The sequence below is a fragment of the Phoenix dactylifera genome, chromosome 14, assembly GCF_009389715.1.
Source record: "Phoenix dactylifera cultivar Barhee BC4 chromosome 14, palm_55x_up_171113_PBpolish2nd_filt_p, whole genome shotgun sequence".
NCBI lineage: Eukaryota > Viridiplantae > Streptophyta > Magnoliopsida > Arecales > Arecaceae > Phoenix > Phoenix dactylifera.
The window spans coordinates 15,502,554-15,567,357 of record NC_052405.1 but is presented as its reverse complement, the minus strand read 5'-3'; the positions used below and the strand labels follow the sequence as shown (position 1 = coordinate 15,567,357).

At 35.5% G+C, this 64,804-nt stretch overlaps 3 protein-coding genes across 6 annotated transcripts; 2 read left to right on the top strand and 1 right to left on the bottom strand.

The window, feature by feature from the left end:
• Nucleotides 1–27,266: 27,266 nt before the first annotated feature.
• LOC103710819 (small ubiquitin-related modifier 2-like) lies at nt 27,267–31,347 on the top strand. Of its 2 annotated transcripts, none has more exons than XM_008796718.3 (3): nt 27,267–27,497; nt 30,821–30,970; nt 31,068–31,347. In XM_008796718.3, the coding sequence occupies exons 1-3, from the start codon at nt 27,420–27,422 to the stop codon at nt 31,146–31,148; spliced, it is 309 nt and encodes a 102-aa protein (XP_008794940.1). In that variant the 5' UTR covers nt 27,267–27,419; the 3' UTR covers nt 31,149–31,347. The 2 variants fall into 2 exon arrangements, with proteins under 2 accessions (XP_008794940.1, XP_038989743.1); XM_039133815.1 differs by lacking the exon at nt 27,267–27,497 and adding an exon at nt 29,327–29,424.
• A 2,331-nt stretch (nt 31,348–33,678) lies between these two features.
• LOC103710818 (ER lumen protein-retaining receptor-like) lies at nt 33,679–49,282 on the bottom strand. Its single transcript, XM_008796717.4, has 6 exons — nt 48,992–49,282; nt 41,911–42,176; nt 41,412–41,527; nt 34,321–34,394; nt 34,158–34,221; nt 33,679–34,078 (listed from the first exon to the last, which is right to left on the bottom strand). Exons 1-6 carry the CDS (start codon nt 49,080–49,082, stop codon nt 34,042–34,044), a joined length of 648 nt encoding a protein of 215 aa, XP_008794939.1. The 5' UTR covers nt 49,083–49,282; the 3' UTR covers nt 33,679–34,041.
• A 7,228-nt stretch (nt 49,283–56,510) lies between these two features.
• LOC103697997 (protein XRI1-like) lies at nt 56,511–59,311 on the top strand. 3 transcript variants are annotated; one of them, XM_039133813.1, is made up of 9 exons: nt 56,511–56,698; nt 57,414–57,469; nt 57,547–57,669; nt 57,744–57,898; nt 57,983–58,058; nt 58,137–58,239; nt 58,322–58,374; nt 58,566–58,631; nt 58,755–59,311. In XM_039133813.1, the coding sequence occupies exons 1-9, from the start codon at nt 56,655–56,657 to the stop codon at nt 59,033–59,035; spliced, it is 957 nt and encodes a 318-aa protein (XP_038989741.1). In that variant the 5' UTR covers nt 56,511–56,654; the 3' UTR covers nt 59,036–59,311. The 3 variants fall into 3 exon arrangements, with proteins under 3 accessions (XP_038989741.1, XP_026657250.2, XP_038989742.1); XM_026801449.2 differs by having other exon boundaries at nt 56,513–56,698; nt 57,744–57,880; XM_039133814.1 differs by lacking the exon at nt 56,511–56,698 and adding an exon at nt 56,800–56,952.
• Nucleotides 59,312–64,804: the final 5,493 nt, after the last annotated feature.

Sequence of the window (64,804 nt, the reverse complement as noted above, 5' to 3'; positions counted from 1 at the left end):
ATTAGGACCTTACTCTCTGAGTAAGGGGAGCCTCCCACCTGCTTACCTGGCCAATTGTTTGATTGCCTATTATGGATAAGCTTAATATTAATATAACACTATTGATAGCCTTCCTTCATGCCTCGATATTATTATGTCAAGATCCATGCTAGTTTGTTGTGCTAACACAAGACTTGCAATGGAGAATGATGTTATACTGTCTTGGTGCATTAAGATGCTTATGGCATATTTTAATATATATTGCCTTGTTGTGCAACCACAAGGGCAATATTATTCGAATATGACTATATGGAAATGAAGGATTTGACTTAACTAAAATATTATTGTTTGTTGTGCTAACACAAGGCAATAAGTATTTTAAGAGGACAAGATAAAGTTGAGAATTGCATGAGATGCAATTGGAAAGAGTTTTCTACCTTTGAACTCATAAGAGTTTGTTGTGTAAACACAAGGCTTTTTATGATGAATTAGGATCTCAACCCTACTAAGAAAAATTATATTTTCACGTTTATCATAGGAGAGGGCTATGATATTCGATAAAAATAGTAGGAGACAAATTAGATTAAAGTCCTTATCTAGTTGCAAACATGTCATCATGATTGGTCTGCTTATATTAGTTTTGTTCTTGCATATGTAGAATTATTAAATGGCTTCTTCACTTTCACTAAGAGGCATCTTAGATGCCAACAAGTTGACCGGACCAAACTATGTGGACTGGTTGAGGAATTTAAAGATAGTACTCACTCAGGAGAAAATTTCCTATATACTTGAAATTCCTGATCTTGGAGATCTAGGGGATGATGCTACAGAAGAGGAGGTTGCCACACATAAGATGTGGAAAAATGACAGTGTGACTGTCAAATGTATCATACTTGCCTCTATGAACAATGAATTACAGAGGCAACATGAAGGCATGGACACTCAATCCATACTTCTCAATTTAAAAGAGTTGTATGGAGAACAAAGCAGGACTGCTAGGTATGAGATATCTAAGCAGTTGTTCCGTGCTAGAATGAATGAAGGAACTCCAGTGCAAAACCATGTTCTTATGGTTATAGACTTGATCACCAGATTAAGTCAATTAGGTTTTGCTATGGATAGTGAGCTCAGTCAGGATTTGATCCTGCAATCACTGCCTAATTCATTCTCTCAGTTTGTTGTGAACTTTCACATGAACAAGCTGAACACCTCCCTGCCTGAGCTGTTAAATATGCTCAAAACAGCTGAAGGGCATATTAAGAAGGATAAAGGTCCACTCCTTCTTATAAATAGCACCTCTATGAGGAAATCGGGAAATAAGGGTTCTAAGAAACGATTGAACCCCAAGAGTAGCATCAAAAAGAAAAAAGGAAAGAAAAACTCCGGATCAAGTACCTGTTTTCATTGCGGCAAAGCTGGCCACTGGAAAAGAAATTGCAAGAGTTTTCTTGCAAGTATGAAGACCGATGCAAGAGTTGCATCAAAAGATATGTTTATGTTACATGCCAACTTGTCATTAAGTTCTTCAAATTCAAATTCATGGGTATTGGATACCGGCTGTGGTTTTCACATTTGCAAATCTTTGCATGGACTACAGAAAATTAAAATTTTGAAGAAAGGTGACTTCGAGCTGTATGGCGCTGGAGGAGAGTCCATCCAGGCTGAAGCTGTTGGAACCTACAACTTGGAATTGCCTTTGGGAAAGCTCCTACAATTAGAAGATTGTTATTATATGCCTAAAATTATTAGAAATGTAATTTCCATTCCTTTGTTGTTAAAGAATGGTTTTGAAATTAATGGAAAGGGCAATGGTTGCTCTATTTATTTTTCTAATAAGCATCTTTGCAATGGCATTATGGAAAATGGTCTTCTAGTTTTATTACTTAATGACAATGTCTTTCATTTTAATAAAAGCAATAAAAGAAAGAGAGAGGAAGTGAATAATACCCTCCTTTGGCATTGCCGACTTGGTCACATAAGTGAATCAAGAATCAACAAGTTATACAAAGAAGAGTTCTTTGATCCTTATGATTATGAATCATTAGGAACTTGTGAATCTTGTCTTATGGAAAAAATGACCAAGTCTCCATTCACTGGACATGGAGAAAGGGCAAGTGAGTTATTAGGACTTATACATACAGATGTATGTGGTCCTATGACAACTCCAGCTAGAGGTGGATACTCTTACTTCATCACATTCACTGATGATTTATCAAGGTTCGGATTTGTGTATCTTATGAAACATAAATACGAAGCCTTTGATAAGTTTAAAGAGTATCAAAGTATGGTTGAAAAACAAACCGGAAAGTGTATTAAAATCCTTCGATCTGATCGAGGAGGTGAATACCTTTCTAGTGAATTTTTAAATCATCTTAAAGAAAAGGGCATTCTCTCTGAATGGACACCTCCGTATACGCCACAACTAAATGGTATAGCTGAACGGAGGAATCGTACTCTATTAGATATGGTAAGGTCCATGATGTGCTTTACAGATCTTTCTATTTCTTTCTGGGGTTATGCCTTAAAAACTGCTACATATGTGCTAAACAGGATACCTTCAAAATCTGTATCTAGTACTCCATATGAGATATGGAGAGGTAGAAAGCCCAATCTTAAATATTTTAAAATATGGGGCTGCCAAGCATATGTCAAAAGAAATTTTGGACATAAGCTAAGTGCTAGATCAGATAAATGTACATTTATAGGTTATTCCAAAGAAAGTATTGGATATCTCTTCTATCACCCTACTGAACAAAAGGTATTTGTTAATAGGCATGCCACTTTCTTAGAAAAAGAGTTTATCTTAGAAAAGGGCAGTGAAAGAAGAATTGAACTTAATGAAGTTCAAGACCTACAAATAGAAACACAAGAAATTCTTCAACCAGATGTACCCATTGATGAAGTACAACCACAACACACATCTCCTCTCCAAAGGTCAGATAGAGTGCGAAATGCACCTAAGAGATATGGGTTTATCATTGAGAATGATGAAGCCCACATCGTCGAAAATGATGATCCTCTGACCTATTCGGAAGCTATCATGAGTAATGACTCTAACAAATGGTTAGAAGCTATGAAATCCGAAATAGACTCTATGTATACCAACCAAGTATGGACTTTGGTTGATGCACCAGAAGGTGTAAATCCTATAGGTTGCAAATGGGTCTATAAGAAGAAGATTGGAGCAGATGGCCAAGTAGAAACCTACAAGGCTAGATTGGTGGCAAAAGGTTTCAGGCAAAAGCAAGGAATTGACTATGATGAAACTTTTTCACCAGTTGCCATGCTTAAATCTATTCGGATTTTGCTTGCAATAGCTGCATACTATGATTATGAAATTTGGCAGATGGATGTCAAAACCGCCTTCCTTAATGGTTATCTTGAGGAAGAGGTTTACATGACACAGCCAGAAGGATTTGTCTCAAGTGGTAGAGCAAATCAAGTATGCAAGCTTAAGAGATCCATTTATGGATTAAAGCAAGCATCGAGGAGTTGGAACATCCGTTTTGATACAACAGTCAAAGAGTTTGGTTTTATCAAAAATGTGGATGAACCATGTGTGTACAAGAAGACTAGTGGGAGTGCCGTTGTCTTCTTAATATTGTATGTAGATGACATACTAATCATTGGAAATGATATTCCAATGTTACAATCGGTCAAGACTTGGCTATCAAAAAGCTTTTCCATGAAAGACTTGGGAGAAGCATCCTATATACTTGGTATAAAGATCTATAGGGATAGATCTAAAAGGATGTTAGGCTTGTCCCAATCTAAGTACATAGATCGTGTGCTGAAAAGATTCAGCATGGAAGAAAGTAAAAGAGGTTACTTACCTATGAGTCATGGCATACGTCTCTCTAAGAAGATGTCTCCTAAGACATCTGAAGAGAGGAATAGAATGAATTCTATTCCCTATGCTTCGGCAGTAGGATCAATTATGTATGCTATGCTATGTACTAGGCCTGATGTTGCTTATGCCTTAGGCATAACAAGCAGATTCCAGGCTGATCCAGGAGAAAATCATTGGATAGCTGTGAAAAATATTCTTAAGTACTTAAGAAGGACTAAAGATATTTTTCTAATTTATGGAGGATCTGAGTTGAAACTAGAAGGATTTTCTGATTCTAGTTTTCAATCAGACCCAGATGATAGCAAGTCCACTTCAGGGTATGTCTTTACCCTAAATGGTGGTGCAGTGAGCTGGAAAAGTTCCAAGCAGCAAACTGTAGCTGACTCAACTACTGAGGCAGAATACATCGCTGTAAGTGAAGCCGCTAAGGAAGCTGTCTGGATGAAGAAGTTCATCGCTGAGTTGGGAGTAGTTCCTGAGATTGCTGGACCAGTTCCAGTTTATTGTGACAACACTGGAGCTGTTGCTCAAGCAAAGGAACCAAGATCTCATCACAAATCCAAGCACATTCTAAGACGCTTCCACCTCGTTCGAGAGATCGTCGAGAGACAAGACATAGTCATTGAACGAGTAGACACAAAAAATAACTTAGCAGACCCGTTCACTAAAGCTCTACCACAACAGCAGTTCGATCGCCACCTCGATTGTATGGGGATGAAATATAAGGGCGATTGGCTTTAGTGCAAGTGGGAGATTGAAAGAGTAGATGCCCTACAAGCCAATCGCAATATGTATTGTGAAGGATTTTCTTTTGATTTTCTAAATCATGTACATGACATTTAATATAAATAAAGGCATTGTGTTTCATCATATGCTGTTGATTATATTTGTGATGAACCTCTTAGATTAAGACAATGATTTTGAGGCTATGATGAGATCATACTAGTGAGACCTAAAATCTTAAAATCCTAATCTTAAATATTCTCAGTCATTGGTACATTGAGTCGAGGATCAATGTTTACCGGAAAGACTGGCACATCTTATGTATGCTCGATGCAGAGGGTGATTGATCTCACAATCACTTGTGTGGAGACACTAATACAAAGATGTGGGTGCTCATTAGATAAATGAGTTCACTGAATTGACCTACCAAGAGAAATCTTATGAAGTCTTACTTACATGTCAAAAGATGATTCTCTTAGTGGGAGTTGTGCAACTGATCCTTTGACCTGAGATCACCATAGTATCTTGTGCACATAAATCCATATTTTGGTTTTCACTCATTCATGACAATAAGTTATGTACGAGGTCTTCTGGATATGGTGGAATGTGTACGAAGGTTATGAGTAGGTCAACAAGGAATTAATCACTTCTAGTAAGAGAAGATCGCATCCTATTTATTCTAATCATATGATAATTCAGAAAGTCTTTGATCAAAGCACAATGAAAATTAGAAAGAGTTTCTAATATTTCATTATTCGAATTATCATTAGAAGATTGAGAAATATATAAATATAAAATTGAGTTTGACATATATTCATACTCATATACATATTCGGGAGTTTGATTAAAGGATTGAATTGCACGGTAACTTGCCACTAAAGGGTATTTTTGGTATTTCCACCAAATTTCATATTTTTCGGGTAGACATGACACGTTGCTAGACGTCAATCTTGTCTTATAGGTTTGATCGAATTAAAAAGTTTAATTCGATCACCAATTAGAAAGGATTCTAATTGTTAAGTTTGGGTTCGCGCAGTTTGGACTTAAATCGATTAGAAGAGTTCTAATCAAGTTGGGTCAACTTGCACTCACACCTATTGCTGGCTAAGTATGGAACCCAATGGGTCACACACAAGAAAACTTATTAAGGGTCTAATTGGATTAGATCATGTTTGCAAGATAGACATCCTAGCAGGTGTTGCAAACCCTTAGCTCTTGATTCGAATTGGATTCGAATCTGATTCTTAATTGATCTAATTTGATTAGATCATCTTCTAATATGGGTTAGCCAAGAGTTGGCACCTAATTGGCTTGGTTTGAGTCTAATTGGATTAGATTTAATAAATCATTCAATCTAGACCGTTAGATCTTGATCTACCGTTGGATGAAGACATAATGGAGAGTTGGTTTAACCCAATTGGATTGGGTTAGAGGATGGCTATCATAATTGACCATTGGATCTTAATCCCACCATTGGATGAAGACATAATGGGTCAAGTAAATGGCGCCTTGCATTGGAGCCCTTGGATCATCATCATGAAAGATCAAGAGGTGAGGCATGATGGACATGTGATTAGCATGTGATGTTGACTTGGTCAAAATATGGCACCACATGAAAGGACATATCATTTGATACACCTCTTCACTTGATCTGCACCTCCTCTTATTTGATATGGCCCTTAGATGATGTCCTTTCATGAAAGGATGTGTGGATGGGATGCATCCCTTGGAGATGCATCCCTACACCTATTATAAATAGGCTAGCACTCCATGGGTTTCATCATTCCAACTCCACCCCACTCCTCTCTTCTTTCTTTCTTACATTAGTTTCTTTCTTTCTAGCATTGCTTCTAGTGTGTCCTAAGCCAAGACAAGGTGGTCTTCTTTAGGACAAAAGGATTAGAAGTGATTTTAGAAGGTTAAAGAAAAATAGAAAGAAAGGAAAGCAAGCCATTAGAGTTCTTTAAGAATTCTGCATTAAGGATCAAAGTCTTTGGAGCTTAAGACTTAAATCAAGTTTTCGTGTGGATCAACGTTGGAGGGTGAACACTTGGGCACCTAGTGGAAATTCTGCATATTGGATTAGCGTTAGAGGTATTCTTCTATTTCTGCATTTATATTATATTATTTGATTGCTTCCATTAAGGTGATCTTGGCTTATAAGGGTTTTATGTTAAGGAACTTTATCAAGAAATTTTTAAAATTCCTAACTTCCGCTGCGCATTATAACATGCTAAAACCCTTCAGAAACTAAATTAATAAGGAGAGAAAATGGGATGAGGAATAAAGACATATGGGAGAGAGGAAAAAGAATTTGATTCTTTCTTACATAAAATTGCACATATATATTAACACCATATTATCATATCACATCAACATGTGAAGTCTGTTTTAGCATGCAAATGGGTTTAATTTTTTTTTTTTTTTTAGAATTAGAATGAGTGGTAGTCATATACAGTTATACTGAGAAAAGGAAATCAAGAAGAGCACCTAGCTTAGCCCATTAAAAAATTTAAATTGATTTATTCAATGCAAGAAGTATCTGTTATTCTAATTTTATCCATATATTAATCTACAAATTATATGTTTATTATAAATAACTATTTTTCCAACACCAACAAACTTGATGGACTCGAAATAGGCATGTTATTTTGATATAATATAATATAGATAAGTGAAGCAAGGACATTTTGGTTCATGATTAAACTTAAATAAAGTCCATTTTTACCTTGTTTAGCCAATCAACTTTTCCAATAATTGAATGGCAGTAAAAAATATTTTTTGGGATTTCAAAAAGCTTACAAACATATTTTCAACAGTTATTCCTTCGGGTTGAAAGAGAAGTCAAATAGTTTATTTTCAAAAAGAGCATTTAGTGCTTATTTATCAAAATTAGTTTATCTCTACTATATCAAAAGAGCATTTGTTTTAGAATAATTTTAAAAAAATCTTTTATTACCAAAACAAGTGCATTGGAGGATTTTGGGCTTACCAAATTTCTCCTTCAATAAAATATCACTAGTTAAATTATTTTAAAATTATATTATACAATTATTTTGAACACAAGCAGTTTTCAACCAATGGTATTTTTCTTATATGCACTTGAGAATATTGATATTAATTATTTGCTTTATCACTTAGTACTACTTTTGACTCTTGATATTTAACAATTCTTATGCTTTCCTTTTGGAGCTCCTAACACACCATATATATATATATATATATATATATATATAATCTCACCTCCCTCCTCTAACTCTGTTGATTGAGTTTGATACTTACTAAAATCTCATGTTAACTCCTCAGACTCCACCTCTACTCTTTCTCTCTCCTTATTAATTGGACTCTCTAAATTCGTCTACTTTCTAAACTAACCTCTTTTTCTTTGCTAGTCTTTAGCACATGCATTGCACTAGAAAAATAAATAGAGAGAACCAATTAAATATTGAAAAACATGTAGAAATATATAAAGTAGTTCAATGTTGAAAGTGCCCAGGGAATCCCTGCACTTGAAAACTTGAAAAGTTGGGCTTCCTAACTATTAGATAAAAGATAAATCTTAACACAAAAGGTCGGAGTTGAAAAGAATATGGGACCCATTTGGAAGGAACAAGGGTAGAGACGCATCCCTAGGGTTTTCATTATATTATAGTATAGACTTCCCAATTTCTCTAATGATGAAGATTAGTTTGGAAATTGTTAAAGGCATAAGCATTGACGAGGCATACCACATGGATTGCTACTTGAAGTGCCAAAATTTTCAAATCTTTGGGTTTATTGAATTGATGATAGCAATAAAGAATTTCATGCTCAAGAACATCATTTGGGAAAGAGGATTTAGGAGGATATATAAGAGATAGATTGTTGAGAAGTTTTTGAATCCCTTGGGAAGTGAGAAATCAAACTCCAAGAGCATGCAAGGTATGGATGGGTTAGGTATGTACTTATATGTACCGATTAAGGGAAATAGGTTGAAGATGAATCATAAAGGCAAAATTGACTCTGGCTTGAAGCATGGAAGTGGAGATCTCTCCCCTTTGTAGGCAAAGTTACTTTAATTAAATCAATGCTATGTTTAATTCCAATTTATGTTTAATTTCAATTTATGTTATTTTCAGTACAATTGTCCCTATTTGTTTCATAATTTGGTTCAATTGAATCATTCGGAACTTTTTGTGGGTCATGAATATAATAGCAATGCTCTTCATACTATATCCTAGAGATCTGTATGTAAACCAAGAGAGACTAGAGATTTGGGTATCATTGATATTCAATCTTGGTGGACTATTTTGATCTATAAAACTACTAGGAGAATGGTGCTAAGGCCCCATTTGGCATTAATTTGTAGGGTTAAAAGTGTTTCTTGGAGGGTCAAAGCTTTTTTGGATAATTTTAAGATATTTGGTAAAAATTTTGAAACAGATTTCTGACTCCTCCAAAAACTAAAAATAGTCTACTGGGGAAAAGCTCTACCTGAGATGCATCAAAAAGTTAATTTTTTAGATGAGAGATTTGGGTTTGAGTCTCAACAACAAATTTTTTAAAAATAAATTTAAGAATAATTTGTAAGCTAATAGTACTATATGATAATAGTTTTTGATAGTATAATATATATTATAGCAATATAACATAATATAATATAATAATATTATAAATTATATATCATAATATATGGTATTATAATAATATTATATTATCATTTAATTATATTATAACAATACAATCATTATATTATTATCATCATATTATATAATTGTTACGGGGGAACTTAGCCACCATGCCCCACGTGACCGGCACGCGCGCCCAGAAAGACTACGGCTGCCCCTTGATCCAGCAATCCGACCTCGGGTCGGATATCTTCGGCTCCGCAGTCCGACCCCGAGTCGGCTGCCCCTTGATCCAGCAATCCGACCTCGGGTCGGATATCTTCGGCTCCGCAGTCCGACCCCGAGTCGGTTGCCCCTTGATCCAGCAATCCGACCCCGAGTCGGTTGCCCCTTGATCCAGCAATCCGACCTCGGGTCGGCAATCTCTTGACAACAACAGACTGTTCTCCTGAGGCACGCCGCGGCCCCCTGCTCCACTACTCCCTGCAACGGCCGAATCCGGCGCTGCCCCACGATCCCCTGTAACAACCGTACGAAGCGGAGCTCCACTACGCCCTGCCATGGCCGTACCCTGCGCTGCCCCACGACGCCCTGTAACGGCCATGTCAGTGGCAACCCCATCGTGCCACACGATGACCAATCCCCAGAAAAACCCCCCAGCCTGATATATATGGGGCTGGGGGGGAAGGGGGAGGGTGAGCAAGATTCTCCATAGCATCATCTTACCTGCTACCTCTCCTTCTCCTTCGATTCCCTCTAACTTGATCGTCGGAGGGCCCCCACTACCCCAGTGGTGGTGCGAGGCTTGCTTGCAGGTTTTCCGGCGGAAGGTGGAGCGCAACCAAAGTAATTCAAAGGGAACCCCGTTCACACCGCTGTGCCAATCGTTCTCGGTTTGGACCCCCAGCAACAATAATAATCATGTTATATTACTTTATAACACTATCTATTAATCACTAATTCTTATTGGCCAAACTAATATTACTTTACACCTTCCAAAATTCAAGAAACCAGAGATCGAATGTTTTAAACAAAGTCATTATTTAGCTTCTGTTTATGTTATCATCTCCTACTATTGTATCATCATTCTTTTTTAAATTTAGCTTTAACGAAAGGTATATTTAATTGGTTAATAATGATATATTTACTGAGATAACAGGATGATGTCCAGCTTTAATATAGGTGTTGGTAGCTGCTAACAAATTTGCCAAAAAAACTTCACTTCCTTGCTACTGAAGCTATTGATTCTCTATAAATAGATCAAGTTACTATTAAATTCCGAAGAATAGGAGTCTATTGAAGCTCATCAATATGAACAGGACATAGTTCTTCACAAAAGCATTGATGCACTCCCATTGTGGGTTATTTTTTAATCTTCTATTGATGTAGATGTAGCCAACTCTTGTGGAGAATTCACTTGCATGCTTGCCATGCATTTTTCCCTTCTAGAAAGATTTAGAACTTTGTCCGAGTTAGACGCTACTAACTACAATTGTGAAGTAGATATCATCGTGTTGCAAAGTCTTCTTCCAAGGTGACAAGGATGAAGCTTGACTCGATAGGGATTACTAAGTCTGCTACTTTTGAAACCTCTAGAAGCGCTAAAAGATTTTCCACAAAATTAAAATGTTCATTGTATGTTCCTTAAACCTCTATTACATCAAAAAGATGGTGTTTTCCTAAAGTAGGTTGGGTACATTTCCTAGCATGGGAAATGTAGGAGGTGCAAGATTTGTTTGATGTAGGACAAAAGTATTTTTAGCATAAGAAACAGATTTTTAATATGAAAGATAACAAAGCAACATTGGTAATTCTTCTAAAAAAAGATTATTAGTACTAATATTTATTCATATATCCTAACATGAATTTTTTATTCAATTACTTTAGTCACATTTTAAGGAAGATAATCAAAATATTAAATATATTTATTTTTGGTTAAATTATTTAATTTTTATTGATGTGATGAGTTGTAAATTGAATAACCTAAGAAATTAGTATCTCACTTTTGAGCAAGAGAGCTAGCTACCTAAACACTTTTATAGATCTTGAAAATGAATATAGCTATACATGTTGCTCATGTCTTTCCTTTCTTTTGGATGCATTTTTGTGTATATATGTGCTAGTATGTATGTGTGTGTGTGTGTATATATTTACAAGTGTATTTACACACACACACACACATATATATATGAATCAAATAGACTACTCTCCTCTTAAGAGGTGAGGGTATTTACTCATCACAAGTCCAACATATATGTATACATACATACATGTGTATGTACGTATAACCATCATGCACTATTAATGTGACAAATAGTGGTGCACCAAGTTTGATCAATGATTACGAATTATAGGCCAAGGGTTGTACTTTCAAGCTTATTCAATATGATTTTCAAAGATTTAATCAACTCTAGTGCCTCCATAGCCTTCATTTATTGACGAATGTTGTTTGGGATTTCTATTTAAAATAAAACTAAGGTGTAGAAAGACAAATGCATCCACAAAAAAATTGATAGTTTGCTACATAATATTGTATAGAGAAACTAGTGTCCTCTTTTAGCAAATCCACTTCGGAAGCTAATGGCATGGCTCTTATGAAGTCAACTAGTTTTTTTTTTTTTTTTGAATTATTTCTAGCATAGATCATTATGTGCACCGTTGAAGAATACATGTTGTGTTAAACCATTCATAGATCCAACAACAACATAAAGTCTAGGTTATGGTTCACATCTACAGGAAGACAACATGAATATCTAGAGAGGCATCAATATCAATGTTCAAAAAATTAAGGCAATTAAAAGAAATATTTGTAGAAAGACTAGAATATTCAAAGTTACTACTACCATATTTTTACATCCATTATTTTAGTGTTGTAACTTGTAAATACATCATGTAGGAAGTTCAATGACTTGAGGAAGTTGTGATGTTCTAGGAAACTCAGTGATAAACATTGTGGATAAGAATTTGGTTATAAGAAAAGTTAGTTTTTTCGACAATATCTAATAAATATTACTTATAAATAGGAGTGGCAATTTATGACCCGACCTGTCAACCCGATCCTCAAATGACCTACTTTAAGTAGGTTTAGGTTTGACATAAATGGATTTGGGTTATAAATGGGTCAACCTATCTAAACTTGGCTATTAAATGGGTTAGATTTAGGTTTAGACCTTTGATCCAATTAACCTATTTTGACCTATTTAATAATTAGGCCCGACCCATTTAACCCATTTATAACCGGTTTAACCCATTCAAAATCTACTTAACCAATTTTTGTTCTATTTAATCTGACTCACTTAACTTGTTTAACCCATTTTAATTCATTGTATTTGTTAAAAATCTACTGAAACTATTTAACCTATTTAGCCTGACTTGACTTATTTAATAAATAGGTTATGCAAGTCAGATTAAAATACCTACTTAATGAACATACCAGGTTCAGATCTAAATTTTTGACTAATTTAATAAATATGTCGGATTCAAATTGATATAGTTTTTTAACTCGACTTGCATCCAACCTGACTCACATTTGATTTGACCTGACCCGATTGCCACCCCCCACCTATAAGCATAGTAAGCTTCATAGTAGTAATATTTTCTTAGAAGCATAATGAAATTTTGAATAGGTATAAGGAGGTTAAGCAATCAACAAGACCACCTATCACTACAAACATATTAAGAAAAAAATAAAATTCTAAAGTTATATACTAAAGTATAATAAAAGAGAATTTGTTACGTATTCCAACCTGCTATTCCCTCACGTGGAAGCCATCTAGTAAGCGCCTGTTGAAGGAGTCCGGATGCAGTTTATATTCTTTAGCAAATTACCTAGTTTTCTACGATTCCCTTGATTTCCTCTATTTTAGTTGTTGCACGTTGTATTTTCCGTTGCTGTATTGGCTATAAATACAGCCACAGGAAACCCAATAAGGGATCATGAAATTAATTCAAGTTCTTCTCTCTCTTCTCTTTTCTCTGTCTCATTCTTTTTTCCTCCTCTCCAAATTCAAACATAACATTTTTTGGTATCAGAGCTAGGTTTTTGCCATGGATACCCGTGGGAAGACAAACGTGAATTTTGCAATGAAGTAAATGAAGCTTGAGCACATCATGAGTCGAACTTCGATCAGGTGAATACAAGTCTGCAGATAGTCCTGACAGAAATACAAGCCCTGCGCTCCACCAGAAGCCCCCACACTTGTCCATCAGAAGTTAATCCCCTTGCTCAGGAAGGATCCTCGCACCATCCACATGCCACACTGTCTGCTACTAGCTACCACCATTCACCACCATCTTCACTCAAGCTGCAGTTTTCGAAGTTCAACAGAGAAGATCCAATAGGGTGGATCTACAAGGCCGAGCAGTATTTCAAATACCAAGGCATTGGAGCAATATCTTCGTTGTTTTGCAGGGTCTCAGCCGAAGAAGTGAGTAGAATGTATACCATGGGCGGAATTCAGCTACAACACCTCTATCCACTCAGCAATAAAGATTACTCCCTTTGAGGCCGTCTACGGCAAACCGCCGCCAAGCCTACTAACATACATTCCGGGGACGACACAAGTATAGGCTGTGGATGAGTATCTCCAAGATAGGGACCGAATTCTAAGGAAACTCCGATGCAATCTGCAACTTGTCAGAAACAAATGAAGACCCAGGCCAATCAGCATAGGCGCGAGATTTCGTTTAATATAGGCAACTATGTCTACTTCAAACTCTAACCTTACTGCCAGACTTGTGTTGCATTTCGTGGATCTCTGAAGCTTTCCCTTTGCTTCCATGGCCCCTACAAAGTGATTGAGCGGGTGGGACCTATGGCCTGTTGGAAAAAATTTAAATGCGCACGCGACCCGAAATTTGGCCGCGTGCGCGTTTGAGAGAAAAAAAAAGAAAGGGGTAACGCCCAGCGGGCGTTACGCTTTGGAAACGGCCGCGGCCGCGGCCGCGTGCTCGTTTGAAAACGAAAACGCCAACGGGCGTTTTCGTTCGCATTAAATGGACGCGTGCGCCCATTGGCGCACGTTGCGCGGACGCGTCCGCGGAAGGCGCGGACGCGTCCGCCGAAAAGACCATATTGCCCCCGATTAAATCCCTATATAAACCCCTCCATTTCATCTCTTTAGAAACACGAAAAATTTCAGAAAAATAGTGGAAAAATTCTGAAAAAAAATTCTTCTCCCTCTTAGCCACTTCCAAATTTTATTTTTATATTTTTATTCAGTTTATTTAGTTCTTTTCATTCCGTTCTTTGCTGGATCTGCAAGTTCGATCGGGTTCGCTTTGACTTCTTCCGAGACGTGCCGAAGAAGAAGTTGTAGGGTCGTCGTATCTCCGAGAAGGATTGCCGGGTGACCCGTACGTGGGGGCAAATACTTCTTTGGGACAGCGTCTACGCGCTTCGACCTGCCTTCAATCAGGCTACTTTCTTCTACTTTTATTTTTAATTTAATATTAGTAGATTTGTAGGATTTGAAATTCTATAATATAAATTTATTAAATGCATAGATTTATTTTGTGCTAGAATAGATTTATTTTGCATTAAAATAGAATTATTTGGATGCCGAATGATATGCATGTATATTATTCCCTTTAAGATTTTCCATTAATTGAATTAATAGAATTATTGTTTATTTATATGATATATTGCTAACAATCCAAAGAAGTATTTGCTTTTGTTAGTAATATATAATTAATTAAATTTTTTTTATTACAATTGTGGCATATTAGATTTTAATTGCAATAATTGTTTTTGCTAGCACATCATTAATAATAAATTATTCTAAAGAGGTAATAATTTGGTTAACTTCCAAGAGGTTTATTATACCTCCATTTGGACTCCTCAAGGAGTAATTTCCAGATCTCATTCAAACGGGAAATTCGGAAATTGGTTGATACATAATAATTAATCTATTGAATTGACCTATTAGATCTCAATCAATTATTTTAATAAAGGAATAAATCTTTTAATTCATTGAATTGACTTATTAGATCTCAATCAATTATTCTAATAAAGAAATAAATCTTTTAATTCATTGAATTGACATCTTAATTACATAATTGATTTGCTACAAAATTAGTAATTAATTATTCTAATAAGAAAATAAATCAATTCTAATATATATAATTTATTGAATTGATAAATTAGATTTCAATTACAATAATTGTTTTGCTAGAATTAAATTTAGTAATCAATCGTTACTAATTCGGAAAGGTCAAACGAAAAATTCAAAAATTAGTTAATTCGTTTAAATTTGCATTTAGGTTATTTTAAATATTGAATTTGAGTGATTTCTAGTGATTATATCCACTAACTAATAGTGTCTAAGAAAAGCTTGTCAAAAAGGCATACGTGCCTAAGAAAGGCTGGTACTTAAGTGAGCCTAGTGCTCCACCACCGATCTGGAGCTGATCTGGCTATTAGTTTTTTGGATATATCAATTAGACATCCAAAGTTCAATATAAATATTACTGCAATCTTTTGACATAGATTTTTTTGATTTCAATCAGGTTTCTGTCACTATTCTGTAACCCTGATCCTATGGCCTCAAACACTAGTGACCATCTTAGTGCCAAACCTGAAAAATTTGATGGCCATAACTTTAGGAGGTGGCAGAACCAAATGCGGTTCTGGCTCACCACATTAGGGTTAATCTCAGCCATAGGTGAAAGTACGATCGAAGTTGATAACGGGTCCAACCCAACTACCTCTTCCAACACTGAACATTCTGCCTCCACTAGCACACCCTCTAGGACACCTGATGAGATAGATTCTCATTGTATCCATAGAATTCTAGGTGCTCTTTCTGAGAGGCTGTATGATATCTATTACACAGCCAAGAGTGCCAAAGAACTCTGGGACACCCTAGATAGCAAATATGGTCTTGATGATGCTGGGGTAAAGAGGTTCAAGGCCTCCGATTTCAATAAGTTTAGGATGGTGGACTCAAAGCCTATGAATGACCAAATTCATGAATTTGAAACCCTGATCCACCAGCTTAGGGCTAATGGAACCAATTTGGATGAATCATTCCAGGTAGCCTGTTTGATAGATAAACTACCTACTTTCTGGTCTGATTTTGCTAAGACCCTGAGCCATACCCAAGGAATTCTCACCCTAACCCAAGTCTTAAACTCCATTAGGATTGAAGAGCAGCATAGGCTCAGAAATAATACCTCTACTGGATCTAAAAATAATGCATATAATGTAGAAGCTCCTCCTAAGAAAAATCAGAACCGACCCTTCCGTAAGAATTTCAAGAAGAAACCCTACAACCCTAGAAACCCTAACCACCACTACAATGGGAAGCCTATTCAATCCCAGGAGCAGAAGAAGAAAAAAGAGGAAGGTGGTGCTCGTTTCTGTTATGTGTGTGGTCGGACCAACCATTTGTCTCCCCAGTGCTTCTATAAGAAAACTGCACCTCTTCAATCTAAGAAGAAGGGTCCACACACATCCAGTGCTCAAGTCAACATGGTGACTTCCGGCGCTGGCTCCTCTGAGACAGCTTTCAGGTCTGTTTCCTTCACTCCTGAAGTTAACATGACTTTACAATCACTAGATTGGTGGATTGATACCGGAGCTGGTATTCATATTTGTTCGGATCGCTCCTGGTTTTCTTCTTACCAGATCTCAAGTGGAGGAGCTGTGATCATGGCAAACAGCTCGGAGGCGCGTGTGTTAGGAGTAGGACGTGTGGACTTAAAGCTTACATCTGAAAAAGTCCTGTCCCTGCACGGCGTCCAACATGTTCCAGTTGTTAGGAGAAATCTCATTAGTGGTTCCTTGCTTGTCCAGCAAGGCTTTCGTCTTGTTTTTGAGTCCAATAAGGTTGTAATTTCTCATGGTGTAATGTTTATTGGAAAAGAATTCCTTAGTGAAGGATTGTTCAAGTTGAATGTAATAGCTCCTTTAATAAATGAAAATCATTTGATTATGAATATAGAACCCCCTTCTATTTGGCATGGTAGATTAGGTCATGTAAATTATAATTCAATTAAGCAACTTATGAACCTAAATCTAATACCAAAAAGTGATCTTAAGAACCATGAGAAATGTCAAATTTGTGTAGAAGCTAAACTCCCTAGGAAGCCTTTTAAATCCGTTAAGAGGGATTCAGATCTATTAGAGTTGATCCATAGTGATGTTTGTGACTCTGGTAGAACTTCTAGGGGAGGTAACAGATACTTTGTAACATTTATAGATGATCTATCGAAGTTCTGTTACATCTACCTAATTAAAACCAAGGATGAGGTGCTCAGCAAATTTAAAATTTTTAAGATTGAAGCTGAGAACCAACAGGAAAAGAAAATTAAAATTCTTAGATCAGATCGGGGAGGTGAATATACATCAAATGACATAACTCAATTCTGTGAAGATCATGGAATCATTCATGAAGTGACTGCACCCTATTCTCCCCAATCAAATGGAGTAGCAGAAAGGAAGAATAGGACTTTAATGGATATGGTGAACTCCATGCTTATAAGCTCAGGAGTACCAGAAAATTTGTGGGGGGAAGCTCTTGTTTCAGCCTGTTATATCCTTAATAGAATTCCCTCTAAAAATAATGATCTAACCCCATATGAAGTTTGGAAACATAGAAAACCTAATCTTAGCTATTTAAAAGTGTGGGGGTGCTTGGCAAAAGTAAAAATACCTGATTTTAAGAGAAAGAAAATAGGCCCTAAAACAGTGGATGCCATATTCATAGGTTATGCAGCCAATAGTAATGCCAATAGATTTCTGGTAATAAGTTCAGAAATAAATGATATTAGTAACAACACTATCATAGAAGCCAGAGATGCAACATATTTTGAAGACACCTTTCCACTTAAGACTAGAGTAGATAGCGGTATAGCTAGTAGCTCTAGTAGAATAAGGACAAGAACAATAGAAGTAGAAGCAGAACCTAGGAGGAGTAAAAGATCCAGGATAGAGAAAACATTTGGAGATGATTTTTATACCTTCCTAATAGAAGACTCTCCAACTACCTTTGAGGACGCAATGAAATCTTTGGATTCACCTTTTTGGAGAGAAGCTGTGGACAATGAGATGCAATCAATTATCCAAAACCATACTTGGGAATTGACTGATCTTCCTCCTGGTTGTAAAACAATAGGATGCAAATGGATCTTTAAGAAGAAACTTAGGCCTGATGGCTCTGTAGATAAATTTAAGGCTAGATTAGTTGCCAAGGGCTTTACTCAGAGACCTGGGGTAGATTTCTTTGATGTTTATGCACCTGTAGCTAGGATAACTACTATTAGGGTCCTTATAGCATTAGCCTCCATTCATAGATTAGTGATTCATCAGATGGATGTTAAGACAGCTTTTCTAAATGGAGACTTAAATGAAGAAATTTATATGGACCAACCAGAGGGATTTAAAACCCCAGGCCAAGAAAATAAAGTTTGCAGACTAGTCAGATCTCTTTATGGTCTTAAACAAGCACCTAAGCAATGGCATTTGAAATTTGATGAAACCATAATGACATTTGGATTTGAAATCAATAGCACAGACGAATGTGTATATCATAAGAGAGTTGGATACAAATTTGTGATCTTGTGCCTTTATGTAGATGATATACTGATCTTTGGGACAGATCTTCAGATAATTGATGAAGTAAAACAATTTTTAAGTCATAAGTTTGATATGAAAGACTTGGGACAAGCTGACTTAATTTTAAATACCAAAATAATTAGAAGTGCAAATGGAATTGAGTTATCCCAAAGTCATTATGTTGACAAGATACTCAATAAATTTAATTATTCGGATTGTCAGCCTGTCTCTACTCCCTTTGATCCCTCTACACATCTTAAGAAGAACTTAGGAACTCCTATCCTTCAAAGCCTATATGCTCAAATCATAGGCTCACTAGGATTCCTAACAAACTACACTAGGCCAGACATAGCATATGCTGTAAATAGACTTAGTAGATATACTGTTAATCCAAATAGAGATCATTGGACAGCATTAGAGAGAATTCTTAGGTATCTTAAGGGTACCAAGTCCTATAGTTTGCACTTTAGTGGGTTTTCTGCTGTTCTAGAAGGCTATAGTGATGCCAACTGGATCAGCGATATCTTAGATGTTAAATCCACCACAGGATACGTCTTTCTCCTAGGAGGTGCTGCTGTGTCTTGGAAATCCACCAAACAAACCTTAATATCTAGGAGTACCATGGAATCTGAACTGATAGCTTTAGACACTACTAGCACTGAGGCTGAGTGGCTCAGAGATCTACTTATAGACCTTCCTGTAGATGAGTCACCTTTACCACCTGTCTCCTTACATTGTGACTGTAAATCTGCAATAGATAAGTGCAACCAAGAAAATGCCAATATAAAAATGAACAGGCACTTAAAAGTACGTCATAAATCATTGAAATATAAATTGAAAAATAATGTTATTGCCTTGAATTTTGTAAAATCAGAAAATAATTTGGCTGATCAGCTTACAAAAGGTTTATCTAGAACAGTGGTTCTAGAGTCGTCGAGGGGGATGGGGCTTAGCCCATAAAGATAGATCACCACGGTGGGAACCCAACCTTAAAAGGTTCAATGGGTAGAAACAAACCGAAGTGTGACTAAGAGGAGCACTATTTTATGTTGTCCTCATCCCTATGGCGCTAGTGCTCATAAAAGCAAGCGGTAGGATGAGTTCGTTTGTATAACTCTTAATGAGTCCGAGACCCAAGAGGCAGGAGCTTCCTTGCTAGCTTCCTTATTAGGACTCACCTATATGTGCAGTCGTGAGGCCGCGATTATGGGAAATGGGCGATTCCCTAAAAAGCACATGATAGATATCTGCGCATGGCCATAACAGCGCAACCCGCTTAGAACCCAGATCGGGCTATATTATGTGTGTTGTTGATTTAATCTGAGCCATGGACCGAGGTTCAAGGTTAAGACCACCTTGGCTCCACAGATGTAATCAATTGTCACTAAGTGAAGGTTCAAACCGAAAGGTACCTACACCTATTACATAATATAAGATATCCAGCATTTTATTTTGATTTTAAAATTATTTAAATTTTTTGTGGGGGATTGTTGGAAAAAATTTAAATGCGCACGCGACCCGAAATTTGGCCGCGTGCGCGTTTGAGAGAAAAAAAAAGAAAGGGGTAACGCCCAGCGGGCGTTACGCTTTGGAAACGGCCGCGGCCGCGGCCGCGTGCTCGTTTGAAAACGAAAACGCCAACGGGCGTTTTCGTTCGCATTAAATGGACGCGTGCGCCCATTGGCGCACGTTGCGCGGACGCGTCCGCGGAAGGCGCGGACGCGTCCGCCGAAAAGACCATATTGCCCCCGATTAAATCCCTATATAAACCCCTCCATTTCATCTCTTTAGAAACACGAAAAATTTCAGAAAAATAGTGGAAAAATTCTGAAAAAAATTCTTCTCCCTCTTAGCCACTTCCAAATTTTATTTTTATATTTTTATTCAGTTTATTTAGTTCTTTTCATTCCGTTCTTTGCTGGATCTGCAAGTTCGATCGGGTTCGCTTTGACTTCTTCCGAGACGTGCCGAAGAAGAAGTTGTAGGGTCGTCGTATCTCCGAGAAGGATTGCCGGGTGACCCGTACGTGGGGGCAAATACTTCTTTGGGACAGCGTCTACGCGCTTCGACCTGCCTTCAATCAGGCTACTTTCTTCTACTTTTATTTTTAATTTAATATTAGTAGATTTGTAGGATTTGAAATTCTATAATATAAATTTATTAAATGCATAGATTTATTTTGTGCTAGAATAGATTTATTTTGCATTAAAATAGAATTATTTGGATGCCGAATGATATGCATGTATATTATTCCCTTTAAGATTTTTCCATTAATTGAATTAATAGAATTATTGTTTATTTATATGATATATTGCTAACATGGCCTACAAGCTAGATTTTCCAGCAGGATCACTGATCCATGACACCTTCCAAGTCATTCTCCTGCGCAAACACTTGGGGCCTATTGCTCCCACCTCCCCTGATCTCCCCTCAGTAGCAGATGATTCTACTATTCTCCCTCAACCAGAATCCATTTTGGCTCGGCGAGAAGTACAAAAAGAGAAATACTACCCGAAATCTGAAGTTATGATAAAATGGGTCGGCACCCCAGTCGAGGATGCTACTTGGGAAACGGAATGGCGATTCCGGAGGGCCTACCCCAGTTTCCGTCCTTGAGGACAAGGACCATTCGAGTGGGGGGGGGGGGAACTGTTACGTACTCCAACCTGCTATTCCCTCACGTGGAAACCACCTAGTAAGTGCTTGTTGAAGGAGTCCAGATGCAGTTTCTATTCTTTAGCAAATTATCTAGTTTACTGTGATTCCCTTGATTTTCTCTATTTTAGTTGTTGCACTTGTACTTTCTGTTGCTATATTGGCTATAAATACAGCCACAGAAAATCCAATAAGGAATCATGAAATTAATTCAAGTTCTTCTCTCTCTTCTCTTTTCTCTGTCTCATTCTTTCTTCCTCCTCTCCAAATTCAAACATAACAAAGTTTCAAATAATTAGCTTCACCCATGAAGAATAAATCTAACTACTTTCAGGCCAAATTTGTTTATATCGTAATTGTCAAGCAAACAAATATAACTTAGCTTATCATTTGGCTCTTGCCTCAGAAAAATTTAGTAAAAGGTTACTCAATGATTTTTTGATTCAATTACTTCATTTATAATATTAAATTTTTGTACTATTTCTATACACTAAAACTTTAATTGATAAAACTTCTAATCATCCTATTGATATGCAAAAAGTTACATATATGTCTTTGGAGCTTTGATGCTCTAACCACTCTCATGTTGAAAGGTTTTGTATTTGAATGGTTAATCAACATGTCTAAGTTGATTAAACAAGGCTATGTTTGTTGGATCAAGAAAAGCTGTCATATTTATATTCATGACTTGTGAGACATTTTGAACTAAAGGTGCTTTTAAGATTGTTTAGCTAACTTTAGATATTCTATTGAATATGCCAAAAAGTATCCATCCATGAATCAAGTTGAGGCATTAGAATTGATTGAAGCCTTAAAAATATATATATTGAATGAGCTTAAAGATATGTTCTTAGCCTTTTCTTAAAATGGCTCATAACTATGGTCTATATTTCGTGCATTGCTATTTGTTGCATTATTTACTGTATGACAGTACTAGCCTTAGTATTTGAGGCAATTATTTATACAACTCCAAGTAACATCACTATTATAATTTGATAATCTATACTTGTAAATTTTTTTTTTTTGCAAAGCTAATATGGGTTTGAGCTTTCATTGTTTTTGATAAAAAGTTTAAGAATATGTTAGTATTTGCATTGTACCTATTATAAACTTAATGTAAGGTTATCTTTCCTTTTGTTCTATATGATTACTACTTAGAAGATGAATATATAAAAATATGGATTACGATTACTATTGCTAGAAATAATGTGGGTTGTTTCATGGGACATGTTATGCAACTAGCTAAGGTATTTGTGAGTTGGTTATTTTGATGGATAAATTAAAAGAAACAAAAATATAAAATTGAAATAATGAAATAGTTCTATATTTCTCAATTTTGCATATAGCCTTTGAGATACCTTAATTATAGTCCTATAGCATGATACTTGTGACATTAAAATTAGTACACTAGGAGCCTTTATTCTAAGAAAGTCTCAATCAAGGTTTTAAATAGAGGTGCTATAATTGTTACAACAATTTGAGCCACCACTTGTTACATTATTTAGAAAAATTATTGGGAGAAAAATGATGGCCATTACTTTTTGTCATTGACAATTATGATGGACCATTACCATTATCCTTGGGCATGTAAATATGAACCTTATTTTCTATTATTTTCCATTACAACAAACTGCCATAACCAAATAAGAGTTGTTATTTATCATACTTTTTACAGGGAGACTTTTACAAATTTGTTAATGAGAGGGAGAACCACTATATAAGGACCTCTAGAGGCCTTACTACTCTTCCAAGCTACTTTCTCCTACCAAAACCTCTCGAATTAACCTTCAACCAAAATTTTCTATTTCTAGTTCCTTGGTATTATTTAAATCTAATAGAGGCTTCATTAATCATTTAGTGTTTATTATAGTTCAACATTTTCGCATAGTTATACCCTATTTCCACAACCCAACTGGCAGTTGTGAGCAAATGCCCACATAGACAAAGTTAGGAAGAATCGGAATATGTGATAGTTACATGACTCTTGCTAAGCTTAGCAAGGTTCAGCCATGGTAAATCTCACTAAGTACGAAACCATAGGCCAAAGAGACAAGAACTCAACCATTGACCATGATTAGCAAGCCGAAGGAACAAGACTTGGCCGTGATTGAAGTGAACCTCCAAAACTGCCGATGATCATGCTAATGTGGATGGTTACTTTGGATCAACGGTTGTCTTAAAGTTATTATGTTGCGCATAAATAAGTGGAATTGTAGTCTAAGAGGAACCTTTCGACCTTCGATTAATTAATTAATCTTATGTCATCCTATCTTTGCATCAGCTTTACTTTATCCTACAGTATATTTTCTAGTAGAACTCTATCTTAGCTATAGTACTAACTTAGATCTCTCTTATCATAGTCTAGGCTACAGTCTATGATAATCTATCTTCTTTGGATGATATTGTGATAATAGCGAAAGATCTTGAAGGTTAAGGCTCATGGATCCACACTACTCTCATTATTCTTTCTTCAGTTTTTTTTTGGCTATTGTAATGCCGTTGGTATGTCCACATATCTGTCTACCCTTTGTTCACTTATCAGACAATATGAGAAAAGTCTTATGCCAAACATACACTCATTCTCATACCTTACATCTAAAGTTTGTCCACTACCCAAAGTCCATGAAAGGTCAATATTTAGGCTGATAATTTTGTAATATATTCACCGAGACATTTGTTTGGAGAATAGTGTGTTATAATTTTTATTGTTAATTAGCTCATATATATCTTGGCTTTAAATTATTTTATAGATTTATTCATTATTTAAATTTATTATAAATTATTTACTTTAATAAGTGGTCATTAAATTATCCTAACTATGCTCTCCCCTCTAGTACAATATGGTCTTTTGGATAAAAAATGGGATAAATTAATCATCATTATTAATATTTATCCAAGTTATGATCAAGAATTGATAATTTTAATGTACATATGACATTGATAATTAATTTATTAATTTGATGTTAAATGGACATACCTTGTTCATAATATGCTCTCCACCTGCAACTTATCTCACTTTGTGAATCAAAAATAGATTAGTACATTGTCATTTATAATAAAATTTTTAATACTTGAGTACAAATGAATATATCTCATTCAAAAAAAAAAACTACATATGAATATATTGTTAATGTAAACATTTGTTTTATTAATATATGATTATTTCTTCCATATCTCAAAAAATTTATAATAATGCTTCTTTATCTAGTTATTTTTGTGATAATACATCATAGTTCATATTATCAATTAGCTAAATACATCTATATTCTTAATAATTATGTTGATTTAATATTATTTTAATTTCTCATAAATTATGCACTTGTATAGATCTCGATTAAATTATCCTAAGTATGGTTTTCACTCATGGTGCGATCTAATCTTATAGATCAAAAAGGGGATAAATTAATAATTATTTCTTAATATCAATCTATTTTATCATATCCTTTTATAATTGTGTTCGATTAGATAGGTATATAGTTTGTTAATTCACTAATTAGGATATTAAATGACCATATCTTATCCAAAATATGCTTCCCCCCACTATTAGAGGCACATTTGGCTTCAAACTTGAGATATAATTGTTCCAGTAGGATGCTAAAAAATAATTCTCAATGAATGCAAATTATTCACTCCTACATTATCATCAGAATTCTAAAAGCAGCATGCATAGAAAACAAATATATTTTATATTTATTTATAAAAATAAAAAAGTTTTTTTGCATGTATACCCTCAAAATATACAAAATTGTATGAATACCCTCGTAAAATTGCTATTTGCATATATACCCTCATAAAATACTTATTTTGCATGTATGCCTTTTTTTTTCTTTTTTTATATATGTACCCATACCATCTAATACCATTCAAAACTAAATGATTTAAATTTGAAATGACCGAAATACCCTTACTGGTAGATGCGCAAAAAGAAAACTTTATAAGGACATATGCAAAGAGCAACTTTGCAAGGGTGTTCATGCAATTACGCATATTTAGGAGGGTATATACTTAAAAAAATATAATAAAAATGATCAAAATTTGGTATAGATATTTTAGTTGTTCTTAATAAAAAAATATGGCAAAAAGGAATTAATATTATCATGTCACATTATCTCATGTTAATATTAACTTTTATAGAATGAATTATATTGCTTTTATAAAATTCTTGCCTAAAAAACAAACAACAACTCAATATTTACAAATTATTAAAAAAAAGTTTTACTAATCTAAGCATTTATAATTAATTTAAATTTATTTATTCTTTTAAAAATAATGAAGAATATATAGATGTCATAGATTTAATAATGATAATTATATCAAAATTAAATAGACAATAACATTACCAAAATGATCGCCTAATATTTCAAATTGATCGAGTCATAAGCTTAAAATAGAAAAGTAACAATGTAGCTCAATTTTTTTTTGACCTGTTGATCCATCTGAATCATAAAAAATTTAGCAAGTTTTAGTCGAGTTTTAATCTTTTTTAATAAATTTTTTGAATGTATACGCTTCTAAATATGAGAAATTGCATGAATATCCTTATAAAGTTGCTATTTGCGCGTATACCCTTATAACTTTTTTTGCATATCTACCCATAATGGTATTTCAGTCATTTTAGTTTTAAAATATTTTTTTAACGACATTAGATGGTACGGGTACATATGCCAAAAAAAAGTATAGGTCGAAGGATATACATGCAAATAGTAATTTTACGAGGATATTATTATATTTTTATATATTTAGGAGGGTATACATGCAAAAAATCTAAATAAAATTATATATTTCAGAAGATATTTTAGCCATTTGCATCAAACTCAAACTTTCTTCTTGCAAGCACAGAGGCCCATTCTACCTTTAGTCTGTCCAGGAAAAAAGAAGATCAATACAAGACTACTTTCCAAACAGTATTGAAGTTAGGTGAAATTTTTGAATTAGATCGGTCTACTTTGAAATCCGATGGTGTTTTTCTTGCTACTATGACTTTTCCCAACCACGATTTTTTATTCCTTCCAGGCATTTCACCTGGAAATAATAAATTCTAACGATACCAAATAAAAGAAAAAGTGGGTTCCTTTCTTCGCGCAATCTCTTGCTTTGTTCCTATTTCCTCTTCCTTCCCTTCTTTTTCCGCCGCTGCTCGTCATTGGCAGCTAAAGTTCTACTCGCCGTTGGGCAATTTTAGGCATCATCGAACTCTTCTAAGATAATTCTTGTACGTGCATGTCATATACTCGACTCCAATGATAAAAGATGTTTAAACTAATAATTTTGAATAAACAAATTCACAAAAAAATATGTTTAAAGGTATAGGTTGGTCTCAACTTAACCCAAAACTAATTGACCTAATCTACAGATTGTGTTGTAATATAAAAGCTTTTCATTTCCAAAATATACTTAAATCAAATTTTTGTATCCGCTGAAGAATAAAAGTTCTATCTTGACTATAGTTCAAGAAAAACTATTTCATTGTATGAAGAAACATTTAAGGAAATAACACTATTATTTTTTGTTAATTCCTCTTTTCAACTGTTAACTTTATGAAGAAATTATGTTGAAAAAATTGTATTAATGGTTGGGAATATACATAATGCTTTTATCTTCATTATGTCAACCATTATTTCTTTTTTTTTCTTTTTCCTTGCAACATTGTTTCAGCTACCATATTTGATTTTTTAAAGAAATTTTCTATATTTATATATTTTTGTTATTTTGATGTTATTAATTCATGAATGTTTTAAAAATTCAATGGTCAAGATATCATTTGCATAGAATGTTTTATGCTGTCGTTTGCAAGTGCAGTTTTCCAAATCCATCCACCCCAGTCCCAAATCCACTGGCGGACTCCAAAAACTATTAATTTTAATTTTGATTTTTTTTTTCTTTAAAAAAAAGCAAAGACGAGGGACGAAGGGCTCGCGTGGACTCGTTCGCTCCTCTCCTTCTTCTCGCTTCTTTTCAGGTTGGTGTAAAACCCCAGAAGGCGAAGGAGGGGTTTGTCGATCGAAAGGAGGGATTTTTGATCGAGAAATCGAGTGAAAGAGGATAGAAAATGTCGGGGGCGGCGCAGGAGGAGGACAAGAAGCCGGCCGATCAGGCAGCGCACATCAATCTCAAGGTTAAGGGCCAGGTATAAGGTTTCTCAATCCATTGCAGCGATTTTTTTTTTTAAATTCCTTTGAATTATTCTCTTTAGTTTGATGCTATATTGTAAGATCTTGGTCCATCTTTTTCTCTTATTTCTATTTGGATCACTGGATTATAGTGCTGAGTAGTACTACTGGTTTGATCAACTATTAATTAATTCATGGAATCTGGATGTTTTTTTAAAATATTCGAAGAAGGGCGATGCTTTTTTGGTTGTTTAAAAGGCCTCTGCTTCGTGGATAGTTCTAGTTGTAATACTAGTTTCTGCGCTTTTGATCTTAATGTGCTGGGTCTTGTTCTTGTTTAGAACCACCTAGCTTATTTGTTTGAAAAAAAAATCTTATTACTATGGCTGTGTGACATTGCTGGCGAGCAATTGGTTGTGGGATTGCTTGGTTTTGGGAATTGTAAAATGTTTTTAAATACTTTTTAGTATTGCCACACTGCTAAATGCGGTGGCTTGAGCTGACAAGTTCAATGGCCCGAGTTTGAGTCCTGGAGCAACCACTTTGTGTAAAAAAAAATGCTCAAGGTTAGGTCCGTCCCTGTTTGCTCTTCTGAGGATCCCAGATTATTGGGAATATAACTGGGTAATGGCATTTTTTGGCTACACCACTAAATGCCTTTTGTATTTTTGGAATGAGTTATGTCTAGGAGTGCGGAACACACTGATGGGTTAGTTGACTTAAGTGTAAGGATCAGCATACTACTGAGGAATAGCCATAATACAGGAAGTTCAGGGTGCAGCTGTAATTTTTTTCTTCATTTTTTTTTATTTTTTAATAAGAGATTTTATGAGAGAACCTATTTAAAATGTTTGAGGAGTTGGCTGGAGGGTCTGAAAAGATGAGGACATAATCTAGAAAGCCTTGAAGGAGGTTTGGAATAAATTCAGAATGAAGTATTTACCCTTTTTTGCCCCTTTCCTTGTAGAAGTGAGAATTTGTGATTGATGATCCTCTGTTGCTGTTGGACTTGTTTGTGTTGAGATATGCTCCCCTCGTGAAGATACCTGTTTTCTTTTTTTTGGCTGAATGTTCTCTACTTATGGATTAGGGCATAATGATTACAGTCCCTTTTGAGAAATAAATAAAATTTTATTAGGTAATGTAAGTCTTATCACTTAGTGATAGTGTGGAGAGGGATGAGGTAGTTACAGTTCTGTAACATTAGCTCTGAGTTGAACAATGACAAGGAATGATACATAAGTTTACAGTAGGGGGCAGCATTTTTTTAAATTACTTTGGCAACTTCCACCAATTTATATGGCCATGCAGAAGAACCACCATTCGCTCAAGGGTTAGTGGTCTCTCTGTTGGGTTAAATCTATAAAGGAGTTGCTGGACCTATCAACTCGGACTGCCACCAAAAGTGAGTGAGAAAGAGTGGAGTTGCTTTTTTGCAGAACAGTTTTCCTTGACTACTATTCTTGTTTAGTCAGACATGAGTTACCTGTTTGCTTCAAATGTATTTCTCAGTCATTCTAAAATTTATTGAATCCATGTAAATTGGCACTTTAAATTGAAGAATGAATTGCCAAACTGGGAAAGGTAGCTACCATTCATATATTCAAACTCAGGAGAGACTGTGATTGTTTAATAACCTTGCACAAGAAGGGTAGTATTCCATGGCTTATGTCAAGGTTGTTAAAATACAGAGTTTTTAGGTGGAGGATGGTTAATAATTTCTGGATTGCTTGTGAGTGTCCTTTTTTCCATCCCTTTGAAAATTTATTCTAGCATAGCATGCAATTTGTATTGAGCTACCATGAAACAAGGTTGTTACAGTTTGTATATTGCTTTGCAGCCTGATACTATGACGAGGCTTTTTTCTGCTACATGATTATACTTGGGTTACCTACAAGGGCGCTTTCCATTGATGAAAAATACCTGACCGCATGGTGCTGCATTGTGAGGAACTCTTCTATTGAACATGATGTCTTGGTTGTCATAATTATGACATTTTATTTTTTTAAAATAGCTTTGAACTATATAATTGTTTGTATTTGCTTCTCAGGGATGAAAAGAAATGAACTGGTTGTTTTTAAGTGGGGAAAATTAAGGTGAATGGAGAATGGCGAAGGAAATGAAAGTTTTCCTTTGTTGTTATTACTAGAGGACTGCTGGGAAGCCAAGCCCTAGGTTGCTAAGATCAATTTCCTGTTTTTTTGTGCTGATGTCAACTGGATCCTATCTGAGAGAAAATACAACTGGCATCTCTAGTTCTTTGGTAATTTGGGACTGAATACCTAACAAATTCTTCCACAGAGAGTGGGCAGTTTCCTCCCACTGGAACAGATGGATAGATCTCTCTACTTATGTCCCATTCCCTTCTGTGATTCTATTTTCTTCCTCGTTTCTTGACATGCCTCAAGCTCTGATAGGCCTTTTTTGTTCAGAAATGTTTATAAAAAAAAGAAAAAGAAAAAAAGAACAAGTTTAGCAAGGGAAGTACCCTATTTCAGCAAATGTCTTAGGCATATATCTCAATCTGAATAACTACATCAGGTTGGATAAAATTTTTTCCTTATTTAATTTCAGAGGTATAGGGTAGATGGTTGAGTAAGGGTTGCAACATGAATAGATTGAAGAAGAGGTTCATTTCACGTGGTTTAAAGGGTCTTGTGGGTGTAAGTGTGCTCTAGTTAAGTAGGCATTAGTCAATTACGTATGTTAAGAAGCTGAGAGCTAGTACTCCTGAACGAAATTCTGTTGATCATTGACCAATAAAAAGGCGTGTCAATGGGTGTAGGAAGCTAGGGCATGATTTGTTAGCATTTTTTCTAGGTCATTTGTCCTTCGACCGACAGTAAAAATATTGAACCTTGTCAACAAGCATGTGCAATGCTTTGTGCTCGAATTCAGTATCTTAGTGATAAGGACGAACAAGCAGGTCCAAGCAAGATTGACAGAAAGTAGCATGCTTGGGGTCGCATTTGTTTATGGGATGTTGGGCTCCAAGTTATGCCATGTATGCCTATAACCCTTTCCAGCACTTCTTAATGTAAGTGCTTTTGTTTTATTGTTTATCAACATATGTTGGCGATTATTCTTTCCCTTTCCTGTTCCATTATAGTCCAGATGTTCTTTTTGGTGTTGTTACTAAAATGATGAAAAATGTCAGAGTGCATAAGTATAGCAGAGAAGGTTACTATTTGTTTGTTAGTCAAAAAGGGCTGTATCTATATTTATGGTTTAGTATCTTAAACTACTGCTCTCTAGTTTGTTTAGGGGTTTCTTTGTAACTTTCATATGCTTTTTATCTATCCACATATTGTTTTTCCATGACATTATCTTTGTTATGCAGGATGGGAACGAGGTGTTTTTCAGGATCAAGCGCAGTACTCAGCTACGGAAGCTCATGAATGCATACTGTGACCGACAATCAGTGGATTTCAATTCCATTGCTTTCCTGTTTGATGGCCGTAGGCTGCGTGCAGAGCAGACCCCAGATGAAGTAAATCTTTGAATTTCTTGCATTGCATATATGAAAACATAATCAAATTTCCCTTCAGATTTTTCATCTTGATATTTTTTCCTTTGATATCTATCAGCTTGAAATGGAGGATGGGGATGAAATTGATGCTATGCTGCACCAAACAGGCGGTGGTATGGAAAATGTGGATATCTTTTAGTTTCCTGAGGAGATTTGCGAACCTTTTAACGCAGCTAGTGGACACGGTGTTTGGTTTGTCTTATAGTTTAGACCATGGAGGCTTGTTATCTGATTATGAACATTGAAGCATTATTTTGTGTTTTTGAGATGGAATCCTTGTTGAAATTGATATGCTTTTCCCTAATTGTTGGAAGATTGGATATTTTCATGTTGCCGTTCCAACTGTGCTACCACCTCGGTGGCAGCTGCTTGCTATAGTTCAGCTTATTCTTTTTAAGGAGCATACTGAAAAAAAAAGATCTAAAATTCAGAACAGCCTTCAAACTTGAAAAGATAGCCTGAGATCTATCTCCAGTTTTTGACCGATTTCTGATGTACAAAGTCACGGATCCGATATAACTGGTGCCGAGGTTACCTCGAGATTATGGCATTGGCATATAACTGTGTTGGTAAGGAAGAACTTCTTGTTCAAATATAAGAACCTAATAGATATCTTATTCAGCTTGGATAATTCAAACTTTTGTGTCCAGAAATTGCATACTAGGATGATACTTGCCCTAAATGCTGGTGCCAGTGCATTATTTGCGCCTTGTAGTTGAGCTTACTATACCACAATTCATAGTTGAGGCACTGCAAAGGACCATTAAGGTTGTTGCAAGGTCCAAGAATGGTTCATGTCTCGTTTCTTCTCTTTTCTTTTTGGAGCTGAATGTTGCATGGAAAAACATGAAAGCTGAAATGCTTGGGTATTTCTAACCTAATTATGCGGCAGAAACCAATTTACCACATCTTTAGATAATAGGGCAGCTTGATAGCTGGTATTTTGTTACTCATCTGGTCATCATGTTTGTTATAATCTACCAAGGCTATGCTCACATCATGATGATGGAGAGATAAAATCATGGTATGCTATACCAGCCGGAACCCACTTGATATGTTAAAAAATTTCGTATTATACCGTACCAATATTGTGCTAGTGTGCTGCAGATACAGAGTCTGGTACCGAAACAATGAACTTTGGATGGATTATTTACATTTCAATTTTAGTCTCCAAATCAGCTTTTTTTTTTTTTTTTTCGTTTCTTTGTTGGGTAGTTATGATTCAATTGATCATGTAAAGTTGATTCATAGAACATTGGTCAAGTTCTCACAGCACTTGGCTATTTGGTAGAGGTCTGATGAGGATCTCCAACAAGGTTTCATGAACCAGAATCATCTCGTCTTCCCTTATCCATTAGTAATGAGCTTTACAGCAAGGAAATATAGCCCACTAAAAATTGGAGAAACGGACTGCCAAGCACACAAGCTTTGCCAAGTTCTATATTCAATACCATAGGAATATGCAATCATGATTGTGAGAACATCTTTTTCGTGCTTACAATTAGAATCTTCATACTATTCCTTCTTATTCACTAGATAAATAGTCCATAACATTCATTTGCTGCAACACACTGATAGCAAATAGCAGGAAATACAATAATTAAGAATTCGCCATAACGGTGTTAAGCAACTACAAGTGCCATGTTAAAAGCTTGTTGCAAGTTTACCACAACCCTCAACAGGACAAATCAAAATTCCTTCTTCACCCTTTCAGCAAGAGTACAACCACTGAGCTGAGAAATAGATCTGCTACAAAAAAAAAAAAAAAAAAAAAAAAAAAGAGAAGAAAAGAAAGCACCATTGTTGGAGCTGAAGTGATTCCTCAAAAAAAAAAAAAATCACAGAATCTCATTCCAACCCTCATGGAGTGCTTCAGTAACTTCTCAACGCATTGGCTGAAACATGTCTGTTCCAGCTTATCGAGAGACTTGTGGTTGGCAATCCATGCTTCCAAACCCCCTCCTGCTTATTTTTAAGCCATGCAGACCGAGCATATTCTGATATAAATGGCTCATATATTCACTACGACAATCTGTGCCCACACCTAGTCCAAATGGACTTCCTGAAATTGTCATTGTGCTAAACAAGAAGGACCTCCACTCACCCAACCCATAGCTGTGAATAACAGATCAATCAGAACTAATTCTGGCTCTGGAATCCCACAATTTAGATGTATTTAGAAGTCGGCGAGATGCTGACCAGAAGACTGGAGCAAAATTTTAACCATCAAGAACTTACCTCAATGATTCTAATTTAGCTTCTAATCTCAATTGTGTCATTACCAACACCATATCATTTGCAGATAACATACATTAAATGCCCTACCAATTATCATCATTAAATTCACCATATGACATGCATAGACAGTTTTCATCTTGTGCCAACATATGGGCCAAGGGCCCTTATGAATGGAATTCCATCTTTTGCCACTACTAATGCTGATCACTGCTCTTTCATACATTGTTATGCCATTTCATATATGGTATGCTTGCTGCTCGCTGCCATCCTTCTACTGTTTCTTGTCTTGTGCCATCATGAGACCTGGATAACATTCATTACAGTGATTCAACAGACGAAGCTAGTGGACCGTTGCTCCAATATCGCTACAAATGATCACAGATGAGCTTGTGCAGAGCTTGATTTTTCACATAAAATGAACAACAATTTTGCTGAAAAAAGCCAACAGATCCTTGCATAAAATAAATCATAACTGCGAAACTTACATGTTGTATTATAATTTGGAAAATTACACGACCATGTAGTTTACAGATGAGAGCTTGCTATAGAGATTTCTGATGGTTACACAAAAAAGTAATACAGCCAACAGAGAAATGCTTTTTGCCCAGAATGATGATCCACGATTGTAGACATCTCTCCTGGACTAAAAAGAATCCCAACCTGATAACCCATCAAGAGGCACATTAATGCACCCAAGTAAAACAAAGAAATTGCTATGCTATATGAATCAACAAGAATTCAGGTTCTACATGCTGCCCTGATCTACCACAGCTGATCTGAAGTCTGAGATGCAGTTAAGCAGGTAATTGAAGCTTGACATTGTTCTTCCAGCTGTAAGTTACATGAAATTGGGAGTCATGATGAAACATTGCTTTCTATAGAAGATATCCAGAAAACGATAATTATTTACCTATTGAAGTAATAATAAAAGAAATCAGCATAGAGCAATGTCTGCACTAGTCCACATATCCAAGCTGTGAAAAATAAACAGCAATATAAACATAAGAATTAATAATAAAAAAGGAAACACTTTTACATGAGAAAGGACCAAAAGCCAATTAGAGGATCCGTACTTATCCAATGAACATAGTGTGGCTCAGTGAAGTAACGATAAATCCAGTTGAGGATATACAAGGCTCTGTATGCACTGCATCAAAACAAGCTCGACAGTCAAGACCACTTTGTCTAGGGTGAACTAGGTGAATGACATTCCACTTCATGTAATGTATGCAATTATAAAGAGTACAAAAAAAAAGTAATAATGCGATGAAAATTATAAGTTTGCAACATTATCTTTAAAAATAGTAGGAAGTGTGGGCAGGTCATGTTCCTTGTGGAATTTCTAACAGACCTGTTGTGGCAATAAAATTACATGAAGCTGTGGAAAGAAAGAGGTTGATTCTGCCAGTGGGCATGTCTGGAGACATTATAATCCAGTAGTCAGATCTTTATATCTGATCAAACAATCACTTCAGTTTTCATGTACTTGGGCAAGAATCAGCTTTTGAAGTGATAATAAAGCTACAATGGCTTTCAGGCAAACCCAGATCATAGGAAAGCTTCTCAGTATCAATCTGATTTTTCCTTTTTTACCTGTTTTCTGAAGGATACCATGAAAGCAATGAATGAACAGAAACATGAAACTATTTGTTTTAGACTTACATGCCATTGTCAAGGTAATTCATGTCAGAACTCCTAGCCAAAAATTCAGAAATAATATATCACTAAAAGACTGGTCCGATTGTGAAAAACTTCAAGATAAGCTAGTTTAGCAAAAAGTTAGAATGCCACATAAGCAGCATAAAATATAAATTGTGATACATGAAAGAAACAACCTCGTAAAGTTGTGCATGAACTCTTCCTATAGGTCTAGGATACAACAATTGCACTCCACACCCCCCCCCCTTCTTTCATTCTTTACCCGTTAAACCAACTCTATAGCCTACAAAATTACCTAATAAAAGAAATTTTGATTCTTATTTCACATGTATAACACAAAATACATCAACATCCCAGATAAAGGAGGCCTATCAAGCATCTCTACATTGAAAATCCATAGTACAACCTGAAAATGGCATCTTAATAAAGTCACTCATAATATGGATTTAATGTTATAGGTTTCAGAAGTAGGTCTGAAGCTTTAGAACCAAAAACATATTCTTTTGGGATCTACTTCGCACAACAATTTCGCACTTATTATAAGTACTCAAAAATCATAATGCTGAAGTCAAGCAATTAAAACAAGTTACTTCCAATACAAGCTTGATGACTAACAAATTACAGATCAATTCATGGAAATTTCTTCTAAAATGTTTGAATTTGTCTATTACAATGACAGATGATGCCAGTACCAATAAACTAATGGTTAACCAAGTCACAGGCTTGAAAGAGTCAACATATCTGACATCTGGCATATACTAATGTGGGCCTCTATTTTTATTTGTCAAAAAATGTTGTCCAGGCCAAACTCCAATTCACTTGACAAGGTAAAGCTGTAGGTAAGCTGCACAAACCATATTGTAACCAAATCAAACCTTTCAAGCACAATCAAAACCTTTGAGTTAGGTGTTGCTCCAGTTTTTAAGCACTATGTGCAGTTTTTTCAAACAAGTCAGGTATGGGTGTGGTCAAGTGAGAACTCATCAAAATGGGCTCAACCTCATCAGACCAGACTTCACAAAAACTGGTTTAACATAAAACCAATGTATTAAAATGCACATAGCAGGCATGTAGCAGCTGGAGAGTTTCATAGCAGATAGAAGTAGCAGGTGCTATGAACCAAAGCAGGCCGCTGAAACATATCAACATTTATCTACCCAAAAAAACATATCAACATCTTTGCTTGCTAAGTATAAAAAATTATTACTTCACATCAACTTCATGCAGAAAAAGGAAAAAAAAATCAAGGAGAAAGCCATAAAATATCACCAGCCTAACATTATAAGTTATTTACATAATAAGTTATACCTTCATATATTTCATTCAATAATTAAAGCATGCATTCTCTCCAATAAACCACTTATATCATAGGACATATCACTAACAAGTAACACATTCATAAGACATATCACTAACAATTAACACATCCGTAAGCTTTGGCCAAGACCCTTGTCTAATGGCCATCTCCCTTCCAAATGATCCACTAGCTCTTATACAAAGGAAATTTCTCTTGAAACTTCATCTTGGAAATTTTGATTATTAGGATAGAATTTCAAATGCGCTCAATCAGCCCATCCATAAATTTCCCATCATTTTCAATTTTATTCTTACTGCCATAGAATAAGTAGGGGTTCAAGAAGTAGCCCATCCTATGCAGTGGGCCTTTAAGTTATGCATCAATCTTGAATCAATAATTGCCCAAATTGGAAGATAATTCTTCTCATTTTCATACAAATGTAAGGTTCTCTCCTTCTTAGCATCCATCAAATCACTCCATATATAATTCATGGCCATGCGTAAGCACTTCTACCAAGGGCACAATTTCAAAGCAAATACCATATTATATGATTATAAATTAAAAATCTAATTATTTCTTAATGTAAAATAAGATTGATTTATTTCTTGAAGTAAAGCAGTTATAACAATAATTATAGGGTATAGCGAGTGGATTGGTCCTAAGAAAAGGATATGATAAAGATAAAGATACAATCCAAATTTGAGTGAGACATTCTTCTGGTTTTATTTGGAGAAGGGAGAGATAGGACGGAAAAATTGAAGAATAAATATCGATTGTTCCAGTATTCCAAATCACACTGTAAAAAAGAAAGGGAGAAACATACACACACACACACACACACATACATATATATGTAATATCTATTCATATTGAGTGATTCATATTGAATTGCGGATACAACAATGATAGAATCATTTCTGATTGAAACGAGGTTTATCCAATAGAGATAAACTGATAGAGGATCGCTAAAAAAAATAACCAAAATTTCAATCTTACAACTGTGCCTTGGATCTTCCTTCCCCGATCCTTATTGTAACATTTAGAATTCTCCCGATCGCTAACTCCTTCCTCTTACTCATCATATTTTGCAAGCACAAAAAAGCAGCAAACCGAGTCATTCCTGGTCTCACCAAATCCCTTTCATTGGTGAATTTTGTCATCATGCTAAGGTTAAGGTATACCCATATAAACCCACTTTGCACATAGTACCTACTACCCAAAAGCATAGTGGCTGCTATAGTGTCTTTTTACCACTTTAAGTGATAACCGTAGTCATCAGATTATGCTCATTAGCCTTCCCCTTGGTTAGCATCAAATCTCATAACTTGAAATATTTTGTTTCCTCCCACTTATAAATATTGCTTTTGGCTCTTCTCTCACAGATGCATTCCAGATGTATCCTTCACCCCTTTTATGTTTTAATCTGCTGAGACGCAACATATGAAATCTTTATTAGGAACCAACTTTTTTTAGCATATCAGTACATATAATAAACCTCATTCCTGAAAGATGACCAATATAGAAATATTCTTGTAGAATATATCTTGCTTATCCTCATAATCTACTACTAGACTTTGGTTCCACATAAGATTTAATACTCGCATCAGGCAGTTGATTTGGGACAGCAGGATGCTTATGAAATATGATAATGATTATTGCATCCTTATCCCTAGGTGTATATGATGTGAGCTAGGGAAGCAATTGAAAAGGAATCAGGAACATCAAGCAGATCTAAAACCAAAGTCAAAAAACAATTTTTTAGTTGCAGAATAAAAGAAAGATGTTATCAAAAGAAAAGGTTGGACTTCAAGTTAGCAAAATGAGAAATGGGTAGGCCATGTTCAGATTTTCCAAAATCTATTCCAAATTTACATGAAACAAAAAGAACTAAAAGGAAGAAAATTTGGAAAAGCATGATCAGGTTCTTAGAGATAAAAGAGGATTAGGATATTGAAACTCTGAAATCATATGCTCTACAATTTGCTAATTATATAAACTTGCGACAATTGTGAGATGCATCATTACAGAAACCTATCATTTAGCTCTGCATGGGCAGGTCCAGTATATCATTAGACAAGCGAGCTGCAAAAAACACAATCAAGGTACGCCATGCATAATGGTGATATAGTAGAAGAAAAGAATCAAAATTTTCCCCTTAAGCATGAAGAACTTCTTATATATTTCTACTCCACAAATCTTGAATTGTTGATGTGTGGCTTTTGATTTTCATACCATCACCAAAATATAAACACCTATACTATTATTACTTTTTCTTTCCACATATTTAGCTGCTCTTTTCTCATAAACTTCATGCTAAAAGAGTTGACTCTATCATCTAGTTTGTAGCCACATTTTTTGAGATTCACATGAGAATTTTAAATGCATAGCAGAACAATATATTAGTTGCAACATAAATTTTTGAAGTAACTGACCTTTTACTTGTCATACAATAACAGCTTATAATAGTAGATTTAAAATATCAATTCCAAGCTCATAAACTTGTGTAATAACACAGTTCTTTGGATATAATACTTTATTCAAAATGAGGGATTTGAATACATCAAATATTCTTCATCAGATGCCATTACTTTATAGAAAACCTTACAAAGTACCAATTTGATATGGCATACTTTTGTAGATATAAACAACATGACAATATATCCTTTATTTTCCTTGGTGACAGTACAATAAACCCAACCCACAGATTCATCCTCATGGTTAGGTCTTAAGCAGAAGTCAGGAATTGGTTGCATTAGTTAGAATCACCCTTTGTGACCATCAGATGCTTACAAGATTCAGTAATGTTATCATTTCACTTCACAATTTTTAGTTCAACCAGGTAGATCTTAATGACAAAATAAGTTTAATTGCTTTTATCAATTGTGATCTCTCTCTCTCTGTGTGTGTGCTCTTCCTATCTAAACAGTATCACTAGATCAATCCCTGGTCTCTCCCATTCATCGTAGTCATACTTAAAGGCCAAGTACTCTGCCGTTGAGTTAGCAAGCCATATAAAATAAATAGGATATACATATATTATCAAAATAAAAAAAATCAGTTATGTAATACATGCACATAAAATCTATTCCTTTGGTTTTGCTCTTTCTTTCAAAATGTTGGCCATCACTTTTTTAATCTTTCCCTTCTCACACCTAAATCAATTCACAGAGAGATATCAATAAGATGGCCTTCTGCAAAGCATTCTCCATCAACTCTCTTCTTTTCTTACCAACAACCCGAGCTGTCCCCTCTCTGCCATCTCTTGCCCCATTGCAGGATCCTCAGGTCTAGCCACATATACCCAGGAAACCATCTTAACCAAGCTTTAGTCAGAATAAACAATAGATATGTGGCATGCCCCAGTAAAGATGGGGAAGACAGTTATATGTGTTGCGACATGATTGTTGCATGTGTAAATCATTTGCTAAGCTATTGACCTGATCTATTACAACATCAGGAACTCTTTGAAAATCAGGAAGCTGAAAACCTCTCACACCAACAAGTCTAAAGCATTCTTCAAATATTCTCATATGTCATTTTTTTCCCTTTAATTATTTATACATTTATTTGCGTTCCTTTTGAAGCTGTGTGATGTTCCATCATTGTCAAGATCTTGATGCTATATGAAGAATCTGTAGGATGTCAAACATGAGAATGCTTAATTTTCTTTTTAAGATAGTTGAAAAGGTTTTAGTCTTCCATCTTCCAAGATCAAAGGCTCTTATGGTTAAAAAATAACTACAATTCCATGATATTTTAGCAAGCCTTTAGCTTACTTATTTCTTCTTGATTTATCTTAATTATTCTTCCACATTTATTTTTTCTTCTTATTTTCCTTTCTCTAGCTCATTTCTAGATCAATTATTACTCTGTTTCCTTTGATGGTTCTGGACCTTAAGTCTAAACCTTGGACAGAATGCAAATGTTCTTGTGTTATCAATATTTCATGGGCAGAGAAGAATTCTTCCTTGAGTCTATATCTATTTCCACACGATATTATTTTCTTAAATAGTTGTAATAATTATCTATTTAAATCTGAAGAGAACTTAAAAGATATATCTATAGACACAGAGATCGAGCAGAAAAGATGGACAATAAAGTTTCATTAAGTCCAGATGTGCAAATGGCTAGAATCATTTCAAGTTCTATATGCAGTCTATACTGATTACAAAAAAGATCTGGATCCAAAATTTCACCAATCTACACAATGATTTTGAGTTTGATACAGTCAGATTTCAGGCATGCTTCTATTTAAAGTTTAAAATTCGTAGTTCAATATGACATGGAAAGGAAAAAGTAAGTACTTGTCATCCAAAGTACTATATAAATAATTGTTAACAAATTTTGATGTCTAGTATATAGGACAATCTCTAAATAAATGACACCAAGCTTTTCAACTATTTTATAAAATAATATTATTTATTTTTCATGTTCCCAATTATCTAATCAAATAAGAAAGTGATATTAATATTTGATGTGTGCTGCATTTGCCAATTGCCACTTTCCTCACAAGCATGGACATTCATCAAATGGGTAAATGGTTAGCAGAATACACCAAGTTGCATGTTCTAAAAGAAGTTTAGGCTAATATTTTAAAACATATATTGCTAAAAAATCTTTTCACATCTATCTTGGTTAAATTCAAGCCACATAAGAAAAGGAGCAATTGGCATTGGATAATTGGAAGTAAATCCAATTAAATAACAAAAGATTTCATAACATCTGAACAATGAAAGCGTGTTACAGGGAAACAATCAGTGTACCTTTGAACCTGATACTGAGAGCAAGTGCCTTACATGCTTGTATGTTAGCAACTTTAACAGCTGGATAAAAAGATATTAGTGCCAAGCTTTCAAGCAAGAAAAGAACATCTCTCATTTTTGTTAATGCAAACAAAAAGCATATTAGGTGGACAAAACTAACAAAATTTTGTCCTTTGTCTGGAAAATAAATTAGGTGAAGATTTTCAAATTTTATTAGTCAAAAGATCCATACTAGCCATCCTGACTGTAATTCATCCAGCACCATAAGATAATAAATTAGCTTCTTGATGTTTCACTAAATAAAATTCAACTGCTTCCAGTTGTATGATGTCCAAATATGGCATTCAAGGTCCAGTGACAATGGGAAATGTCATGCAAGCAACCATTATGAGGTGAAACTTTCAATTGGCAAACAATCAAAATAGGATATAGGATGGTAGTGTACCCTAGGAGAAAAACGTATTGCCCGGTCAAGTTGTCAATATTCCTTGTCCTCTGCAGTAAAACCAACTGAGGAAGTATTGCAACTGCCTCCAAAAACAAGGAGAATGTCCACATTACCTGTTCCAAAATATTGCTTAAAGTTTTAGGAAGGGAGCAAAACTAAGAAGGAATTGAGAGGAAAAGTGAATTTTTATAAGAAAATAGAACCCAAAGGTTCTAAACCATGGTTTGCCATACCGGCTGGTACGGAGCGTACTATACCATACCGGTTCGGTACGGATGGCATACCGACACTTAGTATGCCGAAAAGACCTCATACCGTATCATACCGACAAAGCACTAGTAGGGAACCGGTATGGGTCCGGTACCGAGACGGCGAATCTTGATCTAAACCATAATGAGAATAAAAAGTAATTATACTTAGACATGCATATGGCTATTTTTTCAATTATAAGTTTAAAATTTTGAAGAAAGAACTACAAATAAATAGGCAGACTTACCTCCTTAAAAGTGATTTTCTCATTTATGAATAAGGCCAAAAGCAGGCACGGTAATATTAGAAAATGATGGCGAAAGGTGTCTTGATTCTTATCATATGATCTACGGACAATCTTGTGTTGCCTCATATACCAGACAATTGAGAACGAGCTCACCAAGAAAATTAGCTTCATGATTGTATTATAGAGTGAGATAAAATCTGTAAAAAGATCCAAATAACGAGCAACAAAAACAAGAGCATAAAGCTCTTGGGTCTTCAATGAAATACCTGCAAACAAATGTAGGATCAAACAAGTCATATTGCGCGTACATATTATGGAAAACAAAGAGTTTAACCAGTCTAAGATAATCATAAAGATTAATCTTTACACAAAAAAAGCAGCAAAATATCTATACCAGATGACCATATCATATAGGAAAAATCAAGATTCACAATCAAACTAGCTATATACAGGAGTTTATTCAAGGCTAATCTTGAAATGCTAACATCAATGCTATACCACGCAGATGAAACCAGGTCTTAACCGCAGTCACAATAATCTATGTGACAAAGACTCACAATCAAACTAGATATACAAAAGAGTTTATTCAAGGATAATCTTGACACACTAACATCAATGCTATACCATGCAGATGAAGCCATGTCATAGCCCCACTGACAATAATATAACTGACAGGGACTTTCAAAGAGAGAGCACAGATTTTAAATGCAGAATATGACCTTGATATTTCGTGCTTTGATTGATTGAACCTACCAGCTCATACATATTATATAGGTTCACCATAAGATTAACAGAATGCTGGTTCAAAAGTTCAATTCAGGTAAAAGAAATTCTCAGACTGATTCTCCATGTCATTTTAACTCACTCATAAAGCTTATTTTGCTTGAGGTGAGGTCAGATATATGTCTCAAGAATACTACTTCAGAACAAATAAATAACAATTCAAACTACCACAAACACACAAGGACAAATGTCCACAGAAAAGTGATAGTTTGCTACATAATGCTGTATTGAGAAAATAGTATCCTCTTTAAGCAAAAACAACCTGTGTAGCTAATTACATGGCTGTCATGGAGTCAGCAGGTGATCGTTTTTTTAAAAAATGTTTCCAGCATACATCATTCTGTGCACTGTTGAAGAATGCATGTTACAGTGTATGGAGTCTGTGGACCATTCATATATACAAGAACGATAGAAAGTTCAGGCTATGTGATTCCGACCTGCAGGATACTGGAACAGAATATGCATACCCAGATAGATATGAATATCAATGTTCAAACAGATTATGGCAATCAACACAAATATTGTATAAGAAAAAGGATATTGAAAATTGCTACTATCCTGTTTTCGACTGCCACTACTTTAGCATTTAAAAATACAACATGCAGAAAGTTCAATGACTTGGGAAGTTGTGATGGGCCAGGCAACTCAGTGATGAAGATTGTGGATGCCAATTTGGTCATCAGCAAAGTTGGTTCTTTAAAATAATAGTTAATAAATCTTGTCTATAAGTATAGTCAGCTGTCCAATGTACTTATTGTGAAAAGCTGTATCACAATACAAATATTTCATCAGAAGCATGATGAAATTTTGAATAGGTATAAGAAAGTCAAACAACTACAAGATCATATCTCTAGAAACATACTAAAAAATGAAAATTATAAACCTATATACTCAAATGTTCTAAGAGAGAGTTTCAAACAATCAGCATCCTCTATGAAGAATACAGCTAGCCACTTTCGGGGCAAACTCATACCATAATTGTTGGTAGTCAGGCAGTCCTATGCAACCGACCTAGGCTTATTCTTTGGCTCTAGCTCTTAATAGATTTAGTACAAGATTGTTCAATTGTTCTTTGATTCAATTGCTTCATTTATACTATTAAATTTTAGTACTATTTCTATATACTCAATACTTCAATACATCATAAGGCAAAAATTGCTTAACGGAAAAAAATTAATACCACTTTTAAGATATATTGTAGTTCATATATTTGTATTGTATTGACAATGGAGAAACAGAAGCAAGACATATAATTGTTGTCTAAGCTTAAGTCATCTAGATGAGCCCCCTTAGCTATCAATCTTGCTGGAGGCTAGAGATCAGGTTTAGTGCTGAATAAATTACCTTTGCAGTCACTTATTTAAACTTCAACTCTAGGTAAAAGATTACTCTTTTTCGGTCTCCAATCTGATGTATCTTGCTTCCTTATCAGCAGTCCAAGTTGTTTATAAAATTAAAATTACAAAAAATCGTTTTATAACATGTGTGTGCGCATATAAGAAGGACTATGCTCCTCCCAAGAGGAGAGGATATCTACCACTCTTGATTCTAAAATCAATGATGAGGCATCCAAATCGAAGATTCACACCATTGATCATGATCTATGCCACTAAATATGCCTACAAACAAAAATCACCAGCTTGGGTGGTCTCTAACCTATACATCAGATAGATGCAAAAATGAATGGTTAAAATAATATCAAACCATGTTTTGATATAACATAAGCATTAAAATCTATTAAGTTTCAATTTTGTACATGTTTTAACATGTGTAGATCATGAACAATAAGGTGAAATCTTGTTTTAAATGCTCTATTACATATTTTAGCCCACTAGGGCAATGAAAACCATCCATTTTTGTGTTTGCACGATGCATAAGTTAGAGACCACCAAAATATATGACTTTTTATATCCGTCTTGTCTTGAATGAAAGAAGTGCGAAAATCTCTTTTCGGAAAAGGAAAGGACTAGGCAATGGCGGTGACAACTTGTTCCGGATCTGGCGATGGCTAGAGCGGAAGTTTCCACGAGTACTATGTTTGTGTAGACGATGTGACTCCTATCAGACTTGTGAGAGTACTTTTTCCTAATTGAGTGCAACTCGATGAAGGAGTTGTGATGTAAGACCCCCTTTACCAATTTACATAGTAAGGGATCTCATTTGCATTAGAAGAGTCTTCTGAGAATCGAATCGCACCTCTTTTAGAATGTGAGAATCAAAGCAGTGTCCATACGGAATTTACCCCTCTTGTGTGTAACCAGATGTTATTGTAACACTTTCAAAAAGCTTGGTTTTAGCCAGGGTCGGCGGAATCGTTCCAAACTGGGCGGTTCCGGCCGTCCCGAGCTGTACCGGTGGCTCACCGGTACGGTTCGAGCAATGGAAACGAAACCCGTTGCCAGAGCCAGAAGAAGAAGAAAAAAGAGAGAGAGCAGAGGAGGGAGGGTTCCATGATAGGTCTAGCATGCCGTCTAGCCCATGAATAGGTCTAGTGGCCATTATAGTTTCTTGGTGTGCAAGTGGCTAGCCATTTGATTAGTTAATGCTAACTGCTGGCTTCCAAGGTATGATTTTTATTTTTTATTTCTAGTATAGGTTTTATATGTGTATAATACTGGAGATTGCTTAGTTTTGCCTAGACAAGGTGAAGAGACTAAAATGAGAGAGATAGGATGGATGGAGGACAAACAATGACGATTGAAGTAACATCATCACAATCAAACACTACCAATGACCAATCACCACAAGCCGGTGCAACATTCTCTTGTTTTTATTTTCTCTTTTCTATAAAGCTATGCCTGCAAGGACAGGTCAAAATGGAGCAATTTTGATTATAGTTGTTGAAAGAGCTGCCTAGGCACGTACCTAGGCAATTCCATCTAGATGGTTAGAGAGCCTAGACCCCTTAGGTAGCGGTTGGCTAGCCACACTCATTTTAAAAGATCCTACTTTTCTTTTGTTTTGTATTTTGTCTCTTTGTTTTCACTGTTGCAATAGAAATGAACTTGTTTTATGTAAATTGTAAGTTGAAATAATATAGGATTTTTTGTGTACATACCCTCCTAAATATTGAAATTTGCGTAAATATCTTTCCAAAATTGATACTTGCACATATACCCTCATCAAGCACTTGTTTTGTATGTATACCTTTCTTTTTTTCTTTTCTTTTTTGGCGTATGCATCCATACCGTCTAATGTCTTTAAGAAGTTAGGGTTTAAAATTGAAATGACGAAAATACTATTAATGGGTAAACATGCAAAAAGAAATGCTTATAAGGGTATACATGCAAATAGCAATTTTGAAGGATATTCATGCAATTTCATATACTTAGGAGGGTATACATGCAAAAAAGTTCTTAGATTTTTGCATAAATACCCTTTTAAGTATTGAAATTTGCATGAATGTCCTCCAAATTGATATTTACATTCATGCCCTCATAAAATACTATTTTTGTATGAATACTCTTGACAAAGCAATTCAACTAACATAATTAGCCAAAATCATATTTATTTAAATTAAAAATTAATTAAAATTATGAAAGTATTTTTTTATTCTTGAAGCGGGTAATAGGTTAATAGGTCTCACTGGAAACTAATTTCTCTACCTTCTTTGAAAAAAATTTCGATCTCTCTCGACCATCTCTTTCACTTCTCTATCTGGAATCAAAACCATTTTCTTGACTCCATTCTCCACCATAGACAACCCTTCATTATGTTCTTTTGTACATGAAGATGGTCAGGTCCTGCTTTTAGTTTTATGAATTATTTAAAAAAAATTATTGTGAGAGATTTGCAATATTTATTTTTTAGTGTATGAGATTTGTAATGTTTATCTTTTAGAGTTGAAAAATTTCGCATGTGTAGGTTGGTGGTTGATTTAAAATTACTGTGACTAGATGGGCCCTATACACTAGATCTTTTCTTCTTATAGAAAATTAAAGCTCCACAAAAAGTAGCTTAAGGTACACAACGTAGGCTTTCTACCATATGGCCGCGAAGGTTGTTAATAAGTCTGAAGAATTCGAAGTCCTTCAATAATTTTGCTTGGGGATGATTGATGTTATTCTTCCACCTATGAGCATAGTAGTAGCAAAAAAGCTTGATCATTGCAATCTATTATGTGCCTTTAAGAAATTCTAATCATTTTCTATATTCTAATACATGCCCTCATATATGCATCTATAACAATAAATATTATAAGCTATGTTTCGATGAAATAAGATATAGTGATTATTATAAATGAAGAAGAATAAAGTAGAATAATCACATGATTAGTGAAAGAACTTCCATAACTCTTTTTGTTATCTAATTGTCAAATCAGTCTTTTTTTTTAAGCAATATTTTTATGGAATATATTAAGGAGCAGGTACTAGACAAATTCGAGTGTTAAAACAGGTTGAAATAGAAAAAAAAAAAATTTTGCATGTAAACCCTCCTAAATATGTAAAATTGCATGAATATCCTCGCAAAGTGTTATTTACAAAATACCCTCATCAAATATTTCTTTTTGCATATCTACTCATTAAGGGTATTTTAGTTATTTTTAATTTTAAACCGTTAATTTCTCAACAACGTTAGATGGAATGAGCATATATGCAAGAAAAAAGGAAAATGAATGGTATACAGGCAAAACAAGTATTTTATAAGGGTATACGTGCAATATCAATTTTGGAAGGTATTCATGCAAATTTTAATATTTAGGAAGATATGTACGCCAAAAATCCAATAATATAACCTAGTAACTTTTTCACTTTGTTCATTCCTTCCCTTATCTCTCCCAACCCCCTCCCTCATCTCATGACGCTAAGGCAAGCAGTCCTTCACCACCTGTCTAATCTATCCATCTGCCTAAGTGCCACCCACTAGAAGCTCTTGTGGAGCCTTCCAACAGCCATTCACTGCTGGCAGCTCTCCAGTAAGCTGCCAACAATTGTTCAACCACCCAAAGGCCTCCAATAGTTTTGTCCTTGTAATTTTTCCATGCCTACCCTTTTTTTTCTTCTTTGTCTTCACTTCTCATGTTATTCCTCTTATTCTTTCCCCTTTCATTTGAAAGACCGTTCCCTTTTTGTCTTCTCTTTGCCCTTTTTTTCTATTTTTTTCTCTCTATTTGAATTGGCTGATTAATACATGATGAAATCAGGTTGTGGTTTCAATTAATCTTAATTCCTATTAAACTATAATTATGTCAGGTTGTGGTTTCAACTAATCTTAACTCCTATTATACTATAATATATATGGTTATTTTATGTGATTTATGGGGAAGGTAGGGGAGAGGTTAGGTTGTATTATTCATATACCTTTTATGAATATTTCCCCTTTTGAAATCACCAGGCAGGCCACATAGGTTCCTAGGCATCACTAAAAGTCCTTACCACATAGGGACCACACAGCTGCCGTGACAGCCTTCACAACCTTGACTATGATTGATATATGGAAAATCTTCCTAGGTTCAAAATGAGACAAAAAAAAATTGGAGCAGGGATGAACAAGTTATCATCCGAAGAAACTTCTCTTTAAAAATATTTGAAACTGTTGTCACTTTGTTTGTCTATTTCTACAGTTCATGAGGTTTTATCGCAAGTCAGGAGTTTTTGGCCTCACTTGACCCTCAATCTTGTACTCTACTCTGTTAAAACTCTGAATCTTCAACCGCTTAGCATGGAACACTAGCTACCTAGAGTTAGGAAAATGTACAGATACAATCAAAATATACTCTTTTAAGTTTCACGGATTATCTGCCTTTAAGGTTAAAGATAAAATGTTCTATTTGCCTAGCTTCATTTAGCATGCAAAAGAACACCACCACGACCATTAATGAGAAGATCTCGTGTTCTATAATGTTACAAGCATTACAATACTCGACACAGATTTATTAACTCAACCAATTTGGGTGATTCACACTTCCCTTTCTTAAAATTAGAAAAAAAAAAACAAAAAGAACATTACTCGACACCCAGCCAGCCCCAACTAGAATTTCTCTACCAGCTATTAAACTCAAATTCGTTTCCTATTATCGATCCTTTGATCCATCCAGCAATCTAATTCCCATTTTTACACTTCCAAATCTCTTAAGACATAACTAATATGATTCACATAACAAAAAATAAAAACAAAAAAAATCGAAAGTTTAAATTTAAACTCAAAAATGTCATTTTTTTAACGAATCTAACAGCTTAATAATTCAAATCTCAGCACAATTCTCATCAGAAAACCCTCCGCCACTCTAATCAGAGGCATAAAAATTACGAAAAATCAAGAAAACTTCAAATCTAAAGAAAGAGAGAAGGCGAGGTACCGGCACAGGATTTAATGGTGTGGATCTTGAGGAGAAGGACGATGACGCTCATCAGATGCGTCATGTCGCCCGCTAACCGGAAGACGTTCATCTTCGGGGACTGGCGGGGCGGATGTGGCCGTCTGTTCTCAAGCGCCCGGATCTACCGATTAGCAGCCCAAGAAATCCCGAGATCTCACCTTTTCCCCTACCCCTCCTCCTCCTCCTCCTCCTCCTCCTCCTCCTCCTCTCTCTCTCTCTCTCTCTCTCTCTCTCTCTCTCTCTCTCTCTGTTGATCCCCACTCTTATTTTTCTGCGACTTCTGGCATGGAGAAGGGGAAGAGAGCAAGAAGGGGGAAGAATCCGGCGAGTTAAATGAGAGCTTCCCATCAGATTGGGGTTGATCAGAACCGTTCACCAAATCTGATCTTTGTGGAGAGGGATGCTTCGTGACCGTCCGTTTGATCACGCGGACTGAAGCCGAGGAGTCCCGGACTGTCGTTGACTTGCAACGCACCAGGTCAGGATCGGGAGTGGAATGGAGCGTGTAATACAAGCCAGTGGTCAGAATCTATGTTATGACGCGTGGCAATATCTTGTTGGATATTGCTTTTGCCATGTTGCCATTATCCTTTTCCGATATTTTTAAAACTAGATCAGACAGCAGGCTTCGATTCCTCGGTTCGGCCAACGATGTTGCAATATGTCATTACAACATCATAATTACATTTTTATATTTCAAAAAATTCTTTAAAAAAAAAATCATAATAGGGGTTGAATCCGCCGGTCCACGATAGGTTTCGAACATCGTACATTCTATCCAACCATATTGGGTACATCAATATGCATATCAACAATAACATCTTCATCTCAGACGGCGTCGTCACCACCTGCCTCCTCGCATCACAACCCCTCCATCAGGCCACCACCGGCGACGATGCCAAGTTTGACGTTGATCTTCCTCACTCTCTGCTCCTCGGCCTCTTCATCTACCAGGGTGGCATCCTTCACCTCCAGATTGATGATGACACCTCCACCCCCTATTGCTGCTTTCAGGTCCCCAATGTCCTCCTCCCTGACCTCAATGACTGTTGCCTCTAGCTCCCCCAACTCTTCTGCCTTGCTGCTGGATCCTCCTCCTATCTTACCAACGGCTTTCAGGCCGCCCTTGTCCATGACCCCTTCAAGATTGAGGTTCGTTGAAAGGGGTTGGGCGAACCTGTCTTTCATTCAAATTTCGTGGACTCTTTGACTTTGAGCAGTTGAGAGCCAAGAAGAATGATGACGAGGGTTGGGAGGAGCGGTTCTGGGGCCACATTGGCACTCAATTCTATGGCCCCCAGTTGCTTTGCTTTGATATCTCCTTCCATGGTCACAAGACCTGACGAAAGGAATGAAATTTTCTTAAAAAAAGGTTAAATTGGACTAGACTGGATGCTTCGATGGTTTGTCAGATTCTTTTAGGTTTGACTGAGTTTTGACCACTTTCAAAAAATTCTTTGAATCGGATTGGATAGGCAATCGGGTCTTAGTTCAACCAATCGAATCGGCCGGTCTGATTCAGTTTTAAAACCATTGCCTTTTTCAAGCCTTGCTAATCTTCTACTCTTAGGATGAGAGGTTTTCTGTTGATTGCAAAATCTATAAGTATCCACAAGAATAACCTATGCCATTGATCAAGACTTATGCAATTAAAAGTACCTACAAAATCAAAAATTATATATTTTGGTCACATTTAGCATATGCATGTGCATATAGAAGTGGACAATTTTTATTTTATTAATATAGTAATGTACATGATAAAGCATGTTAATTAAAATTACTTTATAAATCATGATCTACACATTTAAAAATATGTATAGATTGAAAATTAATAGATTTTAATACTTTAATCATAGTAAAGCATGATCTCGTATCATTTTAACTATTTATTTTTGCATTCACTTGATACATACACTAGAGATCTGCCAATATACATGATTTTTTTAGTTCTAGGCATCTAAACTTTTAATGCTGCATATCATAATGAATAGTCTAGGACTTCAATTTGGATGCTTCATTGTTGATTTTTGTATTGAAAGTAGATACCATCCCTCTTAGGAGTATAATCATCCTTTTATATATCATATATGCATGCATATGTAACAACCCAGGACCTCACCCAAAATAGCTAGCCGGAAGTTATTATTTAGGTTTTTTGATTCTGTCTAAGTATCCAAGATCTACTTAGCAAATAACCGATGTGGGACTAGTCACACGCCCGCACGGATCCTCATATACTCCTTCTGTTTAAGTCCTGACGTCCTCGTCAGGCTAAGGATTCAAATCCATTCAAATCTAATCACAAACACTACGATCGGCTCATAATCAGCCTCAATTGATTCGTGTTGCAGTGTCCCCTAGTCTACATAAGTTATGGGCCGGTCCGCCCAGGATCTCACCCAAAATGGCTAACCAGAAGTTATTATTTGAGTTTCTTGATCCTGTCTAAAAATCCAAGATCTACCTAGCAAATAACCGATGTAGGACTAAACACACGTACGCACGGGTCCTCACATATATATGTAAAGTATGAGGTAGACTAGACTCCAATTTACCTAACGCAAACTTGGAGGCCTAGTACCAGTTTCAGAGTGAAAAAAGAGGAGATTAAACTAGCTAACTAGAAAAGTAAACTAATCCTAAGAGTAAAAAAAATAATTAACTTTGGGAAACTAAAAGATCTTAAGAGTAAAGAAACAATTCACTTTGAAAACTAAAGGCAGAGAGATGATCAAACAAACAAAGGTTAACTAAATGACCTGTTTGATCAGCTACAGGAAGTGCAAGTTTTCTCAAAAATTGATGTTCGCTTTGGTTACCACTAGCTAAAGATTAAGATTGAGGATGTGCCCGAGATAGCCTTTAGAACAAGATATGGGCACCATGATTTCCTTGTTATATCCTTCGGGTTAACAAATGCACTTGTAGCCTTTATGGACCTTATGAACAGGATGTTCAAAATATGAGGGATGCTTCGTGACCATCTGTTTGATCACGTGGACTAAAGTCGAGGAGTCTCGAATTGTCAGATGACTTGGAAACACACTAGGTCAGGATTAGGAGTGGAATGGAGCATGTAGTAGAAGCCAATAATCAGAACATATGTTTTGACACGTGGCAATATCTTGTAGGATAGTGTAGTCTACTGTTGCTTTTGCCATCATGCCACAATCCTTTTCCTATTTTTCTAAAATCAGATCAGATAGGAAGCCGACAAGCTGTTTGGTTCCTAGATCGATTGATCCGACTGGTGAAAAATATGTCATTACAATGTCATAATTGTATTTTTATATTTCAAAAATTCTCAAAAATAAAAAAACATCATGGGGGCTAGATCCGTGAGACCACGATAGGGCTTCAGACATTGTGCATCCCATCCAACCATGTCAGGTACATCAATTTGCATCTCGGCGGCAACATCTCCATCTTTGATGGCGTCATCACCACCTGCCTCCTCTCGTCGCAACCCCTCCATCAGGCCACCAGTGGCGACGATGCCAAGTCCGACGTTGATCTCCCTCGCCCCCTGCTCCTCTCCCTCTTTGTCTACTAAGGTGGCATCCTCCACCTCCAGATTAATGATGACACCTCCATCCCCTGTTGTTACTTTCAGGTCCCCCAAATGTCCTCCTCCATGACCCCAACGACCGTTGCCTCTAGCTCCCCCAACTCTCCTCCCTCACTGTTGGATCCTCCTCCTTCTATCTTGTCGACGACTTTCAGGCTGCCCTTGTCCATGACCCCTTCAAGATTGAGGTTCGCTGAAAGGGATTGGACGAAATTATCTTTTCCTTCAAATCTTGTGGACTCTTTGACTTCGAGCAGTTGAGAGCCAAGAAGAATGACGATGAGGATTGGGAGGAGTGGTTCTGGGGCCACAATGGCACTCGACCTCATGGCCCCCAGTTGATCGATCAGCTTCGACATCTCCTTCTATAGCACCGACTTCGTCTACAGCATCCCCGAACACTCCAAGCCATATCATCTTTTTAACCTTGATGCCTTCGAGTACCTCCATGATTTTCCCCCTTGGGCTCTATGGCTCCATTTCCTTCATGCTCTCCCACTGAGCCTTGCCTCCTTCTAGCCCTATACTGCCAAGATATAGATTGTTCAATCACTCCTCCTCTGTCGACTCTCCTCCTTCAACCAACTCTGCGCACATGTTCTCCGCTCCCAAAAGCAAGAGCATGCCTTGCTTGCTTCGGAAGTTGGTGGTGCAGGAGGCCCAAAGCTTTGAAAGCCATCGAAGGAAAGGAATGAGATGGTCATAAGACGTGATGAAAGGAATGAGATTTTCTTAGAAAAATGTCAAATTGGACCAAACCAGCTACTTTGATTAGTTTGTCCGGTTCTTTAGGTTTGACTAAGTTTTGACCACTTTCAAAAAATTCTTTGAATCGGACCAGACAGACTACCAGGTCTTAGTTCAACTAGTTAGATCGGCCGACCTGGTTCATCTTGGATCTGTGACCAGCATCCCTAATCCTCTCTTTCATCCTGGATTATATTTCTAGTTAGGGCTGTTTTAATTTTTTATAGGTATCTAGCAGTCTAGACCTAGAGAGGACTAATGTAGGGTCTCTCTCCGACTCACTGATTAAGGTAAATTGTAGTCCTTGCTTTCTTTAAATTAATTACTATGATTGGGATGTAGAAAACCTAGGGTTAGGGTTAGGATTGCAAAAACTAGAATTTTGGAAATTAGAAAATTAGTGATTAATTACTTAAACTAGTGAGGAAGGTTGATTTCTAAATTTTATTATGTTGAATTTTGACTTTAGGTCAACTTGTGCATTAGGTGTGCCTGTGGACCAAGATTAGAATGTCAGGTTGGTCATGCTACTAGTGGAGGTAAGGATCCTTATAGATCTTGCATGATTATGGATGTTTTATTCATACCTTTGTTATATGGTAATGATTAAGATAATAATTTTTAAGGGCTCTAGCATAATCATTCATATGATTATGGATATTTTATGTGCGGATGAGAATGATATATTTTATTTTCCTATGATATTCCATTATGTTTAATTAAGAAAATGGGATAATTGAAAAATTATCCATAAAATCTGTGCATATGGGCTAGTTACGATATTGTGGATGTCCTTGCTACGGGCAAGAACATGGCAATATGGTTTATTCCAATGAATAAATAACTTATAAAGAAAATGGGATAATTGAAAGATTTAAAATTTGTGCATATGGGCTAGTTACGATATTGTGGATGTCCTTTCCACGGGCAAGAACACGGCAATATGGTTTTCCAATCAGGCAATCATGGGTTGGGGTGTGACCAAGGTTAGTTCAAATGAAAATTAATGTTATCAGATTTGACTTGTACTAACTAGATAATGAATTGCTGATCTGATAATATATGATATATATGTTGAAACTACTATTTTGGTGATATAATGTGCATGCTCGATGTGCATGCTGGCATTGTTTGCACGCACAAGTGTATATATATATATATATATATATATATATATATATATATATATATATATATATTGAATCTGCTAATAATTATTTAATTACCAAATTTTTGGCACATGAATCTTATTAGTTTCTCAGCAGTAATATATTTGCCAAAAGTTGTTATCCTATTCATGCCAATGGGTGCATGTGGGGAATTCTTATTAAGCTGCTATTTAATATTATTATTTTATCTCTCTTTTTAAAACTGTAGAACACCTAGCTTGTAATTTCGATCCTAAATTTGAGAGAGTGTTAGATTTTAGTTGGATATGTTATTTGATACTGTGTATATCTAAACCTTGTATTGTGGACACCTATTTAGTTATGAAATAATTTGTTTACCGTAATTTTAGTTTGTTGTTATTTAGTTGTTGATTCATGTTTATAGGCTTTGCATAATCCCTGGGGGCACTTCCTAGAGAGCATATAGCCATGTCATGTGCCAAGCCCAAGAGGCAGGTTTGGGGCTTGACACCATGGCAGGCCAGACACTCTACTGTCCTCAGTCTAAGATGGATACACTACATACATACATACATACATACCTACATATATATATATATATGTGTGTATGTGTGTGTGTGTGGGGGGGGGGGAGGGCTGGCTAGTGCAAATGCCTCCCTTTTTCGAACCTTTATAATTATGCCAAAATTTTGATTTTCTTTTAAATTATTAATGCCTAATGCATTGCAACAAGAGGGTAAATGCATTTAGTAATGACTAGGACACATCCATTTCATCTTTCTTCATAGTTGCGCCTTAATATATTAAGGGGATATAAATGTTCAAAATCGAAGATGTAATGAGATAGAACAATTTGGGAATATTTAAGAGTAATCTTATTAACACAACCTAGAAGATAATTATCTTTAATCATTTTATATGTTTTTCCTATCCTTTGTAATCATCCTCAACTTTAAATGCCTGCACAACTAAAAACCCAAATTCATAACTGAAATGTCTTTCTAGTTCATATTTCATTCCAATATGTTTAACTACATTTTACTTAGGGTCTCTCTTATGTGAATAAGGTTTTTGATTAAGATTTCCTTGTTGTTCATAACATGCTCATATATAAAAAAAATAATATGCCAAGAAACAAATAGAAAGATAATAACCAAATGTTAAAAGAGGAAAACAAAATCTCATGTACTTACTGCAAAACAAAAATATAGATGGATATTGTCTAATGTCAGGCACATATGTCACAGCCTAAGATCTCACTCAAAAATGGGTGTCTGAAGGTATTATTTGTGTTCTTTGGCCCTATATAAATACCCAAGATCTATCAAGTGCATAGCTGATATGGGACTAAACATATGCCCGCACGGATCTTTACATACTCTCCCTATTTAAGCACTGGCGTCCTCGCTAGGCTAAGCATTTAAATCCATTCAAATCTAATCACAAGCATTACGACTGGCCTGTGGTTAGCACCTATGAGCCCATACTGCAGTGTCCCTTAGTCCATATAGGCCATGGGCAGAATCCGCTTTGATACTATTTATCACAACCCGTAACTTTATCTAAAGAAAAAAGCTAGTCGAAAGATATTATTTGGATTTTTTTGCCATATATAAGTACCTAAGATCTACTCAATGCATAACCGACGTAGGACTAAACATACGCCCACACGAATTTTCACAACATGCTGCCTTCAAATTTGAGAAAAAAATTGGAATAGGTCTTAGAGATAAAAAAAATGATCCTCTATACATATATCTAAAAATTAACCTGGCATCTCAAAAAAAAAAAAAATCATTGTTGTATTACATGAATTAATCAAACCAGTTGCAATAATATTTCACTATAAACAATTATCAATATATTGGGTCTCAATGTAAGAGTGGCAAATGGCAGATGGCAAGATTCATTAGACATGTTTAGAAGGAAATTACTGAATACATTTCATTTAACGTTAGATATCACGATATCCCGAACCAACGGCTATTTGCCCCACTTCTGCCACCTCATTTCTTTATTGTTTATTATTTATCGCATGTTTTCCTTTGTGTGGTCGCCATCTGGAAAACCACAACACAAAAATACAAAACAACACACAGGGAAAGCGAGCAAGAGAGAGACTCTCCTTTAACGGCTAGTTTTCTTTCTCTGTTTTCCTTCTTGTCGTTGATTTGGTTTGGTCTTTCTGAGGGAGGCAATGGAATTTCATAACAGCAGCAGCAGCACCAGCAGCAGCAACATGTGAGTGTTTTTGTTCCTTCAAACTCTGTTATATTTTATCATTATTGGTAGTAATTTTATCGGAAATATTTTCTTTTATTATAGCCTTTTATTTATTCATCACGCTTTTAGATAGAACAAGAAATTGAAAACTTTTGATGTCTAGTCCATCAACCCTTTGAAATGCATTAATTTGGAGTTGTCTCCTGAAAAGCATTCCTATGGGAGACAAAATACTAGATGATGCTGAAGAGATGGCATGATTTGGACATAAGGTTTGGTTGTTGCATTTTTTTTTGTTGTAAATTTATTCTTTTTTGTGTTCGATCTATCCAGTTTTATCATTTTTCTTTTTACTTCCTTTCTTGTTCTGGAATGAGTGATGGCAAGAAGTGAAAGCAGACATTGGATCATCAATTTATTCGATGATTTTTCTAAACGAGTTTTTTATGGGTCTTCTTTCATGATCATAAAAACTCAATATGAGTGTGGGCACTGTTAAATGTTACCTCTGTTAGCATCAAAGAAATCAATTTTGCAGCACATCGGTCATATCGATCTCATCTGAATAATTCAACTAGAACATTATTATCAGTTTTATTACTCTCTCTCTCTCTCTCTCTCTCTCTCGTGTCTGTGGGGCTTGTTCTTCATGTTTTTTGTGTATTTAGGTTCATAATTTGTAATGCCAAGGACTATAGAAATTAACTATATTGCTTTGTTGGTTGGGTGGCAGTGATACGTGCGAATGGCGAGAAGAAGATTACCACCTGCCAAAAGAATTCCATTTTGGTTTGTTGCACATTTTAGTGTGTATGAACTCTTGTCATGATGAATTTTATCATGCTTATGTCTATTTGAATTCACAGATGTCGCTCACCCCCTATGGGATAACATTGACCAAATTGACGATGATATTTGGAGCATGCTGGGGAATCAAACTCCAATAAGAGACTGTGGAGAGTTTGGTTTGGATGTTTTGGGTATAAGAGGTAATATCTTTCACCTTAGGCAGCCTCCGTTGAGATACACTCAAATTTCACACACTAAAGATATTTGTGCTCAGATAATGCCAACAAAGGTTTGGAGGAATGTGGAGAGTCTTCACAACATAAAAGGCGGCGTATGTTGCAATTCAGTTCTGATGGCAATGACACTAGCATGGGCAATGAGCAAATCACCTTTACTACTGTAAATTCTAAGGTTGGAGATCTTCTAGTAGTGAGTACATTACCTTTTTCCTTTCTGATCCATTGTGAACTACAACATCTGTTTGCTTCTCTTGCTTATGTGTTTCCGGTGTAGGAGGATGTGCCACTGATAGGAGTTGGTTTGTCAGAAAACATGCAGTGGACTCCCCAGCTGAATTCATGTTTTCCAGGTTGGTCAATTCTCAGTGGGCTTGGCTGTCCATTGCTGGAAATCTTCCCATGAGTTCTAATTAAGTATAAAATGTTAGATGGTCGGTGTGTCTCTAGCAATGAAGGCTTGGATCACTCATCCAACACGCGGCTTGCAGATTGTCTTAATGAAACTGAGATGCATTACAACACTGATGACATGTTTGTTCTTTTTCCAACTCCAGTTCACATATTTTTTTTTTGTCCATTACACTATATTTACCAGTGTGAATGGCAATGGCAGGCTTTCCAGTAGGAATGATCACGTTGCCTCCTATTGCCAAGTTGGTTTTTCAGGTCAGTAGAGATCTTAGTTATTTTGGGACGATGGAGTCTCTCTTCCTATATGTTTAGTCGTTGAGATATCAAGAGCATAGAGTTAGAATCGATATCTTATCAATTATATATATTATTAATGATGGTTCTGGCAATTACATGATAATGAAACATGATGAAATTGTTAATTTTTCCTCAATTCACCAACACAGCACATGAGTTGGAAACTGAAGTTGTGCAAGAGACTACCGGTCACACCACTCTTAGAATTTTCAAAGGTATGTTTGGTAATTGATTCTACTATGCTCCACCTGGTGTCATTTTGAATCCTAGATTTATGTTTCCAACCAGTTTCTCTTCGTACAATTTTTTCCTCATTCTAAATTCATTGTTTTTTCTAGGCAAGAAATCACACATTAAATCTCCAACAAAGTTGACATCCTCTGTCGCCTATCCTTTTACCCTAATCAAACCATGCGGAGTTCATGGGGACATGACTCTAAAGGACATAAATCAGAGAATTCATGCTACACCAACATCACTGTCAAAGCTTAAGAATGATGAAGAACCTTCTCTTTCTTATCCCACTTCAGCTTTTTCTGGGAAGCCAGTAGTTGTCAAAACTAAAATTCACACTGAAGGGGGAAAGGGCAGCATTACAATCCTAAGAACTAAAGGCTGACTAGACAAGTGCTTCTTTGTTCGAATGGACCTGGCATCTCACTCATGCATTCAAACTTGTGTTGGTTTTGCATGGTAAGCTGTGGCTAGCTAGTCTAGAACTCGCGCATCGGATCCTGTCCTTCGCATTGGATTCTTTGTCCGAACTCATTTTTAGTATCTGTTTTTCATTTTTGTGTTTTATACAAACTTGTAGTGTTGAGTGACATGCAGCTATTAAAATTTGTGCTCAACAATTGCCCAATTCATAAATGCCAGTTACTTGATCCTCTTCTAATATTTTCAAGCTGAAGAAATGCGACTGACCACATTGATAACTTAGATCTTTCGCTTTTCATATTTATTCATGGAGCAGCTTAGAAATGAATATGTAAGTCTTCTTGAAGTAGCTTGTGGCCTTCCTCTTGTTGACAGGAGTTAAACCAGCTTATTTTTAATGGATACATTGCTGCCTGACTTAAAAAATACGTCATAGTTAAATAAAGAAATAAAGAAATAATATGTACAAAAAAGAATAGAAATAACAAGACTGGAAAGCGAATGTCTTTATTTTTGTTATGAAGCAGAAAAGCTTCATCTATTAAAAATTAAAGCCATGTGTCAAACTTTCATAGGTAGGGTTGCAACTGAGGGAGCTTGATTGAGCTTGGCCATGATCAAGCAGGAGCTAATTTGTGCTCTGTTTCTCATTTATTTCATGCTCAATTTGAACTTAATTTCAATGTGAGACAAATAGGGGTTGATAATCAGCTTGATAATTCTAAATTTAGCTGAAATCAATTTAAGCTGGAATCAAGCTTGATATAATTGCTTCAAAGAAATAAGCAAAATACATGATGAAGACTTAACCTAGTGTTCAACTATCTATATAATTATTTGTATATATAATATAAACACACCAAGCCTTATTGAGCCAAGCTTGATTGAGCTGGGGTAATTTTTGGCTTGGCTTGAAATTAATTCCATGCTTGTTTTGCTGGTTCATGCTTGATTTATTTAGCCTTTAATCAAGGCTTCAAGATTTTCTCAAGCTAAGTTTGATGTAAGCTCAAGCTGCTTAGTTCATTTGATATTCCTAGTCATATAGTACGGCAGTTGGTTCCTAATGCTTAAAAGATTGGTCCTGAGGGCTGAGCATTACTTCCTAGCAAAAAATAGACTGATTTAGTATGAGATGTGTCCTAAAAACTGATTTATGGTTTCACTATTGCTATTACCCAGCTTTTAACCTCGGGAGCAGCATCCAGCTATAAGTCAGTAAGTTCATGAAATCCCTATGCTGTAAATGTCATATTTCTTAAGACACTTACAAAAGATGGGATCTAAAGAAGGCAACAGAAATCTATTTCTGTTTCTTTAGAGATGAATGAGAATCTTGAAAGCAAAATGAGCATTTTTCAGAGGATACAGATGGGATGGTGATTCCGAGAATTCTGTATCTAAACTATTTGTTGACACTTTCAATAAAACATCTTAGCTTACAAAGTACAACCAAACAACCTATTCAATATTACGTTCTTGATCAGATCAACCACTAACAGTTGAACAATTCCAACAGTCAATTTTGATGCTATATTTATTCTTAACCACACCTTCTTTATCGCCACATTTGGTGAAGATTCTATACAAATCACCTATTTTTTTGCTTACCTTATTCTTTATGTATTGAGTTTTTCAGGAGCTACAACTTGTGTGTGTTTTTTTTAATTATTACAAAGTGTTATCTTGACTTAAATGAAAATTTATCAGTTAATTGGCAGATAAGTGATTCTATGATGAAGATTCTTCTTAGATATAGTCGATGTAAGTGGAGTTTATGTCCTCAAGGGGTATTCTTGCAGAAGTACAGGGTAGAGAACTGCATTGCTAATGCTTTAGACAAATGATGTTATTTAGTCGCTTTATTTCAAGCAACGATATCTGCATTTGATCTTTTGATGCAAATACAGTTTTGTTTGATCAACTTAGACAAAGGTTAATTTGGTTTGAAAGGTTTTAGTCTGTTCTGCGGAGAAACTCCAGTGAGGCAGTAAGTGAAGCATCCTGTTATTGTCTAGAAGATTATTATTTGTTCTATGGGAAGTTCTTTTTCTATGTTTTATGCTTTGCCCTTTGGCAGCTCAGGTGGATACTTCAAAATAGGGGCAGAATTGTTCTAATTCCATAACTTTGTAGTAGTCTTGCACATGTGAGCTTGCCAAATGCCCCTATTTTGCTTCACTACAGCAAGATCCATAACCTTACTTGAGCATGAGTCTCCTTGGGATTAGCAGTGGTTATGATTCCATGTATGATGGTCACCTGTAATTCGAAGGAACACCTTACAAGCATCGGTAAAGATTATTGGAATAGTTTTCAAAATGATAGCTTCTATGCAGAGTAGTAATTTTGGCCATGTCGATGTGTGGTTTATAAACTACTTCTACATGGAGCGAGTACTGATTGAGAATTCTTTTGACTACTTTGATGATGATTAGACTGAAGCAGTGCATGCACCATCTCTACAACCAAGTGAAAAAAGAAAAAGAATCTTGAGTAGTATTTTCAGAAATTTGTTCCAATGTTCTGCTGCAGATTTTATTTCAGTACTTATAATGATTGTGTTGAATGAAGATGTTTATGACGTACTCTGAGGAGGAAATAGATCAAGTTGGAGATTTATACTGTTGATTGTGAATCAAGATGTTCATGACCTACTTGTGGAAACAAATGATTAAGGACTAGATTAGGCTCCAACCTTTACGTAGTTTAAATGTGATATTTCAGTGAATAGATCATTTTAGATATATACTATAGGTTGTACCAGAAATGTAAACTATTGCTTGCTTTTCTTTTTTATTTGTTGTTATATTTAGAGAAGCTGGCTTCTGTTGCTTCCAACTTGCATTTGTTTAGGATGAAATGAAGATAACTATTATAAAAAGCTATATAGTAAAGGCTTATTTACCAAAACAGTCCCCCATTAATTATTTCCTTGTAAGCACATTCATGTTTCCTATATTATATCAACCAACTTTATCTCTCTCTCCACTAAGTAAATGACAAAAACAATAATACCTCATTTATGGACAAATTTGATGAACCCAAAGGCTTGAATATTCTTTTTGATATCCAATCATGCTAATAGATTAGAATTTAGTACAAATGGTCCATTTTATTTATATATTTGAATGTTAGGACCACTTTTTATTTATTTTTTGTCGGGCAAAAGTGGTCTCGTTATTAATTTTTGGGCACTTTTGTCTCATTAATAAATCATGGTGGTGGATGGAATTTTACAGAAGTGGTCCACTTTATTTTTGTTCAAGGAATGGCCTAGTTTTTAAATTTTTGGATATTTCTAGCACTCAACAACAATATTGAAATTATGTAATTCATATAAATGCATGGAAATTCACTATAAAATTTATATGAATCCATTTTTGCTTAAGCATTAAGCTAAGTTTTATGTTTGGTATGAGAGTTTAAGCATCTGAAAATTTTAAAGGGAAACTTAACACCCAGCTTTTTCTTTGACTGCCATGCTGCAACTGATCCATTCTTGCATGAAACTTTTAAAGCAAGCTATTCTTGCATGGAAGAAAAAGGAAAGTAAAGGGAGCCATTTTCGCAAAATCCCCATATTGGATCAACTATGGTGCATATAGATCATGCTTGACTTGAATGCCAAAAAATACAACATTCGTAAATAAGCCGATGGCCCTCACAATTCACTAGTATACAATGAAACTTCAACTTTAGAAAAGAATAGGGTATTATTTTCATTGAACAAGCTTTTTTGTTGTTTTTAGGGGCAAAGCTCGTTCGATGTGATAATCTACAAACAAGAAAGCAACATGATTTTATGGAATCACTAACTAAAAACTGTTTTAGTGAGACACTGAAGAAACAAGGGGACAACATTGGTTAAGACAACCAACCTATGGGCAGTCATTATTATCATAAGCCTTTTGTTTCTGATGAATATTGCAGCAAAAATAATGATTATTCAAATCTAGCAATTTCTCTATAAAGTCCTCCGATGATTTCCTTTTTAACTCAAGAGGTGTTTCTTCACTGGCTCTTAAAGAGGTATGGAAAGTTTATGCCCCGGAGAAGATTAAAGTTTTTACTTGGTGGTTTTTAAGAGATAGAATTCTCACCTCTCATTAGCTGATCAAGAGGAACTAGGATAACTTGGATTATTATATTATGTGTAATTCCAAGGCTAATTCAGTTGAACACATTTTGCTTCTTTGTGCTTTTACAAAGCAGATTTGGTTGCATTTGCCAGAATTTTATTAGTGACCCCTCTTCCATATTCTATTTTGATGTTTTTGACCAATTGGAAGTAGAAGCCCTTTTCATAACAAGAGGTTGTAGTCTCTTTATCATGGCAGTTTGGTGGGGTTTGTCGTTAGAAAGGAGACTAGTGAAGCCTTCGGAGCTTTACTCCCTCCCTTGCACTCTCTCTCTCTTTCTCTCTCTATCTCTCTTCTCTCTTTATCCGCATGTCTGTCTATTTCTAAGAAATTTAATAAGAGCAATCTGATAAAATTGTTAGACTTCTTATATCATATTCAATTACCATCTTTTTGAAGTGATGATAAAACTTTTCTATTTCACATTCTTCAAAGTTCTAATTTATTTTACTTCTCTCTTCCCTCTTCTTGTAGCCATGCCAGACCTAGAACATGAGAGGAAATGCCTTTGATAATAGGTGGAGGGAAGAACCAACTATCGTCTTTTTCTTCTAACCTTGTTCCTTTATTTTTTAGAGCCTTTTGTCAGAGTTTTCTATCATGCCTAGAACTTATTACCCAGATCGGCCATGTGACATGGCTGCATGATCCCAAGAGCATGGCCCTAGAGAACATGCAACAAATTTCAATAACATTAGATATTTAAATCAAACATATAGTAGCCATAATAATCAAACTAAATAATCCACCATTATCAAATAGTAAAACTTCTCAACTACATACTTCAATTGTTCATCTGGTATTAGCAATAAGCTAACTAACCATTCCAACATTCGATGATCTTTTCCAACTATCCCTTATTAAGCATCTTATGACTCTAGAAAAAACAACAAGATGATGAGAGCTAACAGCTCAGCAAGTAACATAACACTCCAAAGAGGATTTAAGCATGCCAAGTGAATGATAAACTGAAATAGCAATTTATAAACATAATATTGACTGGGCAAGAAAACTTGTTTTCATCAAATCTCAATGAATGTTTTTTAAAAATTTACTTTTCATAAACTATTAACAAACTCAATATTAAGCTATGGTTACATAACCTAGGGGCATGGGTTAGATATTGAATAACAAATATAATAGGTATAAGGTGCACTAGGTGCTAGATAACAGATATCAAATAATAGGTACCGCTATTTTAATCGTAGATTGCTCGATGTTGAAATTAATTTCTCAGATTACAAGTTGATTGAGCCAATATTTTCTCTCCATTAGTGGGGCCAAATTATAGTCATATTGAGAATATATAGACATACAAATCAATAAATTACCTAGTAAAATTTTTAAATTCATTACTAAAAATAGGTCGCATGTCCAATATAACTTATTTTCAAAAGTTTCAAAATATATACAACATTTTTGTTCTATTTTCAATAACAAAATAGCTAGAATAGTAAGGATAATATGCTTGTCCCACTTATCAAAAGTGCAAGCAATGAATAGAAAATACTAGAAGCATTAGCAATTGTAAATAGAAAAGACTAAGAAATGTTAGGTTGCTTACCTCCTTTTTTCTTGAAACCTCAAAA

Coding starts and splice junctions, on each gene's coding strand:
- LOC103710819 (XM_008796718.3), top strand. CDS start 27,420: ATGTCGGGGGCGGCGCAGGAGGAGGACAAGAAGCCGGCCGATCAGGCA. Junction 27,498..30,820: donor ATCTCAAGGTTAAGGGCCAG/GTATAAGGTTTC, acceptor TTTGTTATGCAG/GATGGGAACGAGGTGTTTTT. Junction 30,971..31,067: donor CAGAGCAGACCCCAGATGAA/GTAAATCTTTGA, acceptor GATATCTATCAG/CTTGAAATGGAGGATGGGGA.
- LOC103697997 (XM_039133813.1), top strand. CDS start 56,655: ATGGAATTTCATAACAGCAGCAGCAGCACCAGCAGCAGCAACAT. Junction 56,699..57,413: donor AGCACCAGCAGCAGCAACAT/GTGAGTGTTTTT, acceptor GTTGGGTGGCAG/TGATACGTGCGAATGGCGAG. Junction 57,899..57,982: donor AGGTTGGAGATCTTCTAGTA/GTGAGTACATTA, acceptor TTTCCGGTGTAG/GAGGATGTGCCACTGATAGG.
- LOC103710818 (XM_008796717.4), bottom strand. CDS start 49,082: ATGAACGTCTTCCGGTTAGCGGGCGACATGACGCATCTGATGAGCGTC. Junction 42,177..48,991: donor CACCATTAAATCCTGTGCCG/GTACCTCGCCTT, acceptor ATTTGTTTGCAG/GTATTTCATTGAAGACCCAA. Junction 41,528..41,910: donor AGAAAATCACTTTTAAGGAG/GTAAGTCTGCCT, acceptor ATTTTGGAACAG/GTAATGTGGACATTCTCCTT.